At 46.3% G+C, this 72089-nt stretch overlaps 2 protein-coding genes across 2 annotated transcripts; both read left to right on the top strand.

The window, feature by feature from the left end:
- Positions 1-17994: 17994 nt before the first annotated feature.
- FOXE3 (forkhead box E3) lies at positions 17995-18943 on the top strand. The gene is given in 3 exon segments (XM_054038622.1): positions 17995-18793; positions 18796-18897; positions 18900-18943. Coding segments are annotated over 3 exon segments (945 nt in total).
- Positions 18944-53243: 34300 nt separating this feature from the next.
- On the top strand, positions 53244-56389 carry FOXD2 (forkhead box D2). The gene has a single exon (XM_054036506.1). The coding sequence runs from the start codon at positions 53577-53579 to the stop codon at positions 54828-54830; it is 1254 nt and encodes a 417-aa protein (XP_053892481.1). The 5' UTR covers positions 53244-53576; the 3' UTR covers positions 54831-56389.
- The last annotated feature ends 15700 nt before the right edge of the window (positions 56390-72089 follow it).

Raw genomic sequence — 72089 nt, 5'->3', positions numbered from 1 at the left:
CAGGGACCAAAGTGCTGGCAGCCAGCCAGGGATTCACCTAATTACTCAGACAATTTTCTGTGTCTCCTTCTGGCTGAAATAGTGCGTCCGAGCCAATTGGTGAGGCTGGACAGCTCCGCCAACCAGGAACTTTGTGGGCAGACCCGTTGGTGAGCTAGTCCTGTGTTAGTCCCCTTTTCCAATGATTGCGGTGCAGCAGCAGCTCTGGTCTGAGTACTGCCTGGGACTTCACAGGTCTGGGTTCAAGACCCCTGACTTCCTGCAAACACTTAAGCACGTACTTAACTTTGCATATGTGAGTGGTCCTATTGAAGTTAAGCAGATGAGGTACTCTCATAATGTGGTGATAACACTCTTTCCATTCAGCTAATGTCTCTGGAGGACATTAGAGAGAAGCTACTGAAGTTTTTAAATCTGCAGGTCCAGATAACTTGCATCCAAGAGTTTTAAAAGAGCTGGCTGAGGAGAGTACTGGACTGTTTATGTTGATTTTCAATAAGTCTTGGAGCACTGGGGAAGTTCCAGAAGACTTGAAGAAAGCCAATGTTGTGACAATTTTTAAAAAGGGTAAATGGGGGGAATCTTGAGTAGAAGTAGAGAGGTTTTTTAACCTCTGTATTTGGCACTGGTGCAATCGCTGCTGGAATCCTGTGACTAGTTCTGGTGCCCACAATTCAAGAAGAATGTTGAGGAAATGGGAGAGGGTTCAGAGAAGAGCCACAAGAATGATCAAAGGATTACAGAACATGCTGTATAGTGACAGACTGAGCTCTTTGTATCTATTTCGCTTAACAAAGAGAAGGATAAGGGTGACATAAGTCCCTACATGGGGAACAAATATTTAATAATGGGCTCTTCCGTCTAGCCGAGAACGGTACAACATGATCCAATGGCTGGAAGTTGAAGCTAGACAAATTCAGACTGGAAATAAGGTGTAAATTTGTAACAGTGAGAGAAATTAACCATTGGAACAATGTACCAAGTGTTGTGGTGGATTCTCCATCACTGACAATTTTGCAATCAAGGTTGGATGTTTTTTTCTCAGAGATCTGCTCTGGGAATTTTGGAGGGGAAGTTCTATAGTCTGTTATACAGGACGTCGGGCTAGATGATCACAATGAGCCTTGGAATCTACGAATAACCTATTCACAAATGTTTGCAGAATCAGGCCTTGGCTAGTAACTTCGCATCAGAACACAGACCAAAAGGCTTTGCCTTCCAGGAGACAGTAGGTCAGGTTTGCAGGACTCACTATGTTCTCTCAGTCAGCTGGATGACTGAGAAGTTGGAGAGGGAGAAGGACTCGCTGCAGAAATGACTAGCCAATGGCACTGGAATACTTTTATAGTGGGGGTACGGTGCCCCCCCCCTTACCCAGTCCATGCCACTCCCTAGAGCTGGGGCTGGGAGCAGAGCTGGGGCTCCGGGAGGGGGGGACATGGACAGGGGTATTGGAGCCAAGGTTGAGGCCACATTTGAGGGTGGGGGCAGAGCTCCGGGCACAGGGCCAGGAGCAGAGCCCCGTGTAAAACTTGGGGGTGCACCCCCCACACCTCTAGTTCCTGCACCTATGTGAATAGCAGGTGACATCGAGTCTGATTCTACATTGTTTGTACTTCCAAAACCTCTATTTACTTCAGTGATAAAGCTTTTATGCAGATGTCACTAAACTGCATGCTGGGTAGAAATGACAGCTGGCTTTAGGATTCTATTGAAGATCATTTTCAACCAACAACAGCGTTGGCAAAAGAGCTGGTATTTTAAAAGTAGACACTGTGAAAAATAAAAGCAGCTTCTAGTGTAAAAATTAAATCTGCTCCAGGTTAAGAGCATTGTAATTAAGTGGGTTTTTTAATATGCCCCCAAAGTCTTAGATTAGTTATCCATCAGTGCCCACTTAGATTAGTTTGGGCATTTGTATTCATTCTAGAGCAGGGTGAATGCTGCAAAATAAAGTGAACATTTGTTTGAATTTTCAAATGAGTTTGCTCTGATTGTGTTGGTGAACCTTCCCGGTGCACTTACCACGAATGTTCTAATGAATGATCTTTACTAGCGTGAGCCCTTGTGAAAGAGGGGTTTTAAGCTGGTGTGTGCGAAGATTCAGCAAAAGTGAGTTTCAAGCAGCAAAGCTACTCAACAGCTAGGAGAACTGTACACTCAAATTTGCACTGTTGTGGGTGAGTGAACTAAGACAACCAGTAGGGGAGCAGAGCAGTTTTGTGTTTGATTCTGATCTCACATGGTTTTACACCAGTGTGGAAGGAAAACAGAATCCGACTCCATGTGACTGACTCATTGCAGGTTTCAGGTATTTTGGATTAACTGTTCATGAGCAATGTGCTAGACCAAGATTTAGCTCTTGAGAATTTTGCCAGTAATTGGAAAATGTTGGGTGCACTTGAGAATTTTGCAGCATGTGGACAGAAACGGAGGAGAAATGTGTTGAATAAATTGTTTGTTATGAATTACTGACCCACCTCTAATTCAGCGGATATATTTATTACAGTTATTTGAAAGAGAAAAGTCCTCAGTGGATCTACATCCACCTTTCCACTATTTATTCAGTTTGCCTAATGATTTGACACTAATCCTTAAAGGTTTCTGACTTTCTATTAAATATACCCAAGAGTAAATATATTTCTGGTTTATTTTAGAAATGTAGTGCTGGATGGAACCTCATCTTTGGGGGGGGGGGGGAAGCACATTTCCACAGAAAAACATACTATTCTTCTACTAATGAGTCCTGTTTAAATGGAAAGTTTTTTTCAGATGAGATAGAAAACCCAAAGTCCTTACCACTTCCGGTTATGAAAGCTCCCGTGGCACTTTTTATTGCAGGAGTGTTTAATCCAAGGATTTTAGCACAAACTAGGCAATAGAGAAAGGAGGGAGAAGTAGTTAGGGTGCTGATTTGAGACTTGAGGCACCTTGGTTTAATTCCCTTCTCTGCCACAGGCTTCCTGTGTGACCATGGGCAAGTCACTTAATTTGTCTGCGCCTCTGTTTCTCATCTGGAAAATGAGGATTACAACTCTACCTCATGGGGGTGTTGTGAGGATCAATACATTAAAGATCATGCAGTGTAATGGGGGCCACATAAGTGCCTTCAATAGATAGAATTACCTGCTTCCTACCTAAAATTCCCCCTGCTATTACAGATGGACGCGGTATTCACCACTTTGTCCTAAACTGTTGTACACTGTTGTTGTGCACTGTTAAATCACTTCTGCCTCTCATCCCAGAAATGGGGTACTGTAGGAATGTGAAGTGATGTATATTGTAATAAAGTGACACATATATCTATATAGATAGATATAGATATACACTATATTAAACTAACTACTATATATGTATGTTAGCTTATTATTGTTTATTACAGTATTTATATATATGTGGCTGGAATCAGAATTGCTCAGCTGTGTGCCATAAGCCCTATACTGCTAACAGCCAATGGAGATTCTCAAGTGGTGCTAGTGGGGGGTGGGCAGACTGTGCCTTTGGCACAGGAGGATCAAAGTTCTATATCGATTGCCATGATGAATCTCTGGGGATCCAGGGGAGGTCCTTGACTTGTTACAATGTAATGGCAAGGATGCTTTGCATTTCTGTGCTTCCTTGGAGCCAGAATGACCCATCCGTACATTATATTGTTTGTAAAGTGCGTTGGAATTTTTCTGGCATGGACTCCATAACTCTAAAATCATCGGGTTAACTTTTCATACGTGCCTGAGTGCCCCTGAAGGTCAGTGGGCCTTAGGTTCCTAAGGTGCTTGGGCGCTTTTGAAAACATTGCCCATTATCAGGCATGCTAGTCATCTGCAAACCTCCTGTCGGCAAGTAAACGCTGGCTGGAAAATTCCAAACACGCTTTGATACAAGGAGTTGCAGTAACAAAAGAAACCACCACACTTGTTAAACAAATGTGCGCGTTTTTTAATCACACTTTTTCTCCTGGCAATTAAAAGCAATTTGGCCTCTGCCTGCTAACATCTCGGTCTCCATAGGCAGAGAAGATGCCAGCTTCTTGCACAGTTTGACCTCAGTGATTTGCATCAATGTGAGTGAGTAGATAATTGGGCCTTGTATATACTAGCTGCAAACAGGACAAGAGACACAAGACAAAGTTGCTACAGAGGCTGGCTTTTAGAGGTGATCAGCAACATCCCATTGACTTCCGAGGCTCAGCACCTCTTCAGATGAAGCCTTTTGGTTACCATGATTATTTATGTGTTAAACAATCTGATCGTTGCATGGCTCATACCTATGAGAAAGCTCTTTATAACGATTAAGGAGGGCCACATGCCAGGAAAAAAATATTTTCCCACTAGGGAAAGGTCATCTGTGAAATTTCATGAACAATTGCCATGTTCTCTAAATGGCCCCTTTTTTTTGTAATTGCGTGTCAGACCAAGTGCACTCAAACCGTAAGCAGTGTTTGATACAAGGAGAGTGAAATGAGATAATCCATGTTTTCATCATTCATAGGCTGCTCTTTTCACAGGCCGTGGGCCGTACTTTATTAGGTTGAGCAGCTCGGGGCGGGCAAGAAAGACCCGGGCCTTTCTCATCAGTATGAGAATAACCCAGTGAATGGTTTCCAAGTGTTTACTCAGCATTTGTCTCGTGGTTCATCAGAGGAATGGGGAGAGGGGTGCCGACAGATCTTTTGTCCGACTGAACTGCCTGATGTGTTATGACAATGTTCCATGAATATGCAGAATGGCAGAAGGGATTAGACCCAGCACAATTCCCCTCTGGCATTTTTTTTTTTTTTGCCTGGGATGTTCAGAGCTTTAAGGGTGACCTGTTCACAGTCAGGGCACCAAACATCAGATTTTCCTGTAGATAGGGGTGTAAAAATCCCACACTTGTCCAAAGTTGTTAACATCTGACTGGAAGGTTGGCCAGTCTTATCTCATGGCCTTCTCGTTATAACGTTTCAACTGGCGCTAATGGCCTAATCAAAGGCATTGTTTTGTAGGAGACATGTAAATATTGGGGGGGTAATTAACGCCTGAGTCAATCAATCACACATGGGGTTCAGGCCAGTAATAGCTCTGTTGGCTTCTGCTGAATAGATAGTTTCTGCTACTTCCTGGTAAATCTTTTCCTCTTGCTTACCATAGTCCTGGAGATGTTAAGACACAGGCTGGCCATTTCTACACTACAGTAGGGTGACCAGATGTCCCGATTTTATAGGGACAGTCCCGGTTGTTGGTGCTTTTTCTTATATAGGCATCTATTACCTCCCACCCCCGTCCTGATTTTTCACACTTGCTACCTGGTCACCCTAACACTACAGTGATTATAGGGGCGTAGCTATGGTGGCATAGCTAAGCCGACATCACCCTGTAGTGTAGAGACAGCATACGGTGATGGAAGGGGTTCTTCCAATTGATGTAGGAACAGCCCTCCCCAAGCAGCAGTCGCTAGGTCAATGGAAGCATTCCTCAAGTGAACTAACTTAATCTCTCTGCACCTCAGTTTCCCTAGTTGTACAATGAACACCATTCCGGCGTTCCTCGGAGTGGTGTGGTGAGGGTATCTGTATGGGAATATCACCCGAACGATGCCACAGGCCATTCTTTCTCATGTGAAAACTCACTGATCGTTTTCCTGAACATCCCCTTTGGGTCTGACTTTTATATCACTTCCTCTTTACCTGCAAGTTCCCAGCCACTTGCCAAGACTGCATCCAGCCACCAATACCAGTACAAGGGCAGAGTCATTAAAATCAACCTGTTTGCAGTTGAGCTAATTCTGTTGTTGAAACTACTTAACTCCTCAATAGCTGGCATGGTTTTGCTGCCTGTTTGTCATCTTTTCTCTTAGCCCCACATCCCCACTGTTATGTAAAGGCCTTAATACTGGTTTGCTGGAGGTCTGGGGTTCTGAATGTATCCTTTCACTGTCAGTGCTGTTTCAGTGAAGCCCATGCATTTCCATTGTGCAGCATGTGTGTTTACTCGTACTCTTTCTATTTAAAGCTAAATGTAACATCGGCCCAGGCAGGAAAAATGGGCATGTGTTTAAGCCACTATCCTTGGACTTAGGAGATGTGGGTTCTGGCCTTGCCTTTCTCACCTTGGGCAAGTCACTTCATCGCTCTGTGCCCTCAGTTTCCCCTCTGCAAAGTGAGGGGCAAGTTGCCTAGTTATGACGATCATTTTAAGAATAAATTGTTTGAGGTTTTTCTACGTCTATACAAGGAAAGGGCTTAAGCAAGAAAACATACCACCGAGGAATAAAATCCATTACAATCTGAAAGTTCATTTGAAAGTAAAAAAAAAAAACTTTAACCTCACAACATGCAAACATGTTACATGCATCAATCATTGCAACAGAATTAAACACATTTAATTCCAACACCCTGTAATCTCTCACAGCCATCAGATAGAAATAAGAAGCCGAGTCGTTTGAAATGGAAAGCAAGAAGAGAAAGTAAAGGAAACAGAGAGAGAGAATGAATCCATTGGGCATAAGTCAACAACTAACTAACGAGAGTTAGGAAGAAAGTTCTTCCATTGGGCAGGTTATGCCATTACTGTCTACTATAAAGTTTCTTGCCAAGTCCTCTGGAGAATCTGATACTGACCAATTTTGGAGACACAATACTTGACTAGATAGACCATTGATCTGATCCATTCTGGCAATTCCTCTGTTCCAGTGACCGAGATCCTTCTCTCATTCAACCAGTGTCACTGATTTAATTTGCATCCTCATTTGTTGCACAGAAATGGAAAAGTGCATTTATTAGTACTTGTAAAAGTGCCAAGAAATGGAGCTCCCACATCTTGGGAGACTGACCAAACAGATCTGACTGTCTTGAGCAGCAGAGGTTTTTCCCCTTTCTCAACATAATCCCACTCTTCCTAGGTACACCCCCATGTCGTCACTTTTTCTTCAGTGTTTGCAAACTCCAAATAAAGCATTCATCATTTATTACGCCAATATTGCTGATTAACTTCTTCAATCTTTCTTCCTAATTCAGCTCCCCCTCCCTCAACAAACCACTTGGTCGTATTTGTTCTTTTTCCCTCTTAATTTAATTTCCCAGGGTCTTTCTGGTGTTGAGTTGGCTAGAAGTGCAAATAGTATTCTGGCGATGGTCTTAGTAGTAGTATACAGAGAGAGACTATTATTATAGCCTCTGTGTGCAGCCCAACATTGACAGGGCTATTTTTGCTGCCACACGGCTCCTATTTAATTTGCTGTCCACTGTCACCTCTAAGTCTCTCCCTGTATTGCCTATCTGTCTAGGTGATCACACCAGGTCCATTCCCATAGCGTCCTTACTGATTCTTTGGTGTCTCCCTCCCATCTGCTGTTGCCTACCCTGACCTATTAGAGTCCCTGACCGCAGCATATTATAGGAAGAAAAGAATTCACAATAAATCAAAGCACACTTAAAATACCCCTGTAGTTAAACCATCCACTAAAGCAGGCAGAACAATGTTTTAATTGTATTTCATTGCAAAGGAATCCAATTGTGTTACACACACACACACACACCATAATGTATAGTGGGGGAAACCTTTCAAATAGAGATATTGACTAGATGCCTCTGTAAGGACACTATTATATCTAATAGTTAAATCACGGGACATCTGTAGTCTGCTCCTGTCTATGCTACTGTCTTGCTGTTCTTCCTTAGACGAGGCACTTTGTGCTTCACTGACTGTCCCATTTATAAACTGGGTAAAATTAACAATTACCGATCTATCTCAGAGAGCATGGTGAGGTTTAATTTGGCCAATGGCTAGCACAAAGGGGCCCTGGTCCATCACTAGAGTGCCTGGGTGCTACTGGAATACAAATCATGTGTTATGCGGAAGGTCAGACTAGGTGATCATAATTGTCCCGTCTGGCCTTGAAATCCATGTCCCCATTTAAATTGTAAAGTCTTTTATTGTAAGTGTCTGTGGTCCCTAGCACATGGAACCCTGGTTCTCAATGTGTCCCTCTGGACCTACCATACTATAAGTCATCAAAAATGCAGGTCAGAGTTGAGGTCCCCGATCTTTACAGCTACACAACACAACCTCAGTGTCCTTAAGGTTCACCCACCCTTGTTGGTGGAAGAAATGAACATGTATGCCATCATTTTGGCATCCGCATATTTCACTGTACTAATGTGCTGGGAGGTGTGAGTGGCTGCTATCAAGTGGGTCTTTGGTCTACAGACAATCAGAGATTTCAATAATGCTGATGGGTGTGTTAAGGATAAATAGAAGGAGTGATTAAGCCCCTTGGTGTAGTGATAGCTGGAAATGTTAGGACATTACCACCCAAGTCTTTAGGCTGTGTGGCAAAGCCTGAGCAGAGTTAAGCAGCATGGGTTAACATGTTTTCTTGGAAGTAGTTGCTAGGGGCTAGGAGATTGCTTGGCAAACTGTGTGTGTTAGAGATAGAAAGCCAGCAGATGGTGAGAAGCAATCGTGAGTGTGGCCCTGAGACAGAGCAGAGAGAAAACTCCTTGGAATACAGGACTGACTGGAGAAGCAGGCTTGGAAACTGAGCAAGGAAACTACCTTGTATTGATTGTTTCCAGTGTGTTCAGGGAAACGGTACTTTGTGTACATTCTTTGTAAATAAAGAGGCTTGCACCAAAGAGATACAAGACTGTATCATCAATTTCTCCTCCTAATGAAAGCAACCTGTCAAGCCCCCAGGTCTGAGTGGCAACAATACAAACATCCATGTTCCTTAGATAAAGTCATTGCTGAATGGCTGTTGCTGAGGTCCTGCAGGTAGAGGTACTTGGATATGCACCCTGCAGCGCATGATTGTCTATTCTAGACTAGTGATGGGTGAGCTATGTAAGTCCTCCAGGGTGGGTTCAACTAGGATAAAGACACCCAAGGATTTGGATACTCCTCCAAACCACTTGAGCCTGCCTAATTATGGTGGAAATCAGTGTTCTGATTAGCTCTGTTCCAGCTAGAAGACACAAAGAAAGAGGTCACAACCTTTAAAAATGGAGTGTGTGTGTGTGTGGGGGGGGGGGGGGGGGAGTTAACCACATTTCCAGGAACCTCAGGATATGCCTGGGTGGGTTCTCACATCTCTCAATAAGTGTATCCTTGGAGCAGAGAGACCGTCTCAGATCGGATGAATACAAGACAATATTGTGAGTCATGTTTGTCCAGTCTGTGGTGGCCAAGCTTACCCCTGAATCATCATCTGTCTTGCTTTATCATGGTGGAGGGGGGGATTTGTGCTTTGCCGCCTACAATGCAGGTAGGTGAAATAGGAATGTTTTAGCTATCTAAGTTCATCGCTGACCCCCTTACCATAGTAATGCCAGAGCCCTGTACAAGAGGTAGTTCAGTTCACAGGACTTGGCTTTCCATATATATTCAATATATTAACAGATGGTTTGCACCAGGCTTTGTTCCCATCTGGCCTGCAGGTAGCCCACATTTCACCGAATGCATCTATGTGGAGGAGGTGATCACAGGGAGCGCACACCTCTCAGGAAGTGAAGGAGTGAGCTGTCGCATCAGGAGAGCTCTCCCCCTTGGCAATGCGCACCCTGTGAGTGGAAGTCAATTTCTTGTCACTCGTGAGCTGTTCAACCTGGTTTTATTTCTCTTTGAGTCCTCAGGAGTCTTGTCCGAGGCTCTGTGTTTGATCCTGGACTGTTAGTGTATAAGGGACACCTTACCTTCCCCAGTGAGGCCATGCCTCCGTTTCCCCTCCCGTACTGTGCAGTATTCACATGCCACACAGCTGATGGTCCAACTAGCGTCTCCCCTCCTGAGGTCTGGCTTGTTGGTACTGAATGCTAAAGCGCTCACCCCAAGTCCTTCCTGGACTTCCCCCCAGCTCTCACAAGCACCCTTGGATCAAGGCTTCACAGCATCTCTCAAGCAAGGCTTCCCACTAATCTTATACCTGCCCCAGCTCCCTGGCACAGCTCCACTGGTCCCACTCCAGAGCCTTCATCACTGCACTTCTCCAGGCCGCTGTCCTTCTCTGCCAGTCTCTGGGGAGAGCCTCCTCCCAGCTCTTTCCCTGGTCCCAGCCTCAGAGAAAGGCATCCCCGGTACCCAGCCTGCAATCACCTGATTCTCCTCAGGTGACCCCTCCAGTCAGGGTCATCAGCTGGGAGACCCTTGAGTCCCCTGATTCAGGGGGAAACTGGGCCCAAATTCCCTTAAAGGACAAGCCTCCCGGTGACAGATTGATACTACCCTGAGCCAGTATTGCTTTAGAATCCCTGGGGTTTTTAATGCAGAGATCACGAGCAAAGTATATGCCATAGTAGTCATGGGGGAAATTCATCTCTGTGCAGAGGACTAATATATCTTGGGGACTTAAGTGGCACATAAGTCTCATATTGGTCCCTGCATGGGGGTAAACTCCACCCATGATAACTGTTGGGTATATTCTGCTTTTTAACTCATCAACAGGCCCCGTGCTGTCCGTACTGTCCAGGGGAGAATCTCACCTGATGTGAGTATTGCAGCCATCATTGTGAATGTCCTGAGGTGCCACACTAAAAGCAAAGCAAACCCCAGACTCTTTTCATGCCAGTGGAAGGTGCATGAACGGCTTGTGCTCCCAGGCCATGGGGAGAGGTTCATTAGGGAGGTGGATTAGAGAACCTCTAGCTGCAGGCAGATAGGATTTAGGGTGTGAGACAGGGAAGGAAATTCTCCATGACAGAGGTGTGCTCAAAGCCTAGAGGGCAGGAACTGGCCCTCTTGTTACAAATGAGCTATATTGCCCCTGGCAGCAGCATTACACAAAGAGACAAGACAAGTGGAAGCAAGACGACAATGGGAGAGGGATCGTAACTGCCAGCTCTGAAAGTATTAGCACTAGTGAGCCAGGCTGTTAGAAGAGAGCAGCAATAGGCCACGCAGAAAGAGAAAGCTGCACTGTGACAGCCAGATTTCCGAGGACTCAGAACCCACAACTCGAGCCACATTTCCGAAAGACCTCTGCTCCCATTCACATTAATGGCCCTAACAGATATTCATTGGACTCACAGTGCTTAGATACTATGCTGAAAGGTACCTTAGATCTACAATAGATAGATCAGACTAGCTCCTGGCTCCCCTTTATAACAGATGTTTAGACAAGCAAAGCAGAAAAACGGTATGGTGTGTACCTCCCATATAAATTGTACCAAAAGGATGCTCGTTGACCTATAGGAGTCTGGATGTAGTGGGTGACTGGTCTTGGGAAAATGTGACGATCCAGAGGACCAGATTGGTAGCACTAGAGCCTGAAGTACTACGCACCAGGAGAGGTATGGCACATGAAAAGGTCTAGATCGTGAAACCCAGTTATTCCACATCACCCTGTTTTGGAGGGAGCCCTTCTAAGTGTTGGAGGTAGAACTAATCAGAAAAAGGGAGGGTGAAGTTTCCATGGAAAATGTTGATTGGAAAGGAAGTTGGTTTCCATGGCAAATGTCTAGGTTTTTCGAGTGAAAACTCAAAAGCTGAAATATTTCAGCTGACAACCAAAATATTTAAATTCTGCAGTGCCATGACAGTGTCTCATGAACGTTGTAGTTTGGGTGCCTTATGCTCCCTCTAGTAAGCAGCCATGAAGAAGACTAAGTAAATGTGATACTTTACGTGGGGTGTTTTGTCCCACAGACCTGTATTCTCTCACTCATTGTCCATATACCCTCACCATGTAGGGCAGGGATTACACTGTCATATGAGGACAGGGGCATCTTCCCCCCAAGGGATCATGGGCCCCTCGCATCTGTGTCGAGGGATGTGGGTTGGGCAAGTAGAGATGCTGGCTGAAACCCCAAAAATATAAACTGAAAACCAAAAGTTTGGGAGGGTTTGGTAAAAAATAAATAAATTGGGTTGTTGGTTATTTTTGGAGGCAAACCTGACAAATTGAATCAAATGGGTATTTCCTGCAGAAATGTTGAGGTTGATATTTTTTAAAGCCATTTTGAAAAGCAAAAAATGGTTCAAACCCGCTCTCGTGATGGCCTTCTTACACAGATCCAGACTGGTTTTGCAAATTGCTTTCTATATGAATCTTTTCCCTCAATATAGTACATGTTGGCTTACCAATATTTGCGTTGAGTCCCAATGATGGCCAGGGAAAATGAATTGTTCATGTCATTATTTAAAAAAAATATAATTAATTTCCAGGCAGTGAACCTGCAACCCAGCCCCTTATGACCCTCCAGACTCGCTGTGCTGAAAGTTTGTGGTGACTCCTGAATATTGGTTCATCCTGACCCCCTTGGCTTGCATATATTGGATGCCATGGTGGAATCTTCACTTCCATGATGGGTGCAGGTCCTCAGAGAGCTCCTCTGGAGGTCGAACTGGGGCAAAGAGAAAGAGAGGACTTGTGACTTCCATCAGCACTAGGATGAACTTTATTTCCCTATCCATTGCACAGGGCAGGGATAGAGAGTGCAGTGCGCTGTGAATGCCTGAAGTGGTGGGGGGGGAGGGTTTGGGTGGCAGGGAGGGAGAGAAGGTATTGCAGAAGCAGCACATCGCTGTGCCCAAGAGAGGCAGCTGGGCCCTCATTTCATTAAAGGGAGGGGGCATGGACACTGGATTTTTTGGGGTGTTTTCAGGGTCGGATTAAGGCCCAGGTTCTAATGGCTAGTGTCTCCAGCCCCAGCTCCCAGTGTTATGGGACTAAGCAGAATCTCTGCTGTTGTTTTTTTTTTTAACAAAAACAGTAACTTTCTAACCTTCATGTGGGTGAAGAAAAGCTTGAACACATGACCTGAGTGTAAATGATACAATAGTGTCTTCCTGAGTTTGCAGAGAGCCTGAAACAACTGCTCTGAGGGGTGTAAGCCCCATCTATCTCAATGGAATGTTAATTCCAAGCCCCACTGTTCTGGGCGGCTCTGTCAACACCATCCCAGCAAGGAATTGGGTGTGTGGCAGAAGGGGAGGAATGCCCTGGGCCTGGCCCCTCTCATCTATTCTAGCTGCTGAGGTAAATATTGAGGGACCCACTTGTTGCCAACCTGCTGCTCCTGGGTGGGGGGCCAGAAGGAAATTCCATGGCACTATCCCTGGCTATCTGGGATGGGAAAAGGACCCCTCTCATCGCCACACCAAGTGGGAGGTTGGAGCAGAGCCACCAGGGCCTGAGGTTGCTTTAATCTGGGCCTGGGTGTTTGGGAGCAGAGTGGGGTGACGGAGTCAGAGAGGCTGAGCTACGTACACAGAGCTAGAGAGAGATTTGCATTGGATAGGGAGGCTGGAATGTGCAAGCAAGCAAGGTAGCCCCTTGTCATCCCATCCTGGCGTGAACAGGCGGAGAGAAGGCACTTCCCTCCTTCTCCAGCAGGGGTAACCCTTTCTATGCTAGACGGCATTTATATCTTGTTCATTTGGCTTGAGTCAGGACTGCAGGATGGGGTCCTGTCATTCACACGCCCATGAAAAAGTGGTGGAAACACCATTACGTAAGTCATTTAAAACGGAGCTAGAAAATGCTGGAGAACGTAATGTGAAGAACAACATCTGTGGTGTCAGAGGCTGGACTGGATGATATGAGAGGTCTTTTTTCATCTCAAATATTGGTGATAAGTTGATCAGTGCATACACTTCTATCCTCTATATAGTTCTATATTATTATGGAACCAGGGGTCACCCCATGAAATTAATAGGCAGCAGGTTTAAAACAAACAAAAGGAAGTATTTCTTCACACAACTCTCACACAACCTGTGGAACTCGTTGCCAGGGGATGTTGTGAAAGCCAAAACTATAGCATGGGTCAAAAAAGAACTAGATAAGTTCCTGGAGGATAGGTCCATTGGTGGCTATTAGCCAAGATGGCCAGGGATGCAACCTCGTGCTCTGAGTGTCTCTAGTCTCTGTTTGCCAGAAGCTGGGAGTGGAAGAGAGGAGATGGATCACTCGATGTTCTGCTCATTCCCTTGGAAGCACCTGGCATTGGCCACTGTCAGAAGACAGGATACTGGGCGGAATGGGCCCACTATGGCTATTCTTATACAGTGCATTAGGACCTTTCATATGTTTTGACTAGTGTATACAGAAAACAGCAGAGACTGTTCAAAGGCTGGACATAGACTAAACAGCATGTCTCCATAGTATATGTGCCCCATCCCACTTTAAAAACAAATACATAAACATCAGTGGTGATCTGAGCTGGAGTTTTCATCATTCTTTTGCTTTTTCTTTCCCATGGAGGACTTTTGACAGTTTACGATGCATTGCTTGGGATTGCAACCACAGGCTCTGGTTTCCATTGTGGTTGGCCTTCGTAATTTATGAACATAAAAAGTTATTGTACAGGGATAGATATCATGGGGGAAATTCCTATCAACATTTGTAAAGCCGCCCTCTCATAGTGTTCTCAATCTCTCCTTAAAAACCCACCCCTGCTGTGATTCCTGCAAATCATGCCCATCTAAGCTTTGGTCATCTCACTATGCTAGAACTTCTATTTTTCTGCTAAACTCTGTTTTCTTTTGTTACCCCATCCTCCAATCCTCTTCCAACCTGTTGCTTTGGCTTGCCCCATCCACTGAGACCTGACATCTAGGCCTTGATCCTGCAAAGACTGATCCCACGCATTTAACTTTACGCAAGGTGAGTCGTCCCACTGCCTTCAAAGGGCCTACTCCTCATTCCTTTGAAGCCCATGATAAAACTTTCACCAGCTTCAGTGGAGCTTTGATTTCACCCATTGCATATAAAGTTAAGTATGTTTTTCCAAGATCTGGGCCTTAGACTGTAAGCTCTTCACGGCAGCATCTGCCTTTTATATTGTACAGCACCTAGCCCAAAGGGGCCATGACCCTTGTTTGGGGTTCCCAGACACTAATGTAAACACATAATAAATAGTGAGGCCAATATAAGAATCAGCTATACAATCAGATTTTCACTCTTGACTCTCAATCTCTTTGTGGTTTAGACAAGTACAAGGACAAAGCAAATGATGAGAGGGTGTGTGTGTGTGTATGTATATATATATATATATATATATATATATATATATATATAAAGGACAAGATACCTGCATAGAGAATCAGTTACCTTCCTCCCTCCCTGCTCCCACAACAAACCCCTTGCCTCCAGACTCCAATTAACAGCTAATAATGCTCTAAATCAATAGGCATATGAGTACTTGTAGTATGAACACAGCCACATTTTAGACATATGATCTGGGATGAACTTTTTAAAACCTGGGTCTAGGTATAATCTATAGTGGGTGCTGGGGGAATAGGGCATATAAGAAAATACATCCGTTTAAAATAAACATGGACCTACATAAAACCCCTGTATATAGGGTATTTATTTTATTCTTTTGTGCTTTCTAGTGGTGTTTCAACCTACTTTCAGGACCTTATTGTGGGATTTCTTCCTAGCTGACTGAAGGCAACAGTGTCAAATTCTCCAACTGAAACAAAATTTGCCAACATTTAATTATTGGCTGATGTCAAATAAATAAGATAAGAAACACAATGATCTCCAGCTCTCATCCACCTCTGAGGTGAACATTCTAAGGGAAAGTGTTGCAGGTCAAATCCGACTTTTAGATCGTTAAGACCCATTTTACCTCTGTTTTATCTAAACAAAAATAACCGACACAAATACCCTTTAAACTAAGAAATTGTTATTCTGCCATTGTAGAGGGGCTCACTCTATCTGCTTATAGGGCGGTCATCACCCTAGCATCTTTGCTCCTCACAATCATTCATGGATTTTATGCTCACAACACCCCTGCCAGGAAGGGAAATATTATCCCCATTTCCAGATGGGAAACTGAGGCAGTGGGTAGACAAAGTCTGTGACTGGAACTGAACTCAATTCTCTCCAGTCCTACTTAGTGCCTCATCTACTAAACCATCTTTCCTACCCTTGCTCAATCCTTTGCAGTCTACTCTCAAGATTATAGACAATTCAAATGCTATGAGCTTATGTGCCACTCAAATTATTTGACAGGCATTTCTACCTGTCATGCTCTGTGTTGATAGAAAATCAGGAACTATAATGCATAATGTCCAACATGCTTTCTTAATGTAATGGCCCCTCTAGCTATTGTATTACATACACATTCTGTAACATTGCATAGGAGATGTACATACAAAGTTTGTAAATGTTTTCTTCGACTGCAATAGATACAGTTTTAAAGTATATTCCCCTATAAGGAGGACAGACACTGTTATTTGTTGCTCATTCGTTAAGACATTGAAAACCAGAGCTAAGACTCGGTTCTTTTAGTATGCGTCCACTCATGTACACAGCACTGCCATCTATGACAGTGAGTCTACATTGCTAGACACCCGCTCCTACGCTCCGTATTCAGGCATTGTGGAGACCAGAGTGGAGAGCCCAAGGTCGGGCCCTGGGTCTTCAAATAAGCAGACGCTTTTCTTTAATTTGTAAATATTTTGGGATCAGCTATTTGCCTCTCTTCTGTAGGGTCAACACCACCTTTAGAAATGCCAATCCCCCCCTCTTTGAACAATCCCTTGCTATTAATACAAGCGAGGGAGACTTCGAATCACCTGTTTACAAATAAACGCATAATCGTTAGCCCCCACCCCCACCCCCAGCAATGTGAGGGACGTTAAACAGCTGAATTATAAACTATCGTTCTGAAAACTGTTCAATCCACTCCGTTCCCTGTTGGCACTAACACACCTACCGCGGGAGCCCCCGTTAGCAAATCGCACGAGGTTGCACAAAATAAATAACTCAAGTGTTGGAGACTGTTTTTATTACTTTGATTTTTACACTTCCCCCCTGGACTTGTGTCCCTTACAATGTATCTTATATTAAATCGTTTAAATACCGAGTAACGTGTACAATGAAAGTAACAAGAGATCGCTTGTTAGAAGTGTTACATTATCTTTTCAGTTGTTGTGCTCCGTGGTCAAATTAAAGATGTTTTTTTGCCGAACTGTTTTTCTGCCGGAGAAAATAATTACAAAATCAAAATTAACTGGAAACCATTCATTCAGTTCAGCACCACCACCACCCCCCCCCAGCAGTTAGCAGGTGTACAGATTTCTCTAAAAAGTAGCAGATCCACTCTAACGAATGTCTATATTCATTTAAAATAAAGCGCTTGTGTAGGTATTTGCAAATTATTCCTCTGTTGATTACACACAGACGCGGCTCTTGGTAAAACAACTGAACACCGGGGAAATGTTTGAAAAATTCAAACCTATCGAATATCCCAGTGAAACAGCGCTGGAAAGCTTTTTACAAACGAAATCTACAAAAGATTCCAATAACTGCCCCGCGATGCCGATTGATTCGTGTGTTCAACCAAAGCAACCGCGTTTTCACTCTGCCGATGTCTTTTTTTTTTTTTTTTAATCTGCAACGTTTAACAACATAAAATGTAAACCGAATGAAACGGTTCTAGGGTTACCCAGGTATTTCTGCACGGAAAAGTGGTACATTTCTCTGCAGCTCCCAATGTTTGGTGTCAGAACACCCCCGCCCCAAAGTGTCCGGTTTTAAATATGGTTTAAAACAACCTGTCCCCAGTGCTGGCTGCAAAGAGATCCTTGATGATGGTTATCATCCTATTCTTGACTCCTGTCTTTGTTTTCATGGTTTATCTCCTGCAGGAAATTAGGGTCCCTTCTTCAAGCCCAATTCCATCGGCACCTCCAGCGCTTTCCCAGCCGACTACGCTGGGGCGTGTCATTGACCGAGTGCCTTGGGTTCATTTAGGGGGTCGTCCCCCCTCCCTTTCCCCAGGCTGCTGCCAATCCGCGGTGCCCACCCGTGCGGCCAGGGGCTGCAGGAGAAGACTGCACCTGGTGCGGGTCAGACACTCACAGGGGGGCCGGAGAGCGAGCGGCCCCGGTCGGAGGCGGCTCTCCCAGGGGCGGGCGCAGGGGGGGCTCAGGTGGGTGGGCACCGCCGCCCCGTTACAGGGTGACGCCAGCCGGCGGGGATATAAAGCCCCCGGGGGAACTCCCCTCGCTCTGCTCCCCATCCGGCCAGCGCCTTATGAACCCGGCCAGCTTCTCCTACGTCCCGGCCATGTGCACCCCGCCCGGCTCGCCCGCCGCGCCGGAGCCCGGGAGCCCGCCGCAGGAGCCGCCGCCGCCGCCCGCCCCGGAGGAGCCGGCTGCCGCGGGCGGCGGGCGGCGGCGCAAGCGGCCGGTGCCGCGGGGCAAGCCGCCCTACAGCTACATCGCCCTGATCGCCATGGCCATCGCCCACGCGGCAGAGCGGCGGCTGACGCTGGGCGGCATCTACCGCTTCATCACCGAGCGCTTCCCCTTCTACCGCGAGAACCCCAAGAAGTGGCAGAACAGCATCCGCCACAACCTCACCCTGAACGACTGCTTCGTCAAGGTGCCCCGCGAGCCGGGCCACCCGGGCAAGGGCAACTACTGGGCGCTGGACCCGGCGGCCGAGGACATGTTCGACAACGGCAGCTTCCTCCGCCGCAGGAAGCGCTTCAAGCGGGCCGAGCTCGCCACCTACCCGGCCTACTCCGCCTTCAGCCCCGCCGCGCCCTACGCGCCCGCCGGCTACAGCCCGCCGCTGCCCGCCGGCGCCCCCTACCCGCGGGGCTTCACCATCGACAGCCTCATGGGCGGCGCCGAGCTGGGGCTGAGCCCCGCCGCCGAGCTGGGCGGCGGCCCCGAGCCCGCCTGCTTCCCGCCCGCCAGCCCGCTGGGCCGCGCCTACCCCTACTCCGCCTCGCCGCCGCCGCCCCACCTGCCCGGGCCCCCGAGCGGCTACTCCCCGCCCGGCAGCGCCCCGCTCTACGGCGCCGCCGGCCGCCTGGGCCTGCCGCCCGTGCGCGCCGCCGCCTCCTGCGCCGAGCACCCCGAGCCGCTCCTGGCGCTGGCCGGGCCGCAGTTCGGCCCCAATCCCGCCTACATGCGGCAGCCCGGCTTCGCTTCGGGACTCGAACGGTACATGTGATTCCGGCGCTGCTGTAGGAGCAGGGCCCATGTACCACCCTTTTCCATGTTGATGGGACACACGCTGTACGTGAATGCATCTGCTTTTTTACTGTACATATGTAGATTATTTCATCCTAACACTGTACGCGCTGCGTAATGCGTTGTGCTGCATGGCACATGGCACTGAGTGTGAAACACGTTGGGTGTTGCATTGCACATGTGCTATACAACAGGTCGTGTATTGCATATGCATTGTACTGTCTCCTGTGCGCATGGATTGCCTAGCACACTGTAGTGCACTGTATAATGCATTGTAGTGCATTGCACAAGCGCTGTATTATGCACTGCGTTGCAATGCTCTATAGTGCATTTTCAGTGCTCTAGCACGTGTTATGCATGGTATAATACATTGGAGTGCATTGTGTGTGAATTATGATTCACGGGATAATGCATTTAGTAGTGCCCTGCGTAAATCATCGTGTAAGGCACTGTTACCTTGTAGATTTGTAAACATTCCAGGATGTCCCATTTTCCCCCCTCTCTTTGTTGGATTCATAACCTGTAACCAGACAGTTAGCAAAACTACTAGGTATGGGATTTTTTTATTACTATTTAAGACTTTACCTTTTTTCTTCCTCTGTGGGAAAAAAACATCTTTTTACTATTTTTTAAAAAAATAACTTTTATTGTTAGAAAGGATTTTAAAAAAATAAATCTTTCCTTTCAACTGTTTAATACTGCTCTTTTTTTTAGAAATGGTTTTGAGGGGGTTTTAAAAATAGACTACATCAGAACTCAGCTGATTCATATGAGAATCATAACATTGTTTTAATTATGCCAAGTGCCTTGTGCTTTCATTTTTTACTGACACTTTTTCAGAGCTATACTCACTGTTTCAAAGCTGAAGTCTGTTTTTAAATACTGGTGGTAACTAGCCGTTGTACAGCTTCCTAAAGGAAGCCTCCTAAAGCCATTCTGACAGTGGCCAATGCCAGGTGCTTCAGAGGGAACGAACAGAATAGATAAACATCAAGTGATCCATCCCCAGTCCCCGTTCCCAGCTTCTGCAAACAAAGGCTAGGGACACCATCCCTGCCCATCTTGGCTAATAACCATGGATGGACCTATCCTTCATGAACTTATCTAGTTCTTATTTGAAGCCTGTTATAGTCCATCCCCTGGAATCTTGAAATTGAGATTGGATTCCTTTCTGTAAAGTGTCCTCTATTTATCTACAATTGACACCGTTGGATAGTTTTCACTTATGTAGTAGTGAGAATAATTCTCGCCACTACAGGAGTTCTTGCAGGTGAAATTGTATGGCCTATGTTATACAGGAGGATAGACTCACTAGATGATCACAATGGTCCTCTTTGGCCTTAAATGTTTAATCTGCACCCTGGCTGGTCCTTTGCCCTTTATTTATAGGGCTGTATCCTGGCATGGATTTTTGAGGCGAATTCCCCACTGATATTCTCCATGTTTTTTACCCTAAATTTCCTACATGTAAATGTGCAAGCATGGGATTTTTCTCCTCATTGTAAAAAACCAGGATTTATCTGCTACTCTGATTTACAGGAGCATTTGCATTGGAGCTGATTCGGTGAGTTGGTGTTCTGGGATGGGGCTCTCGACTCATTTGAATTCCCTGGCTAAGGGAGTTAGATGCCAAATTCCAACTGACTTTCAATGGAAATTTGTGCACCTAATTCCCTTAGGCCCTTTTTGAAAATCCCATTCCTTATCTTTAGTTTAACCCTGTACAAACCTGTACTTGCCTGGATACACCAGTGTTTTAATGAATGATTATCTGTGAGGGTCTCTCTTCTGGGGTGTTTGATTAGCATGTTCTGCATGCCATTTAGAAATTAACATTCATGCAACCCAGTCCACCTTCAGGTAGGTGCACCTGGCAATTTAGGAACCTGATCACAAGGGTTAGGTGGCTTTATCTGGCCTGTGTAGGTCAGGCTATCAGATTATCTGTTATCTCTCATCACTAGTCCCTCCTCACTCAGATTCACCTCTTCAGACTCTTAGGGATTTATACTGATGCTCATCGTCATAGTATCTATGTGTCTTCTGCATAAAATCAATTAGCAGTAGCCAAATCTATAGGGGAGTTGGTGGAACAGAACTACTTTCTAATTCTTGGATCATACTTACCTTTTTTTTTTTACTGATTGGGAGATAAAAACAAAACCCGGAAAGGTATTTAGACTATTTGTAAAATAAATCCATAAAGCTAACCACAGGAAGATATTTTATACCCAACAGAAGTCTGAAAAGGTTCAGTCTCATGTAAACAGTATTACCTGCGTCGCATTCCAAAGTTTATTTTTCTGTTTTTTTAAATGTTTGAATGGAATAGAGAAAGGTAAAATGATCTTTCAGAAGAAAAATAATTATACGGGACTCTTGTAAATATGGCACTGTGGGATGTAGGACCTGAGCCTGCAATCTTTGTATAGGCAAAACTGCTTTGAAGTCTGTGGCGGTTTTGCCTTAGTAAGCCGTGGGGGATCAGAGCCATACACTTTCCTGATTCTTTAGCAATTATAGAGCCTACCTGCTTCCATTTGAAGTGAATGGGACTTTAATGGGAACAGGATTGGGACCTTCTGAAGTTGTGGAAATGAAAGGTGGGTTTGCATGGCAAATGAAAGCATTTCTTGGGGGATTAGATAAAAAGGACCTGGCTTGGAAAAAAAGAAGGTATGGTGGAGGGATGGGGTCAGTACACATATATACAGCTCTCTGGGAACAATTTGATGAAACTCTGAACCAGACATGTTCCTCACTGTTACGCTAGCCCAGGGGTCGGCAACCTTTCAGAAGTGGTGTGCTGACTCTTCATTTATTCACTCAAATTTAAGGTTTCGCGTGCCCCTAATACATTTTAAGGTTTTTAGAAGGTCTCTTTCTGTAAGTCTATGATATATAACTATATTGTTGTATGTAAAGTAAAGAAGGTTTTAAAATGTTTAAGAAGCTTCATTTAAAATTAAATTAAAATGCAGAGCCCCCCGGACCAGTGGCCAGGACCTGGACAGTGTGAGTGCCACTGAAAATCAGTGCCATAGGTTGCCTACCCCGTACTAGCCTGAAGTGGTGCTATCAGAATCAAGGATTAATCTGTGAGACTTCTGCACAGGGAGCCAAGTGGCAAATGCTGCCCTAGGTGGGAAGTGATGGAGAAAGGGCGGATGATAAGTCGATTCATTTCCAGTCACCCAGAAGCAGCAGGAAGGAAGCTTGCAGGAGTCGTTTGCTGGGATCTGCGGGGAAACTTCTGAAAGGGCTATTCAAGTTCTTTGCAGCTTTGGATTTCAGCTCAAGTGCCTTTGGAGCCAGCTGGGCTCAGGGTGTCTGAGGGGCTGAGCTATCGCTCGCTCCTATCTTTCAGCTGTCTCCTTCCTCACACCATTGAAGTTGCATTTGGGGACACTTAACTTTTAAAAAATCAAACTGGGATCCACGCTGGAGTTTGCAGTAGGCCTGTTCCACCCCTGCACATGTACAAGCCATGATATTTGATTCCCTTAACAGGATACACTTACCGAAGGCTTAGCAGGAGTCTTTCCAGGCACAGAAATCTAGCCGCGGGCTTTCCATCAGACCAATAAGCATCAGAGCTGATTGAATTCCAGAAAATGTGGCTTGTGGGAAAACAAACCAGAGAAATTTGTCAGATAATAAAGCCGACATATAGTATTCAACCACCTCTCTTAATAATATTCTGTTCTGGAGATTCAAACCTCACCATAGCCACTGTAGTCAGTGGAAAGATTCTCTATTGATGTCAAATGTCTCGGTCCTTATATTTAGGATCAGTCCTTATATTTACAAATAAAATGAAAATCAAAATGGGGGAAGCTCTTTTTTTATATTATTATTATTAACCCCAGGGTGGGGGAGATTGTAGCCATTTGTATTTTGATTGTTGTTAAACTAATGTGTTCAGAGTATTTTCTTGATTAAGTTAATGTATCACCACTAGGCTTTTAAGCTTTCATTTCAAAGGCTTGTTTACAGTTCGGATGAATCTAGCAAATGAGTTGGATTAAAATGTCATGTAGGGCGTAAGCCTTCCAGGGCCATGGTGGATTTAAGCTTTGCAGAGTTTACATGTGGCCCACTAGCCCTCATTTGCTTTACTGGCTTATTTTTAATGCTCCTCTGTATGACTTCAATGAAACAGGAGCAATTATCACCGGTTGTGAAACCAAGTCTCCGATAAAATCCTCCCCTCTTTAGTTAGCACTATCCACGGAATTCGGGCTATCTTAAGTAATGACACTCCTAAATCATCTGATCTTGCTGCCGTCGAAGTAATTGGCAAAACCCCTCATTGATTTCAGTGAGAGCGGGACGGAAGAATGAAAAATGCAGAGACTCCTAGGACCACTGAAAGTAGCCAGGGGCCAGATTTGTAAAGATATTTAAGCACCTGACATCCTTAAATTCAGTGGGAGTTAGGTGCCTAAATGCCTTTGAGGCTATAGGCACCAGTGGGATTTTCAGAAGGTCCCAATTGAAATTGATGGGCGTTAGGTGCCTAGATTACTTTTGAAAATCACACTAGACACCTGAATACCTTTAAAAATCTGTCCCTAAGACAAGAGGCATTGTAAAGTCCTTTTAGTATTGTATTGAATACAGGATCTGATCCTGCTCCCACTGGAGTCAATGAGAATTTTGCCACTTGAAATCAGAGCAGAAGCAAGTCTTAAATGTTTGACCTTCATTTCAAAAGTGACTAGTGATTTGGGGGTGACCCTGTCTGGGGGGGGGGTATCCCGCTTGAGACACCTTAAAGCAGTCAAAACATATAATTGGAAATCTTGAGTGGCTTATATTTCTAGCCTGCAAATGGTGTTTTCAAAGGGTGAGGCAGTTGTCTTCATAATGCCTATTTCTAACTAATAAATAGTCTATTTCTAACTAATAAAAAAGGGGGAAGGTTTGAAAAATTCCCTCCTGGCACTGTGTGAAGTACAATAAAAATACATTGCTTAGAGGATTTCTGTGGCTCACCCTAGAAATGTTAGGCCTTGTGTATATATGAAAATTGCACTGATTTTAACTAAAATGGTAAATTCATTTAGTTAAATCCTTGCAATTTTATGCATAGGCAAGGCCTTACACTGAGCTCGTTCTTATCTTTGCTCAGTAAACCTGATGATTTGTCTTTAAAAAAATGCATCACTTTTGTTCATAGTGAGAAAGAAACTAAGCTAAATATTCTAGGTCTGCTAATGGAACTCAAATAATGGAGGGGTTGGCATGTGAGTGAAGATGGGTTTATAAATGTGTAACTAATCTGAAACCGAATCAGTAGTTGAGCGGGCTCAGTGGATAAAGCTTGGACTAGGAACAAACAGGAAATCTGGGTTCTCTTCTTGGTTCTGCTACAGGTGGGACCTTACTTAACCTCTGTGCCTCTGTTTCCCCTCCCACCCTTTTGTCTGTTGTATCTGTTTAGATTGGACACGCTCTGGGCAGGGGTTTATCACTCACTATGTGTTTGTGTAGGTCCTGGTGTAAGTTGGGACCTCCTCTAGGCATTAATGTACACCTCTACCCTGATATAACGCTGTCCTCGGGAGCCAAAAAATCTTACCGCATTATAGGTGAAACTGCATTATATCGAACTTGCTTTGATCCACCAGAGTGCCCGGCTTCTCCCCCCACCCCCGGAGCACTGCTTTACCGCGTTATATTCAAATTCGTGTTCTATTGGGTCGCGTTATATCGGGGTAGAGGTGTAATTACAGTGTGTGTGTTTTCACTCCCCAGACCTGAATGTATGTCAGCTACCGATATAGCCATTGTGTGGTTGTTATAGTAAATCAGTTTCTGCATTTGATAAAAGTAGTTCAGATTCTATATGGTTTTGCTTTCACTGGAAATGTATCTACTTTATGCCTTGGACTGTGAGTTTGTGTCTTGCCATTGAAACCTAGATCCAGGAAAACTGTCAGGTACAATATTAACCCAGGCACATTTTAACCCTGATTGCCCCACCCACCAAAGTCTACAGCAGAGGTTCTCAAACTGGGGGTCGGGACCCCTCAGGGGGTCGTGAGGTTATTACATGGAGGGTCGCGAGCTGTCAGCCTCCACCCCAAACCCTGCTTTGCCTCCAGCATTTATAATGGTGTTAAATATATAAAAAAGTGTTTTTGATGTATAAGGGGGGGTTGCACTCAGAGACTTGCTGTGTGTTACCAGTACAAAAGTCTGAGAACCCCTGGTCTAGAGTATCTTTAGGTTGCTAATGACCATGTTAACTGATGAATCAAAGGTTATTGGCTACCTTGTGGGGACATTGAGACATCTGAAGGCAACAGCGACCCCTAGTGGCAAACACAGGAATGGCATGGTTGTCCTAACTTCTGCTGTGAAGTATGGGGAATTGTATTGTAGCCAGAGCAATAAATAGTATTCATGTCTCTGTTGTTCAGTTAACAATCAGATGCTTCACTGTGTCATGTCACTGTGTAGAACCATGGAGACACTACAGATGTAATACATATGCCCCAATCAGGTTCATTTGTGGTTACATCAAGATCTGAACCACTGCCTGAAAAGAGAGAGAGTGCCATGAATAGATGAGGACAAGGCTAATGTAAATGCAATGTCAATTTAATAATAGCCCATACACTTGTCTTTATAACTGTAGAGCATAGATTAATTAGGGGGCTGTCTTCTATCAGCTGATGATAGATGTTGCTGTGCAACAGCTGTGGCACTTCACAGGATGAAGGTCTGATACGCACTATTTAAACTGCGTTTGTAACCTAACTAGAACACTGCACAACACAGCAAGGACCCCAGGGTGCGACGCTCACAGCAATGTTCGCAAAAGTTCCCCAGCTCCTAAAACGCACTGACAGGTATAAGCATGTGTCCAACATTTTCAAATCTCAAGTTCATCACTTCAATCCATAGAAGACCTGAGCAATGGTCCTGTTTTCCTAAGTTCTTGAACACTTGCCTCTCCCTTTGACATCAACACGAGCTGTGGGTGCATAGCAGCTTTGAAAACCAGGCCCCCTATGCAGGTGAAAACGGGTAACATTTTCTACAGGGCCTAAGGGCCCGATTTGTATTTAGGTGCCTAAAGATGCAGGCAGCTGCCTAGCAAGATTTTCAAAAGCACCTAGATGCTGATGGGAGTTAGGCACCAAGCACGATTGACAATCCCACTAGGTGCCGATCTGCATCTTTAGGCTCCTAAATACCTTTACAAATCTGGCTCTAAGTGCCTAAGTCACATTTGAAAACGGGACATAGGTTTTTAAATCACGTAGTTGCTTTTGAAAATTTTACCCTAAAGATGGATTATGGGGCCTAATTTAAGGTACCCAAGGGTGAAAATACTGTCCTAGCTGTAAAGTACAATGTACCACACTTAATGATGACATTCAATCAGGATGCCATTTATTGGAATATCTCCCCTGACCCGTGGAGAAATCATTACATTTAATAACAGAGAAGACTAATGGCTGCTTAACCAGGATACTAGGGAACACTGACTTTAGTTTTGGCTGCAGCATCTGGCATACAGTTGCCTAATGGGAACACAGTGGCAAAGAGGTAAGTCAGAGGTTAACAATCTTTTTTGTTGGAACTCCACCCTGGTCACAGTTGGAATGAATATTGTTGGCTCCTCCTCTCCCAGCAGGAACTCTGGTGTTATGGCCAGGTTTCTGCAGCCGCTAGTGCCAACCCCAACCTCAGTCATGAGGCAGAGCCCTGAAACCATGAGATGGGCTTAAAAATAATACATATTTAAAAATAGGTTTGGGGTTCTTTCAATTTGTCTTCTAGCTTTTGAGCCTTCAGGGGTCACGTTTTCAACCTCTAGGGGTTGGAAATGTCCTTTTTGTTTTAATGAAAACTGAGATTCTCTCATAATCCTATGACTCCAGAAGCTGGGGCTTTAAGGGGGAAAAAACAGAAATCACTGAGAGCTCACAGTTGTGTGCATCTCACCTGCTTTTCATCCAGTCTTTCTGTTTTTCCCCCCTTCTCATCTCCTGTTGTCTCACACAACTTACCAAAATACATGGGAATTTCATTTTCCATTTTGATCATTGTCCTTGGTTTCCCCCCCTTGCTCAGTTCCTCTCCCTCCCTACTCTTCTTTTCTTCCCTCCATTCTAGGCCTTTGTTCTCCTCATTGATTGGTGCTCTCTTCCTCTGTCTAAATGTCTATTAGATTAAAAAAAAAATCAAAAAATGATTTTTAACAAGGGTTTATGGCAATGAAAAATAAGTGTTGTAATGGAATAAAATGCATGTCCCATGTAACCTTAATTATAGGATCAGTACTATGACCCTTAATATAATAGCATCTGAAGATACACTCCCTAGGACTAAATGACCAGGGCTATCAATCTGCATGCTTCAGTTCATAAACCGATCACCAGCTGGGCGCAGGGATAAATTCCCCAGTTAGATGCATTATGAGGGTTTAATTCCTTCCTCTGAAACATCTGGTATTGGCCACTGTCAGAGACAGGATACTGGCCTAGAAGGATCATTGGTCTGTCCTTGGTATGGCAATTCCTATGTGAACGGTGCAGTGTGAAAACATCCCCTCATCCCCATTTCCTAGTTATGTCACTGGCTTGTTCTGAGACCTTGGGAAAGTCACTTATCCTCTCTGTGCCTCAGTCTCTCCTCTCGGTGCAGTTAGGAACATAATACCATTCACCGACTTCACAGAAGAATTGTGAGACCGTATCAGTGATTGCAAGGTGTTTTGAGACTCTTGGAGGGAGGTTGCTATAGAAATGCAAAATATTGCCCTGAGCTGGCTTGTGGCTGTGCGTCACTGCCCTCTGCTGAAAAGAACCAGAATTGCTCACCCGTGTGCCATAGACCCTCCACGGTTAACAGATACGGGCGATTTAGCTGGAGCACAAATAACTGGGAGCTGTGCTTGTGGAACAGAGTGAAGCGATCATGGTGACAAAGGAGGTCCGTGGAGACTTTGATGACCACGCTGTGCCGTTGAGGATACTTATATTTCTTACTGTCTGCTATACAATGCACAGTTTATCTACCTTAGGTCCATCATGATCTTTAATGTAATTATTCTTACAACATCCTTGTGAGGTGAAGTACATTTTTATGTAGGTTGGGAACTAAGGCCTAGACTAAACTTCAGATCCTCAAAGGTATTCAGGATCCTAATTTCCATTGAAATCAATGGATCTGAGAACATCATTGAAAAGCTTGAGGGAGTTTGGGTGAAACTCCCTTTTCCCCGCCGATGATCTCAAAGAAAAGCTAACAATGAGATTGGACCTGTGGACTGGTTAAGTGCGTTGAATGTGCTTCCAAAGGGAATTCTATCCAATGCATAGTTGATAGGTAGCAAGATTGTTGTTGTCAGTGTTGTCAACTCTTGTGATTTTTTTCACGAGTCTGGTGATATTTGGTGTTTTCTTAAAGCCCCAGCTCCTGGAGTCATGTGAGTATATAAGAATCTCCACTTTCATTTAAGTTTCTAACCCTTATGGTTGCAGAGAAAAGCTTGAAATCCTGACGCCTAAAAGCCACACAGATCAGAAGGCAAATTGAAAGAACCCAACATTAATTGTCTTAAAAATCAAAGATTTTTTTACAATCCTCTCATTTTTGGGGGCCCAACTCATGATTTTTTGAATGTCTGGGGTTGCTAACACTGTGAAGATGGTGTTATTAATTGAATGTTCCAGTCTCAGTAGCCCCTTTGAACCTCCAGGAAAAAAATTATATATGTATATTAAAATTGTATATGAGGCAGTGTGGCCTATTAGCTAGCATACTGGGACTCAGGCCTCCTAAGTTCTGTTCCTGACTCTGCTACTGGCCTGCTGGATGACCTTGGCCAAGTCACTTTCCTTCCCTGAGCCTCAGTTTCTCCATCTGTAAAGTGGGGATAATGACTCTGGCATTCTTTGTAAAGTGCTTCGAGATCAATGGATGAAAAGTCCTATCTATGTAAAAGACAGTCATGTTATTAAAACAACATTTACAACAAAGAAGCAGACCGTTAGCTGGAGCCAAAGAGAGACATTTGATGGATCCATTGGCTGCGCTGGCGTAGCAACTACTTGGTAAAACGAGAAAAACATTTCAACTTATCATCGAAGTACTAAAACTATTTAATGAGCTTTTTGTTTTGTTTTTAAGACTCTGTCGAGGGTGGTAACTGAGAACATGTAAAATCTGCAGTGGCGGTGGTCAGAGCCCCCAAGAACATTTGAGATGCACAGAGCCAAAGTTATCTTTGGGAGCACTCCAGAGGAATTACACCAGGAATGCACTGGGCTCTCTCTGTTCTTGAGTAGCCTCTTTGGTGGGAATTGTCAGGAATGAAGCCCTGCAGCTGGGCCTGGGAGCAGCTAGCTAACCGCAGCTGAAACCAGCTGATTGGCCAAGCAACGGTGCCAGGACTACTCTTAGGCCCAGCAGTAGCACTTGGCTGGTGGCTGCTCAGTGCTTATGCCTGCTTTGTTCCCAGCATGACGCTGGCTCTTGCTCTCACCATTAGGCTGGGCCACCCAGGCTCTGGGACAGGCATTCTAATGCCACAAGGAATAGCCATGTGCCCTTTGCTTTGCTTTGTGGTTGGGCAACCCATCCCCACCTTGGGGCATGAGTGGGGATTGAACCCATGATTTTCAGCATGGGCTTCTGCCACTTGAGCTGAAGGGCTGATGTCATTATTCGTTGGCAGTAGTAGGTTGTTGTACTCCTGCCTCGATCTGCCACCTCTTACCCCCTGAACCAGTGGCTTCATTTGCACTGCTCAGGATGCCATAGAGTGGATTGATACAAGCCAGGCTTTTAGTTACATGATTTTTTTTTTAAATGTGTGTGTGGCCAGTACGTGTGAATGGGCCTAGAGTGACAACGTGGTCCTCCGACTGTCCATAAAACAGATACAGCCCAGGGAGTGACTATGCAAGCTTCCCCATGCTGGCCTTCTAGCATGCCTCAACCTTGACCAGATGGTCACCCTCTAGAGATACAAGGATAGTTTGGTCTCCATGGTCCATATATGCCTCACTGCCTCCCTACTGGGATTGCTATACAAGTTGAGCATTGCCAGGGTGGTTTTATGTACCCCCTGGGAACTGGAGTGAAGCTACCAAATGCAAAGCCAATGAGGCAGCCTTCTCGTGGCAACTGATTTTGGTGACGAGTGAGATGGAATGGACTTGCGCCAGTGACCCAGAGGTCTAGCTCCAGTTTCTAATATAAACACTTTCCTAGTAAGAATTGGAGCCAGGTCTTTATTTAGTGTCAATTGGCGTCACTTGATAGAGTACAATTGAGCTCTATTCCACTTTACACCAGCTGAGGTTCTGGCCCTTGTCCTTGCCCTGGATCACACGTTGTTCTGGATGACTGGATTCTCAGTGTGAACTTCTGGCATTTGAGAGCCCTCGCTCTGGCCATGTCAACCTGTTTTTAGAGTTTTCCCACTGTTCTCCCAAGCCCTTCTCCAGTGCTTCATGGTCAAGGTTCTTGTCCCTTCCAGGATTCCAGGGCACGTCTACACTGGTGAATTTCTCTAACTGGTTTTAAAACTTGTGCAGCTAAACTGATTTTAAAACCCACTGGAGCCATAGTCTAGACACAGTTTTAGGCAGTGTGTAGTGGCCTGGCCTATTTTTACTGAACTTGTTTCAGAACTTCAGAGTAATCCAAAGCTGATGGTCACTCGTGGCTTTTTGTTCGGACAGGTCACTCATTTCTACAGAGAAATGGATTCACTAAGACCGGCCAGGCCACCCTGGACTGCCTACAGCTGGGTCTTACACTATGGCTGTAACTGGTTTTAAAATTGATTTGGCTGAATTGGTTTTGAGACTGGTTAGGAGTTTTCTCAGTGTAGAACCTTTATTGTTATAATTTCCACATGTATCATTTTGTTTCTTAGACTGAGTAACTCCACTGACTTCTGTGCTGCACAATGACTGTAATTATAAAACAACTGCTCTGCACTGGACAATAGCCCATCGAGTCGAATATTGTCTTGTATTCATCTCTATAGTATAAATGCAGTTTTTGGTGGGACAACATGTGATCCTCCCCAATACGTTGTGGAAGCAGAGAAAGAACTGTCATGCATTGCATCCCCTTCCTGTCAGTTCTTTCTCTGCTTCCACAACATCATCCTCCAAGATAGACAGTGTGGTTCAGTAGCTAGCGTGCGGGACCAAATCAGTCCACTTTCCCCTCTCTGTGCCTCAGTTTCCCCATCTGTAACATGGGAGCAATGGTACTGCTCCAACTTTGTCAGCTGCTTTGAGATCTGTGGATGACAAGTACTAGTTATCTTTTAATAGCGGTCACATTTCAGGACAGTGGTCCTGTTGACTTCAGTGGCACTACTCAAGTGAGTAAGGACTTCTTGCATGAGCAGAAGTTGCTGATTCAACCTTCTCGTTGACTTTTGTAATATCCATGACAGCCGAACACACAAATCTTCTGGTCAGTCAGCCATCTTTACTCAGTTGCACCTTATCTCCCTCCCCACTAGATGGGACCCTAGTAACATACATTATAGATGTCATGGCAAACTAATAGTGCTTAATTCTTTTGTTAGAACAAGGCAAATCACACTGCAGATACCTGACCGAGGCCAGATCCGGTTGAGATCAAAACTACGTTACTTATTGTTTTATTTTCTTCAGTGTTATTCTAAGGACATATCCATTTTCCCCTGGGCTGAAAATCTTTCTTTTACGCGGAGTCTCTTCCATCTGATGCTTATCCCCATCATTGCAGCACAAAGAGGTCTCAGAATAGCTGCACTGGTGGCTAATTATTTGGAACAATTATACAAAACAAAGACACAGCCAAACAGCATTGTCTAGCCAAGCATGAACTGGCACAACCGGCCACAGGATTATCACTAAAAGTGGAAAATGGAGAGAAAAAAGGCGAATGGAACAGCCAAGAATTCAGAATTCCTATTAAGGCAAACTTTACAGAAGATTTTGAAATGTCCCCTGGAAGAATTTTCTGAAACACCACAGAAGACATGGAGGGGAATTTCAGAGTAACAGCCGTGTTAGTCTGTATCCGCAAAAAGAAGAACAGGAGTACTTGTGGCACCTTAGAGACTAACAAATTTATTAGAGCATAAGCTTTCGTGGACTACAGCCCACTTCTTCGGATGCATATAGAATGGAACATATAATGAGGAGATATATATACACACATACAGAGAGCATAAACAGGTGGGAGTTGTCTTACCAACTCTGAGAGGCCAATTAATTAAGAGAAAAAAAACTTTTGAAGTGATAATCAAGCTAGCCCAGTACAGACAGTGTGAGAGTACTTACAAGGGGAGATAGAGTCAATGTTTGTAATGGCTCAGCCATTCCCAGTCCTTATTCAAACCGGAGTTGATTGTGTCTAGTTTGCATATCAATTCTAGCTCTGCAGTCTCTCTTTGGAGTCTGTTTTTGAAGTTTTTCTGTTGTAATATAGCCACCCGCAGGTCTGTCACTGAATGACCAGACAGGTTAAAGTGTTCTCCCACTGGTTTTTGAGTATTTTGATTCCTGATGTCAGATTTGTGTCCATTAATTCTTTTGCGTAGAGACTGTCCGGTTTGGCCAATGTACATGGCAGAGGGGCATTGCTGGCACATGATGGCATAGATCACATTGGTAGATGTGCAGGTGAACGAGTCCCTGATGGTATGGCTGATGTGATTAGGTCCTATGATGATGTCACTTGAATAGATATGTGGACAGAGTTGGCATCGGGGTTTGTTACAAGGATAGGTTCCTGGGTTAGTGGTTTTGTTCAGTGATGTGTGGTTGCTGGTGAGTATTTGCTTTAGGTTGGGGGGTTGTCTGTAAGCGAGGACAGGTCTGTCTCCCAAGATCTGTGAGAGTAAAGGATCATCTTTCAGGATAGGTTGTAGATCTCTGATGATGCGCTGGAGAGGTTTTAGTTGGGGGCTGAAGGTGACAGCTAGTGGTGTTCTGTTATTTTCTTTGTTGGGCCTGTCTTGTAGGAGGTGACTTCTGGGTACTCGTCTGGCTCTGTCAATCTGTTTTTTCACTTCAGCAGGTGGGTATTGTAGTTTTAAGAATGCTTGATAGAGATCTTGTAGGTGCTTGTCTCTATCCGAGGGATTGGAGCAAATGCGGTTATATCTTAGAGCTTGGCTGTAGACAATGGATCGTGTGGTGTGTCCTGGATGGAAGCTGGAGGCATGTAGGTAAGTGTAGCGGTCAGTAGGTTTCCGGTATAGGGTGGTATTGATGTGACCATCGCTTATTAGCACAGTAGTGTCCAGGAAATGGACCGCTTGTGTGGATTGATCTAGGCTGAGGTTGATGGTGGGATGGAAATTATTGAAATCATGGTGAAATTCCTCAAGGGCTTCTTTTCCATGGGTCCAGATGATGAAGATGTCATCAATGTAGTGCAAGTAGAGTAGGGGCGTTAGGGGACGAGAGCTAAGGAAGCGTTGTTCTAAGTCAGCCATAAAAATGTTAGCATATTGTGGGGCCATGCGGGTACCCATAGCAGTGCCGCTGACTTGAAGGTATATATTGTCCCCAAATGTGAAATAGTTGTGGGTGAGGACAAAATCACAAAGTTCAGCCACCAGGTTAGCTGTGACATTATCAGGGATACTGTTCCTGATAGCTTGTAGTCCATCTTTGTGTGGAATATTGGTGTAGAGGGCTTCTACGTCCATAGTGGCCAGGATGGTGTTTTCTGGAGGGGAATGACTCAGCATATGAATTTAACGCTCATCTCCATGCTGACAGGCCCCCGTCCTGCAAACACTTACTTATGTGATTAAACATAAGCACACGCTCATCTCTACTCACTGCTCCTTAGTGAAGCCCAGGCACGAGCGCTGGTAGGATCAAGCCCAAGATTTTTATTATAACTAAATCCCCACATCGGCAACTGTAGCATAACCAAGGCTCCAGTCCTGGAATGTGAACATTTAACACTGCCCCCAGCATCTGTTTGGAGTGCTTTTGACTTCAGTGCAGACACGGGAGCTTCCAACCGAGTTTTCAGCAGGATTGCTGCCCAAGAGAGCACATTTTGAGTGGCTCTGTAGACAATTACCCGATAACTTTCTGCAGGTTGTACGGAGCGTTTCAGAGTTGCAGACACGCCAGCCCAGGCACAAATTATAAATTTAGTCCCAACCGCTTGCGAGTTTACCAGTGTCAAGGAGACAGGGTGTGTCGGGCAGCTCAGAAAAGGGAATAACAGCGAGTATTTCTTTAAGTGTTATTGCTAACTCACTTCTCATAGGCATCGCAAACAGCGTCTTTCGAAGGAATTTGTTGGGGTAATGGAGCAGAACAGAAAGCGTATCCCTTGTATAAGGAGCAACACAGAAAATAGCATGGCACAATACAAATGAATGGGTGTGACAGAACGGTGATAGAAGACTACAACCATGTCAGCACAAGCTCCTTTATAATTATCCACTTCCTAGGGCAGGGTTGTCCTTTGGTAGGAACTTTTTCCCAGCATGCTTTGGTGTGTGTGTGGGGGGGAGAGAGGGAGGGTGTGGCCCTTTAAATTGGGCAAAGACCTAATATTCCAAGCTTAAAGTAGCCATATTAGAACTAAGTGCTGGTGCACCTTCCTGTCTTTTAGCTAGTAGATATTTCTGAGGCCTGTTGTTTGTTTATTTATTTATTTATCTTCTTGAGAAGAGGCCCATTCTCACAGTCAGCTAGAACTCAAACCTTGTTAAGTACCCCCCAAGCTGCTGAGCTGCCCTGGGGAGCTTCCTGGGGGAGGTTGGAGTCTTCCAAACAGGGCAGATGCTAACAGCAGAGCTACTTCATGATCTCCACTGGCCCTTCCTACCCAGGTGAGTAGAGCTTCCTGGTTTTCTTAGAATCTGCCCCTCTTTTCTCCAGCAGAACCACAGTGATTTCACTGGGTTAGGGGGGTTCCTCTGTAGCTGGAGGGGATGGCAGGATCTACCCCTGTATGATGACCTCTGTTTGGGGTTAGGGGGACCCTACAACCTCATGAGTTTGCTGTCGGCTCACAGCAGTCATGAACGTTTTAGCCCCATGGGGGAGGAACTCTTCAAATTAGTGCAACCATTTCCCATGGTGCTAAGCCTTTAAATAAAACCAGTTGAGGCTAGCCATGTTGGCTACTCATACAGCTGGCTCCTTAGTGGGGTGCTGGGGAAGGAATGAGGGGCTATGGGAGTAAAGAATACAATTTTAAGAGACGCAGGCCGAACTGCTGATTGGGGGAGGTTGTGTACTCAGCCCGGTCAGAAAATCGCTCCCTTTGAAGGTCTTGCAAGTTGAGCCCCGCCCCAAATCATGTTACTTTTGAAAATCTTGGCCATTTTCTTGACTTTTGCAAATCTCTTTTCTCATTGGCATCACCTGTTCCTTTTATTTAGCTCACCTGCTTTCATTGAGTACCTTTGTATCTCCTCTAGCATGCCTCTTGTCATAATTCACTAATTTAGTGAGTGTTACTTTGCTGGAGTGTCTTGCTTGCAGACCACTACTATGAAAACATCCTCCTTGATATTTTAACCAGGGCGCTATGTGCTGGGCGAGAACAATTAGTTCCTGTATTAGGTTCCTTAGCAGAGTTTTTAGACAATTCTTTAGGGTTACAAGTGTTACAGTTTTCTTAACTGAACGAGCAGCGAGCGCTGCTGACATTTCAATAATAGTCTTAGTGATGGGAGAGGGAAACACCCCCTAGATCCAATCCAGGGTATTTCCCAGCATTTCAGGTCAAGAGGGACAACTCGAAGCAGCTGCTCTGAGATCTCACATGTGGGAATGGGGTCTCTTCTGAGCGCAGGTAGGGTCCTGATCCTGCCTCACTGGAGTCTATAGCAGCCGTATTAATGACTTCAGTAGTTGCAGGATTGAGCTTGAACACTGAAGGTCGTGGTAAAGAACCCTGAAGCAGGTGGGCCCAACATTGTAAGATACGTTGCTGTGTCTATGTGCCGGCCAGCCCCTGGGACCTCCAGAGCTGAAAGCAATGAGACTCTGTGGTGGGGTATCCATCCAACCCAGGGCCTGAAAGGGTTAAGGTGGTAAGATAGGCCAATTAACACCCTAGGCTACACCTGGAGGAGGAACCAGTGTGCCAGGAGGATTAATTAGAGATGGAGCTCAGCTGGAGAGGACAGGAAAGGCCTGTATAAGGCCAAGTAGCAGAGCATAGAAGGGGCAGGGGGCTACAGTCACATTCAGGGTCAGCAAAGGCAAGGTAAGAAATAGCCCAGAGAGACAGTAGTAAAGTGTAGGCTTGTGCAGGCCTTGACTGCTTTTTGTAAGGTCCCTGGGCTGGGGCCCCATGGGGTTGGGCAGGCCTAGGTTCCCCCACCAGGCCCTGGAGAAGGGGCACCATTATGGGGCAGCTAATGGGAAGACCACCTGGGACAGTGGCTCTGGAAAGACTTTGATACATGCACCACCCTCCTTCTCCAACAGGGGACAGCTATGGTGACCTGGCCAGAGGGCCAAGCCCTGAAGTGGGAGCAGTGAGTCCTGAAAGAGTGAGGCTGAGAGAGAGACCGGGAGTGAGCCACCGCAGGAAGAGGTGTCAGGCCGGCAGAGTGGATCCCCAGGTGGGACCAGGAGGAGGGGCTCCAGTGGTGAGTAGAGAACCTCATGATGGTCTCCTACAACTTGAGCTAGACAATCAGGCTCTGGAGCTGAAGGCGGAACAGATTCTCCTCCTCTGTGGATCAGGCACTTCTCAGTCTGCCCCGAGTAAGGGCCAGCACCTGGTCCACAGGAGCAGAGGAAATACCAAATTCTGACTCGGCTATAACTAGGTTTCAGCTTCCCCCTTGCTCCCTGGATAACAAGAATATCCAGTGTGACATAAGATTTAAAAAAAAAAAGATTTTGGAAGGGATATAAACCTTCAAGCTTCAGGGCATAACCCAGCCTCTTACTGCTGGGGGTCAGGAAGAAACTTTCCTGATGGCCAGTTTATCCCATGCTGCAGGTTTTCTTGCTCCTTCCTCTGCAACAGCTAGCGATAGCCACTGCCAGAGACCAGACACGGGTCTAGATGACTTATTCCATCTGACAAATCTTATGTTCCTATTTTTTTAAAGATATCCATCTGGATATGAGGAATATTCTTAAAGTTGCCTTCACAAGTGGCAAGGTAACTAATGCCTACTTCAAAAGACTCCGATTTAACAGACGCCTGAGAATTGGAGCAAGCTGCCCATCTCCCCACATGGCCTTTGAATGGCAAATTCATATAATCCCTGTAACAACCTGAGATTTGAGTAATCACTTGGTTGAGTTGATTGTCTTTTGGCGAACTACAGTCGGGAGGGTGAGGCTGAGTTGCCGGCTTTATCTGATGGGGTGAGCGCGGAGAGAGTGCTTGTTAAGGCTTTGTGTGTGACTAACTGCTAACAAAACACAAGACAGGTGCCTAATGGAAAATGGTAAATAACCAGTCCTTGTAAAAATTTAACATTTTGCCACTTGCTTGCTCCCAGCCCAGGGGCTAGACCGCCACTGAGGGAGGTGAATTGCTGCCATGTTCTACAAGTATGTTTAATGGGACACAGAAGACATGGCTGGCTGAATTAAGGAGGATAAAAATCTCGTAGGAACTAAATGAACCCATGTTTTGATAAGGCACCGACAAAGGGGCGGCACTAGACTGCATCTTCGTTGTTCTGTCCATGAGGCAGTCCAGATAGTGCTGCAGTGTGGTGTATTTGCTCAGGGCTGACTTTCTCATGCTCTCATTGTGTGGACCAGGTTTGATAGATGTTTTCTTGCACCCAAGTCAACACTCCATTGCTTTAGTTCTCAGAATGTTTCTGCCAGTTGCCAAGGAGAGCTCCATGGAGCCCTAATGAGCCACGGACCATCATTTGAAAACCACTGGCTTTGGAGATCTTCATGACCCATGCTGAAATCTAACCAGTGGAAGAATCTCAGGTATGGCTTCTCCTGGCATCTTTCTTTCCAGTGCCCTTTGCCCTCTGTACATTTGGCCAAGCCCCACACATTTGCACCAAGACTAATTAATGTTGCACAGATATTCCTTTAAAAAACATCCAAGGGTTAGATTTCTCTCCTGTGCTTTCATGATTACATTTGCTGAGAGTGGTCACCCTGGGGTTGTGCTCAGCAAATGTATTCTCTAGGCAAATCATCACCACCTGCAAAGTCCTAAAGCAAGGCTTGGCTGAGGTGGCCTTTACCAGGCCCATAGGAGAAGACCCTTTCCCCAACCCTGCAGAGCATGAATGCAGCAGCTGCGGTCATGGTGTGTTTTACTTCTCCTGTGGAGGAAGCAGCGTGGCCTAGTGGCTAGAGTTCTGGACTAGGTAGACCCAGGTTCTATTCCTGGCTCTGCCACTGACCTGCTGGGCGACCTTTGGCAAATCACTTCACCTCGGTGCCTCAATTTTCCCATCTGTAAAATGGGGAGAATGATGCAGCCCTCCTTTGTAAAGTGCTGTGACATGCATTGATGAGAAGCACTGAATCAGACCTGGGTATTGTGGAACCACTAGTAGCGCTTCTTCCCCTTCTGTTACCTGCATTCATTCATTGTGGCACTCCGTCCCCCTCTGGGCCACGTGTAGATTGATGATCCTGCCACAGGCCTTGTCTGACAGGGGAGGGATAGCTCAGTGGTTTGAGCATTGGCCTGCTAAACCCAGGGTTGTGAGTTCAATCCTTGAGGGGGCCAGTTAGGGAACTGGGGTAAAAATCTGTCTGGGGATTGGCCCTGCTTTGAGCAGGGGGTTGGACTAGATGATCTCCTGAGGTCCCTTCCAACCCTGATAGTCTATGATTCTATGACTCATGCATTTGGAACCAGAGCGCCCAGCATTAATCCCTGCTGCTAATGACCCACCCTGGGGCCTCACATTACGTATATGCTGTCCCATATTCCTCCCATTACAATGGGGGAGAGCAGCCATGATGCAGACGAACCATCCCAGTTCTGCTATGGCCAACCCTTGTGCACCCAAACAGCTGGAGGAGGAATTCCAGCTTTATTATCCTTTATTGGGTCTCCAAACTGAACGCTCAGCAGCTTCTTAAGCAGTGGATCAGCAATAAACCTGACATCCTCTAGATGGCATGCTTATCTCTGAGCTGCAAGAGTGCCCGAAAATCCCACAGCTGAGACCCACGTTCCGGGCTCCTGTTGATCCGTATGGTATGAACTGTTTGATCGACTTCAGTGGGAGATTTTCTCGTGACTGAACCTGGGCCAGTGCAGTGATGTAGTCAGGATTTTGGGGGCTGATGTAGTCTTAAGGATAATGGGGGTGGCCGTGAATCCAACAGTCTGAATCTCTCTCTCTCGTCACAACGGGTGAGAGTATTTATCTAGGCTGAATCATCAGTAGGGGCAAAAAGCGGCCGTCTCCTGCTCGACACCAGAGCAGTAACGTTAGTAGAGTCAGATGAACTACACCGATGCAGCAGGCTTTTACTAACGCGGGGGTAAGGTACAACAGACAAATCGGGAAATGCAAAAGTCAAGTCAAGCAGATGGCCAAAATGACCAGAAGAGACTCGTGACTTTGGAGGCCGAAATAGAGACATGTGAAAGGGGACCAACGGGACCCACAGGAAAAGGGATTTTTCAGAAAGTGCTGTGCACCCTGCCCTCTGATAATCCAGCCCGTTTTAGGTGACTGAATTTGATCATACCCGGGCTGGTATGTCTCCTTTAACTGCACGTACACGCCAAGGAGTACACGACAGATACCAGTGAATGGCTCACAACAGTCACACTGATGCCTCCATGAAGTCCTCTAGGAGCAGAGTGAGGATCTGCTCCCCACTGGCACAAACCAGGGATTAGATTTAGGGTTCTCAATCCAAACATAAGGACATAAGAACGGTCATACTGGGTCAGACCAAAGGTCCATCCAGCCCAGTATCCTTTCTACTGATTGGGGCACCTGGCATTGGCCACTGAGGGAGTGAACCTCACAGGTAATGATCAAGTGATCTCTCTCCTGCCATCCATCTCCACCCTCTGACAAACAGAGTCTAGGGACACCATTCCTTACCCATCCTGGCTAATAGCCATTAATGGACTTAACCTCCATGAATTTATCCAGTTCTTTTTTTTTAAACCCTATTATAGTCTTGGCCTTCACAACCTCCTCAGGCTAGGAGTTCCACAGGTTGACTGTGCGCTGTGTGAAGAAGAACTTCCTTTTATTTGTTTTAAACCTGTTACCCATTAATTTTATTTGGTGGCCCCTAGTTCTTATATTATGGGAAGAAGTAAATAACTTTTCCTTATTCACTTTCACCACACCACTCATGATTTTATAGACCTCCAAGCAGAGAGGACAGATCCCAGTCCCTATAGCAGTTTGGCAACCCATTTCCAAGTCATTCACTTGAATATTGTGGGGCTGGGGGCCCTGAAACCTGGAAAATTTGCATTGACTGCGTGATCGAATGGCCACACACCGGAGAGGGACATTGTACGCTGCTAGGAGATAATAAGGGCTCCAGAGAGGGCTGATGGAAGTGATTTAACTTCCAATTTTAGGCTGAAATTCACCCCGTGAAGAGCACCAGCAGGGAAATGATAGACCAGTCAGCCTCACTTCGACAGTTTAATAATTTGTTCCAATCTGTAAGCACCTAGAGGATAATAGCGTTATGAGGAATAGCCAGCATGGATTTGTCAAGAACAAATCACGCCAAACTAATCTAAATTCCTTCTTTGACTGGGTTCATTGGCTAGTGGATGAGGGGGGAAGCAATAGATGGGATATATCCTGTTAGGGATGGTCTTGAATAATACTTGGTCCTGCCGTGAGTGCAGGGAACTGGACTAGATGACCTCTCGAGGTCCTTTCCAGTCCTAGGATTTTTTGACAGCGTCCCATGTGACCTTCTCATACACAAACTGGGGAGTGCAGTCTAGATGAGGTACTATGAGGTAGGTGCACAACTGGTTGAAAGCATGTACCCGAAGAGTAGTTATCAATGGTATGCTGTCAAACTGGGAGGGCATATCAAGTGGGGTCACGGGTCAATCCTGGATCTGGTACTCGTTAATATTTTCACTAATGATTTGGATAACGGAGTGGAGGGTGTGCTTATAAAATTTCCAGGTGACACTCAGCTGGGAGGGGTTGCAAGCACTTCGGAGGAAATGCCCATGACTAAGTGGAGAATTGGTCTGAATTCAACAAGATCAAATCCAATAAAGCTAAGCGCGAAGTATTTTGCTTAGAAAGGAAAAATCAAATGCACGGCTACAAAATGGGGACTAACTGGTTAGGTGGTAGCACTGCTGAAAGGGATCTGTCTCTCATTCAACTTGCGATAATGGATCACAAATTGAATGAGAGCAGGGCCAGTTCTAGGATTTTTGCTGCCCCAAGCAAAAAATTTGTCACCCCAAGCTTCGAGAGCGCAACTGCCAAAGCAAAAAAACAAACAAACAAACAAAAAACCTGGAATTCCGCCCCTGGAATTGTGCTGTCCCAAGCACGTGCTTGCTTTGCTGGTGCCTAGAGCCGGCCCCGAATGAGAGTCAACAAAGCGATGCAGTTGCAAAAAAGGTGAATACCCTTCTGGAGGGTATTCACAGGAGTGTTTGTGGTACTGGAGATCATTGTCCCACTCTGTCACTGCTGAGACCTCAGCTGGTGTACTATGTCCAGTTCTGGGCACCACCCTTTGGGAAAGATGGGCATAAATTGGAGAGCAGGTCCAGAGGAGAGCAACAACGATAACAGGTTTAGAAAACCTGAATATGAGAAGTTTTGTTGTTGTTGTTTTTTAAAGGGCATGTTTAGTGAGTGGGGACCTGAGAAACAGGCTTCAAATAATAAGAACATAAGAACGGCCATACTGGGTCAGACCAAAGGTCCATCCAGCCCCGTATCCTGTCTACCGACAGTGGCCAATGCCAGGTGGGGAGTGAACCTAACAGACAATGATCAAGTGATCTCTCTCCTGCCATCCATCTCCACCCTCTGACAAACAGATGTAATGGGTGTTAGAAAGAGGACTCTGATAATAAATTGTTCTCCACATCCACTGAAGGTGGGACGAGAAGTAATAGGGTTAATTTGCAGCAAGGGAGATTTATGTTAGACAGCAGGAAAAACTTTCTAACTCAAAGGATAGTTAAGTTTTGAAATAGGCTTCCAAGGGAGGTTGTGGAATCCTCACCATTGAAGCTTTTTAAGAACAGGTTGGACAAACATCTGTCAGGGATGGTGTGATTGGGTGTATCGGCCCTGCACTGATGCAGCAGGGGTTAACCCTTCGCTCTTGGCTGAGGAGGCCACGCCCCCTCGGCTCTGCTGGGCACATTCCAGCTGGAGACAGGATATAAAAGGCAGCAGAGCAGATCAGTCTGGGCTGACTGCCGGTGAGGACGGAGGTGCGCTGTTGACTCCTGGGGGTGGAACGCCTGCACTCCAGGACACAGAGGCCAACCTGTCGGAGACAGACCCTGACACACAGGTTCGGGACACCACAGAGAAGAGAGAGACTGTGGAGACCCAGAGGCAGAAAACTACAGAGAATTGGGTAGGAAGTGACCCAAGGAAACTTTGGAAGTAAGAGGTGGTAGAAATGGAGACTGGCTCGGTGTATTTTGGTAGGATCCCCACCAAGCTGATGGTGAAAAACCCTGCCTCTGATAGGGCCCTGGGTCAGGACCCAGAAGAGAGGGCAGGCCCGGGTCCCCCTATCCTGGCTACTGCCCACCCTGGGGTGATAGTCCAGCTCATCTACACTCTTGACTCTGGCCGCTGGGCCACCCTGCCGCGAGAGCAAGGGCCAGGCTACAGACTAAGGCCATATGGCCATGCAACCCTCGGGGGCAGCCCTACAGATTCAGTTGCAGGGCCATAACACACCTCTCTCCTGCCCCCAAAGGGTTATGGGGTGTATTAGCCCCGTGACAACTGGTCTAAGTTTACTTGGTCCTGCCTTGGCAAAGGGGCTGGACGTGATGACTTCTCAAGGCCCGTTCCTGCCCTACATTTCTGTGATTCTAAGGGCTAGGCTCTTTGCAAATCCTACTACAACCTTGTGCTGACTTTCAGCACAGGGCGAATCTCACCTTGGGTGCCTAATTCAGAGTCTTGGCAGTTAACGAAATGAAAACGAATGATATTTCTATAGAAATGTTAAAAACCACACACAGAACAACCAAACTCATCAGGCCTCTTTGTTTAACAACCTGCCTTGATAAATTGCAGCCTCCGTGGCTTACGTCATTTTACTCATTCTGCTTTGGATTGTGTCCCATTTCTTGATGTCTGACTGGCGTGGAGGACAGTTCCCCAGGCGATACACAATATTCCCAAAATGTCGTTTATCCAGGCTGTATAGGGAAGAGTTAGAACCGCCTGAGCTTTACCTGTGACAATGCCATATGGATAGCAATAGCCCTCTTTTTCTGTATCCTCACTTTTTTCTAGCTTATACCTCATGTGCTCTCCACTACACTCAGATCTCTCTGCTCTGCTGAGTTCTAGACGCTATTTCCTGGTCTTATGTTTATCATCTTCATTTTTCTAAATTAAGTCTCCTTCTGGTAATTTTTCCTCTCCTTCCCACTCGTATCCATCCACTTCCCTCTCTCCCTTCAGTGTGTTCAGTCCACCTGCAAATCTGATCAAGCTAGAACTCCGTTCTTCCTCCAGATCATTTATCAAACTGTGGAATGACATCTGGCTCAACCCTGTGCCCTTTCTCCAGTGGAAACTTACTCAATGCATCTTTCCAAAGATGAGCTAAACCATGTAAGACCTGCTGTTTGAGCAGGAGAGTCGGAATTAGTGTGCTGGTCTCCAGGTCAAGTCTCCCCAGAACTGTATTATACTCCCATAAGGGCCAGAAAGCTTTTCTTTTTAAAGTCCAGCTTAAACGGTGCAGAAAATAAGGCCTTGATCCTGGAATTGGATCTTGGCCATACCTCACCACCTGTGCCAGGAATCCATTGACTTTCCCTGATCCAATAGCCAAGGCATTTCTTGCAATTGTGCACCACTGAGATAGGGGCTGGTCCAGAGCCCACCATCATTAAAGCACATCGGAGAGGCGAAGGACACCTGCTGGCTTCACAGTGGTTGTTACAATTTACTAAGTTCTATGAAATTGCTGCCTGACACCAGCAATCACTTTTCTTTTATATTGCAGGGCGTTCACAACTGCCGCGGGCACCTTTATGTGGCGTTAGAGAACCTCCCTTCTCCTCCTTAAAAACAGAGAGAACCAAGATCACAAGCTGGTTGATTTAAAGACTCAAATATTAAAGCTGCTCAAGGGTGAGCAGCAGGGGGAGTGTGTGATTCTTAGTGGCACGGGGTGAATGTACACAAGAAGCAGTGCTCTGTGGAATAGTGGCTAGGACACTGGAACATGACTCCAGATATCTGGGTGCTATTCCCAGCTTTGCCACAGAGCTACTGTATGCCCTTGGGCAAGTCACTTGACCACATTGTACCTCTGTTTCTCCTCCCACCCTTAGTCTTGCCTATTTAGACTGGAAGCTCTTCAGGGCAAAGACACTGTCTCCTTTCATGTTTGTACAACGCCTAGCGCTGTGGGATCCTGCTTTCAGCTAGGCATCTAGATGCTATCATGATACCAATCTTCTTGTCGGGTCCTCCTACTGCTTCTCGCCATATTTGTGCACCTGTGATGGCCGGATCATCATTAACAGTGGGGAGAGAACTTTGCCGTGACTCAGCGTTGGTGTTCTATCGTGCAGTGGATGTCTTGGATCTGTGCATTGCCTTGTGCGCTCAACGGTACTAGCAACTTCCTGGCATATTCCAGGAGAAGCAACGCTGGTGAGGATGTAGAGGTTGTTGACATGGGTAGGCTCACCGCAGCCTGTAATAGAGTGGCAGGCGGTGTTCAGTACAGGGTCTTGCTTCTTTGCGTGAGGGGATCATGCCCACGCTGCCCAGGCAGAGGAGTAACACGGTGCCGGTGTTGCTGATCAGAGTAGACGGGTCTATACCCCACTCTGATGTAACCAGCTTGCTGCAGATGTTGTGACGTATGCGAACCTTGGCTTTAGTTTTCTGAGTGTGGGTTGTGAAGGAGAGTGTGTGGGAGAGAGTAACACGGAGGGATAATGATGCAAATTATAACAATATAATATAATTACAGTATCATGTAATTTGAACTGTGGTGCTGTTGGTTCATTATTATTAATATTTATTATACAAATAAGTGGTATTAATAATAAACCAACAGTACCAGAGTTCAAATTTTACCTACCTCTAATTTTCTCTTCTTTAAAATCAGGTTTCTATTTCCCTTTTATGTAGAAGTGGGGAGAGCTTTTAAATTTACCGTATATACTCGATCATAAGCCAGTTCGTTTATAAGCCCCCCCCCCCAAGATGGATAAGTAAAAATGGAAAAATGTTATAACCGTTCATAAGACGACCGTATAATTCAGGGGTCAGCAAACTTTGGCTCCCAGGCCATCAGGATAAGCCGCTACTTCTCCCTCTCTATAGCTGTTCATAAGCCGACCCCCATCTCTGGTGCTGCCCTTTTTTACTAAAAAAATTCGGCTTATGAACGAGTATATAAAGTACTTCTGGCCATATTATTTGGGACTGATGGGTCAAATATACTGCATATTAGCATGTGCATGCAAAAGCCAGATTTTCACCCTTCAATGTGTTAAAGTGCAGTCACACACTCCCAGCTCTGCTACTGGTCTTCTGGGTGACCTTGGGCAAGTCACTTAACTTCTCCATCTTCACCCATAAAATGGGGGACCTGATTATGGTACTGACCTCCTTTGTAAAGCACTTCGGGAGCTGCTGATGCAAAGTACTATAGAAGACCTAGAATATTATTTTTATTATGGGCACATGCCTATTATGACAGGTTTCAGAGTAGCAGCCATGTTAGTCTGTATCCGCAAAAAGAAGAGGAGTATTTGTGGCACCTTAGAGCCTAACAAATCTATTTGAGCATAAGCTTTCGTGGGCTACATCCCACTTCTTCGGATGCATAGAATGGAACATATATTGAAGATATATATACACACACATACAGAGAGCATGAACAGGTGGGAGTTGGCCTCTCAGGGTTGGTAAGACAACTCCCACCTTTTCATGCTCTGTATGTGTGTATATATATCTCCTCCATTATATGTTCCATTCTATGCATCCAAAGAAGTGGGCTGTAGTCCACGAAAGCTTATGCTCAAATAAATTTGTTAGGCTCTAAGGTGCCACAAGTACTCCTGTTCTTTATGCCTATTATGCACACACATACCCAGTGCTCAAACCAGGTGTCTCTGCACACATGAGGCCAGATGGGCTCCTAGCTTGCCGTACACGTGCACAAATAGCTCATGTACCTGCGTGCAACTGGAATGTCTGGGCATAAGCTAGGCATGAACAAATACAGACTTTGAACATCTGGCTCTTGAAAAATCTTGGTCAAAATTTTCAATAGAGGCTGTTTTGCTCAGCATCTGTATGAATCAGGCCTTTTATTCAGATGTGTTACTGCAGACACCCAGTTGGAAAATATTATCCCTTATACAATTCCCTGAGATTTTTCTAACTTTATTTGGGGATTTAAAATAATAGTGATTAACAGATCTGTTTTCTTAGGGATATTTTTCTTTGTGTGGATGGCATGCTGCCTTTTCTAAATATGTGTGTGGCCACATGTGCCAAAGCACAACTAACTTCAACACACTTGTGCATTTGGCTGACGTGTTGGTGTGTTTTGGGTTTTTTTTTTCTAATGGCAAAAAGGAGAACCAAATTTCGTGTGTTTTCAAAAATGCACGTGGTCCTCTGAGTTGAGAACTCCAAGTTCCACTAAGTCACTTGTGCGTATATCAGTCTTTTCATAGGAGAATGACGAGGAACTATACAAAAAGCTTGTATCAAGCAGGGTTAAACAGCTGAGTATTAAGACTTCATCCAAGGTTGAGTGTTGGGCATAGTTTAATATGTGATGGAAGTAAGCTCTATAAGGGAGGGACAAGGATAAGTATTTTCAAACCTGAGTGCCTAAAGCTAAGCCCCTAAATCCATATTTATGCACCTAAATTCATGGTATGATTTTTTTTTTCCCCACCAGAGGGAAACTCCACTGGACTTGTGTTCTTAAAATCACCTAGGCATTCTTAAAAACCAGCCAAAGCTCCCACTGAAATCAATGAAAATAATTAGTGCTCAACATTTTGGAAAATCAGGCCATTCTTTATTTAGGTACCTCATTTTAGACGCTTAAGTGTAAAAATGGTTGGCTAAAGCGATGAAGATCTAAAACACCTGAGCACAGCAGTGACTCTTCCAACAGTAGAATACGCTGCAGGATGCAACTTGATGGAAGTATCTTTGGGATGTGTACCGAAGCTGTGATAAAAGCATTTTGAGAGCCAGCATCATGAGGATACTGTAGCATGAGCCACAGACTGGAAACAGGCCTAAATCGTAGTAAGTCAGCTTCTGCAATCTGAGTAATATGTGGCTGAAAAGGAGGGTCAGAGTCACCGAGGGATCAGAAATTCTGAACCTTGGAAACCGAAAGAAGAGAACTAGCATCAAAGGAAATCGCATAAGTGGAAAAAGAGACCCCCGGGATATCCCAGGCAACAACAGAGCTGTCTCTTTACTGTTTTCAAAAGAGTTAGAGGACAGCCAATGCTTGATAACAACAAGGCAATGCAGCAAAACCCATCAGCAAGCCTTCGGGGATCTGGAGAGGAGTCTCATCAGAATAAGCGAACATAAATGGTACTCAACCGAGGAAGCATTTAAAAAAAAAAAAAAAGGCAAAACCCAATAGATCATCTGGAAAGAACCCAGGAGCAAATCTGTCCGCAGTGGAAATCCAAAAGTTCCCAAATAATAACCTACACATGTCTAGACAAACCAAGCAAGTACTGTATCAGTCTGACCAATGTAAGCAGAGGGCACAATGCTGCACCCTCTATACAGACAAAACCCACTGGAAGTTATTCCTGTAAGGAGTACAGGATCGGGCCCTTGGCTAAGAAAGACTTATCTGGCTAACATCAATTCACTGCAGACCTGTGCATGGACAATCTCAATGCAAGGAACTAGACATAAGAAATCAAGTCCTTACTTCTAAAGAGGGTGCTCCTGGAATTGTTCTTTTACTCTCAATAACGTTTGGCAAATGAAAAAGCCTAAGATTCCAGACAGGTTGACTTAAGGTTTTCATAGGGAAAACATGCTCTCATCACTGTTTCAGCCTTAAAACTGGACTGGGCCCAAGCCTGTTCCCACTGAAGCCAGCCAGAGGGGATTTTACCTGTTGAAATCAGTGGGATCAGCTGGGTCCCCACTTGTTTCCACCAGTTTCATGAAGGCTGAAGTATTAATTATTTTATTTAAAGGCCAAGACCTTGTGATTAGGCAGTCTGTTTTAAACCTTAAGGGAAATTTTAAAATGTGGAGCTCTGGGGAAAAATCGTGTATCCCCCCTTGCTAAGGTGAAATGCACAACAAATAAACATTACCCTAACAAGTTTCCACTCGGTTGGGGTAATAAAGAACATAACAGAGGTTTATAATGAAAATAAGGAGAAGGGTTAGCAAAGTTGATCTGCTGACTTATTTTTGCAGTCTAACTTTTTTGTAATGTGTACAATTCACATCAGGGAACAATAATATAGGAAACAAACTTGATTATGTAGCTACTTTGGATGGCAGACCTCCCCCCTAAAATATTTTATAAATCCATCTAAAAAGGGGGAGAGATCTGTCACTAACAGATGATAGATTTGGGGGGGAATTGAGAACTGAATAGAAATCCTGCCTAGAGACAGCGCATGGGGTTTTTGTTTGTTTCTCCTTAAACCTGAGAGTATTTGTAAAATTAAAAGAAAGCATTGTCTGTGTCCCTTTCCGGATAGACTCCTGCCTCAACAATATGACTGGCCTATTGTCTGTCTCATTTTGAAGCCCAATATGCCAACTAACCATTTTAAAAAAAAACTTACAACAAATTCTATGATGTGACCATCTGTCATAATATCAGTCGAAGCTCTTTCTCCCGCACTCCTTTCAGAAGGGCTAGATACCTTATTATTATTATTTTTTTGGTCCATAATAAGCCACCCTAAACATGAATAGCCAATCTGGTGGGATAAAACTGAGCACTGGGGCTATGAACTTCAAATCAATAGGACCTACCGAAGTGCTCTTAGAATTAAAGGGGAAAGTGTCCTTCAAAATTTGTTTCCTCTCAGGCCATTGCTGATCTGAAACGGAGTTTTATTTTTCTTTAGAAATGTCAGTCATCGCCGATCTAGGCATGTGATATTTAGAACGAAAGCCTGTTCACTCCCCATGTGCTTTACTTTAGTTCAGTGTGTTATAAGAGAGGAATTTGAGGTACACACTCGAAGAGATTTGACAAACGCGAGCTGATTGCATCTCTGTGGAGTAAACCAGATGAACTGAGCCTTCCTGCCTCCCTAGAAACAAAACATCTCCTATATTTATGGTTTCTTTGAAATCTTTCTGGTCCCGTGGCCCCTACGGGGTTTCAAATCTAAGGGTTTCTAGTTTGTAATAGCAGCAAAGTGTCTCCGTAGCCTTGGCCGATGAGTTGATTATTATTGAGTTGTTATTCGTGTTTTATCTAGGAGCCTGGTTAACATTGATCTAATTGTATTTGTTATTTCGACAGGGCAGCAGCTGTTGAAGGGAAGGGCACGAAAACCAGTCACTTCATGCCGCCTGGGCACTGCACTGTTTGCCCCATTGATGGGAATTCTAGGACCATAACCCCACATCTGTTTCATATCGACTGGTGATTTCTTGGAGGGGCTCAGCCTGCCAACAACGGCGAGGACATTTCGAAGCCGATCGAACTGGATTCTGATGTGTGACTCCACCAGGCAGGAGTTCAAGCGTCTATATATAGCGATGAGTGGAGATTTTCAGCGCCAAGTAATCCTTTGTCAGTTTCGCCTTTGCCTCCTCTGGGATGGTTCTCACCCTGTCCGCTCTGGATTCGACTGCAGAATTTGGGGGAGGGTTTAGCAGCTGCCTTCTTTACCTTTACTTAACGGTTTTAAAATAAAAAGTTATTCCACGCCCATAAAGACACCAGCTCCCGGCAGTTACTGCGAGCCATGAAATATACAAAGCGGAAATTCAATAGCACGTTTTGTGTGTGTGGTCGGAATCGCTCGCAGCTGCTTCGGATTTTTTTTTAAACACTTTCGTTTATGCAGGGGAGGCCTCGTTATTATTTTTACTTAATAAAAGTAGAAAAAGTCGCCCCTGCTCTTACATTTGTCCTTCCTGATCGGGTTTCCAAGGCTCTGATTATTCAATAGCTAATTTAAACAAAGCGGATAGAAACGATGGCAAGTATCCGGAGCATTTAGTCCTTAATTTAGAATAATATATATATATATATTCCCAATGCATATTATTGGGATTAAAGGGGTGTAAAAGGGAGAGAGCGCAGCTGTTGTGTTTACACACGCGGAGTTTCCCCTGAATCAGTAAGTGTCTGCTTCTTTTTTAATGGTAAATAAAACCCATCTTTGATTCCAGCGCTAAAAAAAGGAAATGACTCCGTTTGTTTATGGGAGGCGGGCTATTGCATATCGATTTGAACTTGAGAAGTCCAGGAAAATGCCTGGCATGCACTGCTGAAATTTATTAAGGAGCCCTCTAATTGTAGCGAGCCTGTGCCCAAGTCGTTAGGATTTGAATAATTGTGATCGGTATTTGGAAGCGGGGAGGATGCAGCTGCTTGGCCCAGTTCAGCGGTATTAGTGCTGGAGATTTGACCACCAAATGGTCGCACCTGTTCCCCAGCCGCCGCGAGCTGCAATTCATCACTGCTGTTTCTCACACTGCTAAATGTGGGGCTCTTTTTTAAAGCCCACTTGTTGAAATCCCAGTTGTTTGGTATCAGCCGGGAGCTCTCCTCCCCACGCGGAACCCTGCCTGCAGAAGCGCCCTCACACCTGTGTGAAGCGAACCACTTTCCCCACCCCAGGGCCCTGGACTGAATTCGAATTATTATCACCGATCTTGCCGACCTTCATGCGATTAATCCTTTTTCACACGCTTAGCCTGGTGATTTCAGGGATGACTCAGGCGACCCCTAATTCTGGGAGGACCAGGAGTAAAATTGGTGGTAATGGGGGGGGAGTTAAGGAAGACGCTGCAAAATCTTCCCTCTATAAAAATCCCCTATTACAAACTAATTGGATTACAGGGACAGTACCCTGTGGCTAATTAACTCCTCCTCTTTAATTCGCCACAAGAAAAACTGGTAAATCTCGTGAATTAACCAGCCCCCCTTTAGGAGGGGGGATACTGAAGAAAGTGGAGGGCAGGGTGTATGCGGACATTACACACACGCCTTATTAGCTGGATGGAAATAAAGTCTTTCAAATCTAACGAGGTTTCATTTGATCACCGCTTTCTCCGCCATCCCTGGCTTCATAGTCGCGATACATAAAGCCATAGCTCGGGAGAGGGACCCTGTGAGTTGGTGCATTGCTGTAGGTTGTAACACCCTGTTTTCAGCCCTGAGGAGGGGAGGAATTTCTGGAGGATTCTTCTGATAGGAGGCCAAGCTATTTTCTAAAGGGACAAAAGACTCGCGCTGACTCCAGTATAAAGGTGCTAAAAAGGGTGTGTATTGATTCGAAGCAAGGCATCTCCATTCTCATTTTAAAGTCACTTGCTAGTGGCGTGGCCTGGGGTCCGTCGCAGGTACAACCGGGGGCAGCTGCCTGGACAATCTTCATCCTAGAAGCCGCTTTTGATCTGTTTCCGGCTATTTCGGTTTTTGCAAAACGGTGGTGATTTGGGGGCACGCTCAGCCGTGCGATACTACGCGGGGTCGGAAAGCCTGCGCCGAATCAGTGGCACCCTCTTCATATATTGTTCCATCGATATTACATTCCTGGATAAATGTAAGAGCAGCAGGAGACTGGGGATAGGGACGGGAAGAAGGATCAGGCCCGAAAGTTGGGCTGTCCTGTGGGAAAAGGCGATGGTTGGGGGACCTATTCTTACCTCTGAAAGCCACTTTCTGGGAGCTGCTTTGCCTTGAGCTTGAAGATGCATTTCCCCCCACCTGTCCAGTGGCAGCTTTCTTTAAATCATCAGTGAGCTGAGCATCTCCCCGAGAAAGCGAGCGCTCCTGGCCCTATGCGCAGTGCCAATAAACTGGCTCATTGGGAGCGATCTATCTACGTGGGGAATCCTAAAACCTGCATGGGGTAAACGTAAGAGCTGTTAGGGGTCCGGAAGGTGCGTTGGCCAAGGAGGTGAGCTCCCGTGGAAACCTTTCCCCTGGGAATGCCCTGAATGGGCCCAGTCCCCGCAGCTCTGCTCTGCATCTTTCCCAGGCGCGTTTCTGGCCACGCTCCTAATCAGGGACAGTGGCGAAACAAGCGTCGTGTTAACCCCTTGCGGAAAGCGTCCCCCGGCCTCCCCAGCCCTTCTGCTCTTTTTACACGTAGCCGGAGCTCCCTCCGCGAAGTCCTTCTGCCCTATCTCCCTAGCTGAGCACAGTTTTAGTGGGTGGGGGTGGATTTGATTCGCAATCCGTATTTTAGCATCAGCGTGTTTTCAGTTCCGCCCTCTTATCCTCCCCCCCCCCCCCGCCCCAGGATAGTCAGTGCAGCCAGTATTTTGAGCTGTGATTTCCCCCCCTCGCCTCCCCGTCCAATGAATTCTTGAGACCAAGGAACAGGATGAGGGCAAAGGATGTCACACTTGGTGCCTAAGAAACCGGCCTGGAGTGATGGTCCAGGTATGGAGCGAAGCACGCTGCATGTTGCATCTAGTTCGGTTTGGTCGCTTCGATTTGCTGCGAATCTAGAACTGGCGTGTTCTTCTCGGTCTGCTGAGACGGGCTGAGGATAGCCCGGCGTCGCTGAGGTAGAGAAACGCGTGCCCCGGAAAATCCAGGCTCCAAGAGGGAGACCGCACAGTCCTTGGTAACAAGGGACATGCGTGAGGGTTTTGCCCAGGGACAAGCGTGAGGGTTTTGCAAAGGCAAAGCGGCGGGTGCAGGGTGGGACTAGCGTGAGGGATGGATGCAGATGCCCGGGGGAGGGGCTGAGGAGGCCTGTGGAAATTCCCTCCCCCAGCTGCACTAGCGGCTCGGGAGCCAGGGGAGGGAAGGGGCTCGCTTGGCCCGGGTTGCCCCCAGGGGTAAGTGGCAGAGAGGGGGACGGCTGGCGGATGTCGGCGGTGGCTGCAGCACGTGATGCGCTGCCTGCGGTATAAAGGCCTCTGGAGCAGTTGCAGGCGTCTCAGTGTGTGAGAAGTTCCGCTGGGTCTGAGCTCGGGGGGAGGTCGCCTTCCCACTGCCCCCCCTCCTCCGCCCCCCATCCCCTTTTCCACCCCTCCCCGCGCCCCTCCCTCCCCCAGACTCTGCCAAGGAGCGATCGCAGCTCCCAGCCCCTCTGTGTCCTCCCCCCCACACACTCCCATCCTCCCCCTCCAGCCGCCACCCGGATCCTGCCTTGACTCTCTCCCACCCGGAGAGCGGCGGGAAGCCGGAGAAGGAGCCGGAGCCCGCTGCCGGCCGTGCCCGGTTGGAGAGAGACGGGGGACCGCGCAGCCCCGGCCGTCGCCTCGGTACCATTCCGGGGGCCGCCGCTAGGCGGGGGGAGCCCGGGCCCGGCTACCCGAGAATGACTCTGGGCAGGAGCAGGAGCAGCAGCTGCGGGATCATGTCCGAGAACTCCCCGGAGGAGGAGCCGCTCTCCGAGGTGGAGGACGCGGATATCGATGTGGTGGGCCCCCCCCAGGACGGGGGCAAATTCAGCGAGGAGGAGGAGGAAGAGGAGGAAGAAGAAGACGACAGCGACCCTCTGGGGCTGCCCAGGAGCGGGGCCAGCAGCCAGGCGCGCCTGGGGGGCTCCCCGGAGAGGCGGGCCCCCTCGGAGCCGGCGTGCGCCCGGGGCGCAGCGCCCGGGGAGAAGCCGCCGGCGGCCGGGAAGAACCCGCTGGTGAAGCCGCCGTACTCCTACATCGCGCTCATCACCATGGCCATCCTGCAGAGCCCCAAGAAACGCCTGACGCTCAGCGAGATCTGCGAGTTCATCAGCGGCCGCTTCCCCTACTACCGGGAGAAGTTCCCGGCCTGGCAGAACAGCATCCGCCACAACCTCTCGCTCAACGACTGCTTCGTCAAGATCCCCCGCGAGCCGGGCAACCCGGGCAAGGGCAACTACTGGACCCTGGACCCGGAGTCCGCCGACATGTTCGACAACGGCAGTTTCCTCCGCCGCAGGAAGCGCTTCAAGCGGCAGCAGCCGCCGCTGCACCCCCAGCACCCCGAGCTCCTGCTGCGAGCCGGGGGGGACCCCGGCCCCTTCCTGCCCGGCTTCCCTTACGGACCCTACGGCTACAACTACGGCCTCCAGCTGCAGAACTACCACCACCCGCATCCGCCCCATCCCGCGGCGGGGGGCACCTTTCCCTTCCAGCCCCCGCACTGCCCAGCCCTGCCCGGACCTCCGCCCCCGGCCGCCTCGGTCTTCTCCGGCGCCCCCAGCCTCCCCTCCTTCCTGGGCGGCGAACTGAGCTGCAGGAAACCTTTCTACCACCCGCAGCTGAGCCCCACCGCCCTGCCCGCCGCCGCCGCCCTCCTGCAGACCCTCAAGGCAGACAACAGCCACGGCGGCGGCAGCAGCACCCCCCGGAGGCCTTCCTTTTCCATAGACAACATTATCGGGGGCGCTGCCCCGCCGCCCCACAGCAGCTCCCCCACCTCCTCCCCTTACGCCTCTGGCCAAGTTGGGAGCCAGGCTCAAGTCCTGACCATGCTGACTCCCGCTTTGGCACCGGTACAGAACCACTTAAACTTGGCCCACGAGTCTCTCCTGCAGCCCGGACAGAACTTTTCCAGCAAAATCACAAATCTGAGTAGCTGTCCCTTTTAAAAGAGATCAAACAAACAAAAAAAGCCCCCTTCAAACAAAAAAACAATACCCCCCCCAAAAAAAATTCTCCTCCTGTTGTGTTTTAAGGTAGGAATTCTTTCTTTTTTTTGTTTTTTTTTGTTTTTGTTTTTGTCTTTTTCGCATCCAGATCTCTGTATCTCTTCCCTTTGCTCGAAAAAGAATTCTAAACTACCCCCCCAGACTCCAAAAGTGTATTTATAAAGTGTCCATAATGTACGATGGGAAACTCAGCTGGGTAAAATGTAACATTTTATAGGTGTTAATTTTCTTTTTAATGATCTCGGGTCTTCGAAACATTTTCTTTGCGAGTTGCAAACATCCTGGCGAGAGAGCTGGTTTTGAAACTTACAAGGAGAGTTTTAAATGTCTGGGTATTTTTTAAAAGGTTTTGCTCGTTCCTTCAAAGCTCTGATTTGAAGGGTTTCCTCCAACGTATGCGTATTTTTCTCCTCCCGAGGAAAATGTTTAATGATCCGATTTTTTTTTAAATCTTGGTTTGATTGATTTTACTTATAAAGCACCATCCCGTATAAAAAAAATCAGTGAAACTCCGGATGCTTTTAATGAGACGTATTCAAATACACATTTTAAAAAATCGGAGATATCAGGAAGTTTTATAATTTTCATTTTTTAACCCAGTTTTTCCACCCCTTAAATGTGTAGGTGGGTTTTTTTTTAATGTATTTGTAATTATTTGTATATAGGTTATTCGGGAGATAATGTGCAGATTCCACCTCTCTCTCTTCACTGGTTGTGCAGCCGTCCTATCTATTTTATTGAGAGAATCTGTGAATACTTTGTGGAAAAGGCAACGCAGTTTTGCCCACCCTGGTGTAAATTAATAAATGTTTGTGACCTGTTTAAAACAAAACCCCAAACGATCGTTCGTTCTTATGTATTTTCTTCATGGAAGAACTGATCACCCCCCGCTCCAACTCTGGGCCTCAGAACCGAGTGCTATAGTCACCCGATTGACGCCAGTTAGAAAATGGGTAACTTTTAAAAATAAATCCACTTAGATCTCCGTAGAGTGGGGCTTTTCATTACTAAACTAAACTGAAGCACCAAACTCGGCCTAAATCGGCACCGAACTCTTCAATAGACATTGAGTAAAGTGGAATAGAAGGACAGACTATCAACAGTGTATTGATTTGTTTTTATTTCCCAGGATAAATATTTTAGTTCCTCTTCTTACCAGGTCAGAATATAAAAGTTTAAATTTGGCTTTTTGCTCTTTTGTAAATATGCCCCCTTTTAAAAAAAAACCCTCATAATTCAAGGTTTATATCATCTCCTTTCGATTATTAGACTTTTAGTTTTGGTTCTACAGTGGGCAACCAATTCAACTCCTGTTTTTGGCAAAGACTTGCTGTTGTCAGGCTGTTCCTAAGGAAGGACGGGGAGAGAATACGCGTGTGTGTGTGGGGGGGGTGTTTTCTCCCCCTTTTTTATTTTGTTTGGAAACGTTGGCACATGGGAAAATAACTGGAAGGGTTTTGTTTTTCCTTGGGCCCGAGGAGTTCGGATGACCAATGAAACTCGAGAGCTCTACCTACATTTTGCAACAACTTACAAAAGTAAATAAACATCTTGCAACGCTCTCTGACACCCCCCCCCCTTTTGTTGTTGTTGTTGTATTGTCACGCAGAAACTTGAAAGCAATCGCGTTACTTTAAAGAAGCATCCTGGTCTCTTGTGCAGTAAGCAGGGAAGTTGTGCGCAAAAAGCCTTGCCCAGTCAGTGAATTAAACCAGATTGAAGGGGGGGGGGGAACCCTCCTCCCCCAATATTCATTTACCAGCTTCGCATTGTTCGAATGGACTCCGGTCCGCATAGAGATCAATATATTCCAAGGGAGGAGGGGTCGCGGGTGAGTGTGTGTGTGGGGAGGATTCGAATCGTGTAGCATTTTACATCTCTCTTAATCCGCCTCGAACCTCAGCTGAGTTTGTTGATGTTGTTGCTTAAAGGGCTGCTTCCCCTGAATAGATGCCCAGCGAGCGGTCTCACATCTCGCTCTCACGCCCATTTGCTTCTGAAAAGCGATCTTCTGTCAGACACTTGGTTGTCCCCTTTCATGTCCAGCTCCTACAAAAGGGGCTACAAGGCTCGACATGGGAGAAAAGAGGAGGCCAATGAATCTATTTTCCAGATTGCCAAGCACATGGTGGAAACGCTGAAGAGTCTCTACAGCTCTTTTCTTCTTCCGGCCTCCCCTTTTCTGTGGCTAGAACTGCGTGCAAGTAGTTAAATGGCTAAGTTGGGGGTGTTTCTGACAAGCTCATTACTAGAGGGGTGGTCCGCCCCCCCTTCTCTCTCCCCGGAGCCTTTGATGGAGTTAGAAGAAAATAGTGAAGAGAAACTAACTTTGTTCAGATCCGCTTTAATAAATGAGGTGGCTTTTAATAATGTGGAATCCATAGGGAGAAAGGAGAGAACTTGTACATCAGGGTTTTTATTTTAAACGTTGTGAGGGAATTTTTTGAAAGAGCCTGTGGGGGTGGAGAAAAACATTGTGAAAGGGAACTAAATAACTAGAAAATGTAGTGACTGGTAGAAAACAGTTTGAGAAGCGTTTAGGATGAAATCCCATGTAAAATGTAGAACCAGTGTGTATAGTTTGCAGATTTAATAAACAGGACATTGCATTTAAACCCCCCTTTGGCAGATCTTGTTTAAGGATCTGTTCTTACTGTTCTGATTAAGGTATTTGGGATTTCCCCTAAGAGGGCAAATCTGTTCTTAGACGAGAGGTAGCAGTCTCTGAGTGCAGACCAGTCATTACCCAAACCCAATTAATAGTTGTTCTGAGGCTTCTACCCTTTGCTCATTGAGTAGAACAATGATGGTTTCAAACACACCAGTGCGCCCCCCCTCCCCCAAACTTCTTCTGTTAGGCTGAAATCACCTTTTGTGGCTGGCATTTTCTCTTGTTCACCCATTCCTCCCCCTTCCGGTCCCATCAAGTGAGACTATTTGTTCCTCTGTGGCCATGAATGAAACTTACCAGGAAAGGTAACCAATTTTATTATTTATTTTAATCCGAGCCAAAATGATATCAAACCTTCCTCATTGGCTTGTCTCGTTTGCATTGCAGCCTGAAACTGTGTCGTGTTAGGTTGATTTTTTTTTTCTCTCTCTGCGGTTCTCTAGGTCTAAATAGAAGTGTAGTATATTTAGACACGGATATTGTATGACGCGTGGGCTGGTTAATCCATAATAACGACTGTCTGCAGACCCAATGGACCCCCTCATTTTGATATGTGTCGGGGGGGGGGTCGGACTCCGCCGCACCCCAGGTTTTGTCTGATCTGAGAGCCTTCAATTCCACCGCCAAACCTTGCCAAGGCGACAGGGTTAACAGCGAAATATGGAATAACATTAACTCTAGAGAGGGTGGTGTTTAAAGGCACCGCGGATAATGGCCTCTAATTACGGGGCTGGCTGACTCTGTAGGTTTGATCTTCACGGGGCATTATTTTTAAGCGGTCGTTGAGGATCGTTTTTCACGCCTATCTGGCTAAAGGGGGGGAGGATTGTTTGTTTGTTTGTTGGAGGGGGCATTGGCAATAACCGATCACTGAACGATGTTAGCAGAGTGATTAGCTGTCCCAGCCAGTATTTTCCCCTCTTGCCCAAATCCTGTTATGAATTTGTTCTGTTCTTGTTTGGAAAACTGCAGTTAAAAAAAACCCTTTATAAACTTAGAAAGATTGAAGGCTGAATACATGTACATGACACCACAGAGCCCGATCCTGTAGCCCTTCCTCCCTAGGAGTTTTTTGTCTGAATAACGACTGCAGAATCGATCCATAATCTAACCCTACCCAGTTCCTGTCTATACATAAAATGCCAGCTGGGTTCTCCCTGTTGCAAACGTTTCTTTGGTGGATTGTTTGGGGCTCGTGTTCTTTTTTTGGTGGGAGAGGTGGTGGGTTAAATACCTTCCTGGGGTGTCAGTTGAAGGGACTTGAACCGCAAAACAGCTGCCCGGAAGATACTAAATACTGTAGTATGGATGTTTCGATTCGAAGTGGGTTTCATTCAAACGCTTATATCGTTCAAGTGCGCCCAGAAATGTGACCCGTGCGATGTTTTTTGTGTGTGTGTAACTCGCCCCCCCACCTTGATATTGCTAGGGAAAACAGTCCTTCTCAGCAACATTTCTGTTTGCAAAGGGGCAGGCCTCCGAGGTTAACTGAACAAGAAATGTTATAACACGTTTCAGAACACATCTGGTGTGGAGAGAACCCCCCCTTTCATTATTAAATCCCCCCCCCCATCCCCAGTCATTGGCCTAAATTGAGTGATCACGATTCTTGGGATAGAGGGAACAGCGTGTCAATTTCGATCTAGCTCTTAAATCCCCACCGAGCATCCCCATCCGAAACCTCCGGCTCCTGGAATCGCATTAAAACTCTCTCCAAACATCTCCTCCTTTGGCAGGCTGTGGGATCCATTATTGCGATCAGAAGCCCGCAGGAGCGTTTTAAACTGATTTGGGGGAATTAGGAAGGTCAGAAGCCCGTTCCCTTCTCCAATATTTTTATCTTTATGGTTAAACGGAGCGCTGAAAAATGATCTGGATTATGGAAAACACCTTTTCTAAACAACACCGATGTCCAGTGGTTAAACCCTTCCCTGATGGCCAGGCCTCTTTGGTTTCCTATTTCTGAGAACACCCCCCCCCCCTGTTCACGCTTGCTTTAAATCTTAATTAGAGTAATCACTTTACCCTTTCTTAAGACACTTTCTCTGACTTGTGACTTAAGACAAATATTTGCAAGGGAGTGGACTATTCTCCCCCCTCTCCCCCAATACACAACGTTTCTCATCCCCTTCCCTTTATTTTAGGAACGAAATTGTTACCTTTTAAATTTTCCTACGTTTTAAAATCTCCAATGACTATTGCTTTTGGAACACAAGCGGCAAGTTACTGAACACAAGTTATTGAATGGAAAATGTGATATTGTAGTGTTTAGATCTTTCACACAAATGTAGGAGCCGCTGAGGCTTCCAAGTGGGGACTTTCTGTAACATGGCCTGGCAAGATTAGAAAGACTCTATTTGCCTTGGGATATTGCAAGGGGTTTATTAACCATGTTAATTTGTGTCTCGTCTTGTTAGTTTTCTGAAGCGTGGTTTTTTTTTTCTCTTTCTTTCTTTTGCATTGGCGACCACCCAGGGGCTGTAGTTATAGGAAAAAGCAGACATGCAAAAAACATAGCAAACGTGTTTATTTCTCTAAAGTTTGAAGGCAGCAGAGCCTAGTCCCCCGGGGGAAAAAAATCTATTTATAACCCCCTTTTTATTTAGGGCTCAAATCCGGCATATTTAAATCTAGACCCAAAGGGTCATTTTATTGGCCACTTAATGAAGTTTAAAACTTTGTCCAGCTTAAGAGGCTTTGAAAGCCCATTTGTGACAGTGATGGGGAAGGATTGTTGGTAGCGACGAGAGAATAATAGACGTTGTCAGTTTTATTCAGTTTGCAAGGCGGTGGGGAGGATACCCCCTTGGAATTGTTGAAATGAAATAAAGATTTATTGTAGCGCGCTAAAGGTCCGGAGTTAAACTTTTTCCGGGTGGTATTTCAGATCTCAGACAGCACCTCTGCCCACTCAAGACAACTGGAGTGCGAATATTTAGGTATTTGTTACTTAATACGCTCGAATGGATTGAGACACGGGAGACTTCGTATATAGCCTCAATTCCACGCTTAAATGTGAGGCTTTTGTGAATCTTTACAGCACAAATCAGTCAAGCGGCAAACTTTGCTCCCTCTTTTCGTGTAGCCTTAATGCTTCCTTGTCTTATGCAGGTTTGGTAAGAAAATACTGCAGGTCACAAACCAATATACTTCGTATCTACACATGCACTTTATATTTTATGTGCCCGCATAATTGCAGGCAGCATTCCTTGCTTGGGATCAAAAGCCAAAGTTACAATGAAACAAAATGTGACTGTTTGCAGGAAAGCCAATACATGGCTTTGCACTTTTTGTTTTATTTTAAAAAAATCACCCTTGAAAGTTTCAGAATATAATGAATTTTGTGGCGGTTTTTAAAATCCATTTTAGTCTAAACTCTGGACGCACTCGCTAACTTTTGCCTTCAGAGCTAATTAAGTGTCATGTAAAAAAAAAAAGTGATATAAACAACTAGTTGTAGTTCATATAATTACTCCCCATCCAAAGGATCTGTTACAACTTTAAAATAAAGATAACTTGCTATTGCATTTGCTTTGCAATACTGAAATCCGTGTGGCTTTGGTTTCTAAAGGGTTTGGTAGTTGAGGGAAGGAATCAAACGACATTTTAAATAAGCTTTCTCTCCAGTTTTCCTTCATTTCCTTCTGCGTCCTTTCTTTCTCTGTCCTCAACTTTTTTTTCTTTTATTAATCTGGTCCCTCCTTGATCTGAAACTGATTCCTTACCACAGTTGCCAAGTTTTCTTGAAGTGCTACTTGTCTGCTGTATGGACCGGTCCGGTTATGTTTCATTCACAGCGCAGTGAATAGGAAGTAACTGTTGGGTTTCACTTTTAATGACTGATCCTCAGTTAGGTTCCACGAACACCGGGTAGGCGAGGATTCTTCTTCAATTATGTAAAATTCCAATGTTAAAAAGCGGGGAGAAATTTGACTTGAGACACGCAGCTGGCAGAGTTCAAATAGTTCCAAGAACTTTGCATCGACATTAGTAAGGCCATGAATCTAGACAGGGATTTTTGCATGATCTTTGCAATGCAGCTGTAGTGCAATCATTGAATTTAGCCACCTCGCCGCCATTTGTTTGTCATGATAAACCAATTTTTTTTTCTTCATTGCCGTGGAAGGAATTAAGCGGCTAGCGTTGCGGAAAGATGCCCAAATAAGATCAACAACAAAGTCTGTCTTGTATAGGTTCCAGATATTCGAGAGACTATAAAGGGATCTCTGGTAGACTCGCATTCAGCTTGAAGGCTGGCTAGACAACCAATGTATTAATGAATCTTTTTTTTTTAATTGTAAACTCAACAGTTGATTGTTTAGAATTTACTGGCGCATGGGAATTAGAAATGGCTACACACCCAGATACTGTAATGTGAGCTCTGCTTTATAACCCCTTACTACGCGATACTACAGACTGAAAACACCTTATGCCTCTAAGGCCTGGTCTACACTACGGGTTTAGGTCGACTTTAGCAGCGTTAAACCGAATTAAGCCTGGACACGTCCACACAACGAGGCCCTTTCTTTCGACTTAAAGGGCCCTTTAAACCGGTTTCTTTACACCACCTCCGACGAGGGGATTAGCGATAAAACCGGCCTTTGCGGGTCGGAATTGGGGTAGTGTGGACGGAATTCGATGTTATTGGCCTCCGGGAGCTATCCCACAGTGCTTCATTGTGACCGCTCTGGACAGCGCTCTCAACTCAGATGCACTGACCAGGTAGACAGGAAAAGACCCGCGAAGGTTTGAATTTCATTTCCTGTTTGCCCAGCGTGGAGAGCACAGGTGACCACGCAGAGCTCATCAGCACAGGTAACCGTCATGGAGTCCTCCCAGGATCGCAAAAGAGCTCCAGCATGGACCGAACGGGAGGTACGAGATCTGCTCGCCATATGGGGAGATGAAGCAGTGATAGCTGAACTCCGTAGCAGTAAAAGAAATGGAAAAGTATTAGAAAAGATCTCCAAGGCCATGAAGGACCGAGGCCATAACAGGGACACACAGCAGTGCCGCGTGAAAATTAAGGAGCTACGGCAAGCCTACCACAAAGCCAGAGAAGCAAACGGAAGGTCCGGGGCAGAGCCGCAAACTTGCCGCTACTACGCGGAGCTGCATGCGATCCTAGGGGGTGCAGCCACCACTACCCCAACCGTGTGCTATGACTCTCTCACTGGAGAAACACACAGGGAAGACGGTTCGGGGAACGAGGAAGATGACGATGGAGGTACTGTAGGTAGCTCACAGCAGCAAGGAAGCGGAGAAACCGGTTTCCCCAACAGCCAGGATATGTTTGTGACCCTGGACCTGGAACCAGTAACCCCCGAACTCACCCAAGACCCTCAGGGCACACAGGAGACCTCTGGTGAGTGTAACTTTGTAACTATTTGTAAACATTACAAAAAAAAAGCAAGCGTGTTTAATGATTAATTTGCCCTGGCAATCGCGGCCAGTACATCTACTGGAAAAGTCTGTTAACGTGTATGGGGATGGAGCGGAAATCCTCCAGGGACATCTCCAGAAAGCTCTCCTGGTTGAAATGGGGTGATTTTATTAAGGGGGACATTCAGAGGCGCCCGTTCCTGCTATTCTGACCAGAAATGTTCCCCGCTGTTAACCACGCGGTGGGGGGGAGGGGTGAAGTGAAGGGGGTGGTTTACTTGTGTTTGTGCCGCATGTTAACCGGGAAACCGCAGCCCCCTCCTTTTACATTGAAACCCCATTTTAAATGGACAACCCAATTCATCCTTGATATGGGAAATGCGCTGCTGTTTGCAATCTTTCCCGCATGTTAAGAAGGTTAAAAAAGCCAAAACACTGTGGCCTACGATGGCTGCCTGCAAGCCGAAATATGCGACCTTGTAATGAAAGACTGTACCCATTGTTCCCTAAAATGTGTCTTTTTTAACCACCTCTCCCTTCTCCTCCACCAGCTGCAAATGTTTCTCCTTCGCAGAGGCTTGTGAACATTAGAAAGAGAAAACGTAAGACGAGGGACGAGATGTTCACGGAGCTGCAGATGTCCGCCCAGGCTGATAGAGCACAGCAGAATGCGTGGAGGCAGTCAATGTCGGAGATGAGAAAAGCCCAACATGAACGAGAGGAGAGGTGGCGGGCTGAAGACGATAGGTGGCGTCAGCTTGCAGACAGACGGCAAGAGGCAATGCTCCGTCTGCTGGAGCATCAAACTGATATGCTCGAGCGTATGGTTGAGTTGCAGGAAAGGCAGCAGGAGCAGAGACCGCCGCTACAGCCCCTGTGTAACCAACAGCCCTCCTCCCCAAGTTCCATAGCCTCCTCACCCAGACGCCCAAGAACACGGTGGGGGGGCCTCCGTCCACCCAGTCACTCCACCCCAGATGATCGCCCAAGCATCAGAAGGCTGGGCTTCAATAAGAGTTAAAGTTTTAAAATGCAGTGTGTCCTTTTCCATCCCTCCTCCCCCACCCATCCCAGCTACCTTGGCAATTATCCCCCTACCTCTGTAAGGAACTAATAAAGAATGCATGAATGTGAAAAAACAATGACTTTATTGCCTCTGCAAGGGGGAGGGGAGGGTGGGGTGGGGTGGTTGGTTGGTTTACAGGGAAGTAGAGTGAACCGGGTCGGGGGGGGGGGGGGGTTGGAGGGTTCATCAAGGAGAAACAAACAGAAGTTTCACACAGTAGCCTGGCCAGTCACAAAACTCGTTTTCAAAGCTTCTCTGATGCGCACCGCGCCCTGCTGTGCTCCTCTAACCGCCCTGGTGTCTGGCTGCGCGTAATCAGCGGCCAGGCGAGTTGCCTCAACCTCCCACCCCGCCATAAAGGTCTCCCCCTTACTCTCACAGATATTGTGGAGCGCACAGCAAGCAGCAATAACAATAGGGATATTCTTTTCGCTGAGGTCTGAGCGAGTCAGTAAGCTGCGCCAGCGCGCTTTTAAACGTCCAAATGCACATTCCACCACCATTCGGCACTTGCTCAGCCTGTAGTTGAACAGGTCCTGACTCCTGTCCAGGCTGCCTGTGTACGGCTTCATGAGCCATGGCATTAAGGGGTAGGCTGGGTCCCCAAGGATCACGATAGGCATTTCAACATCCCCAATGGTCACTTTCTGGTCCGGGAAGAAAGTCCCTTCCTCCAGCTTTCGAAACAGAGCAGAGTTCCTGAAGACGCGAGCATCATGTACCTTTCCCGGCCATCCCACGTTGATGTTGGTGAAACGTCCCTTGTGATCCACCAGGGCTTGCAGCAGCATTGAAAAGTACCCCTTGCGGTTTACGTAGTCGGTGGCTTGGTGCTCCGGTGACAAGATAGGGATATGGGTTCCGTCTATGGCCCCGCCACAGTTTGGGAATCCCATTTCAGCAAAACCATCCACTATTGACTGCACGTTGCCCAGAGTCACTACCCTTGCTATCACCAGGTCTTTCATTGCCCTGGCAAATTGGATCACAGCAGCCCCCACCGTAGATTTGCCCACTCCAAATTGATTCCCGACTGACCGGTAGCTGTCTGGCGTTGCAAGCTTCCACAGGGCTATCGCCACTCGCTTCTCAACTGTGAGGGCTGCTCTCATCTTGGTATTCTGGCGCTTCAGGGCAGGGGAAAGCAAGTCACAAAGTTCCATGAAAGTGGCCTTACGCATGCGAAAGTTTCGCAGCCACTGGGAATCGTCCCATACCTGCAGCACGATGCGATCCCACCAGTCTGTGCTTGTTTCCCGGGCCCAGAATCGGCGTTCCACGGTATCAACCTGCCCCAGTGACACCATGATTTCCACATTGCTGGGGCCTGTGCCTTGTGAGAGGTCTATGGCCATGTCAATTTCCTCATCACTCTCGTCGCCGTGCTGCAATCGCCTCCTCGCCTGGTCCGGGTTTCGCCTTGGCATGTTCTGGCTCTGCATATACTCCAGGACAATGCGCGTGGTGTTCATAGTGCTCATAATTGCCGCGGTGATCTGAGCGGGCTCCATGATCCCAGTGCTAGCTATGGCGCCTGGTCAGAAAAAAGGCGCGAAAGTAGTATCTGATGGACCAGGAGAAGGAGGGCGGGAGGGAGGGAGGGAGGGAGGGAGGGCCAAGTGACGACATGGCGTACAGGTACAGGAACAGGGAGAAACACAAACAACTGTCACACAGAATGGTCCCCCCAAAGATTAAACTGGAAACCCTGGGCTTAGCAGGCCGTTGATTTCACGGAGGAAGGGGAAGCAAATGAACACAGAATAAATCTATTTTTTACATCTTAAGGTGGCAGCCGACGCTGCAGCATGAGTGACAGCCATACCAGTATGATGATGATGGGTACCAATCATAATATACCATCATCTGCCAAAAGGCAAGGGGCTGCTGCTGTGTAGCAATGCAGCCCCATGTCTGCCAGCCCCACGTCCGCCAGCACCCAGCATCGCCCTCGGCCTCTTCTGGGTGCTTAGCAGACAATATTGGGCAATTGGCAGAAAATAGTACATTATGACTGGTAACCGTCATCATCGAGACAGTAGCATGTCTGCCCAGGTGGCCATGATTGACAGCCACTCCAGTACGACGACGACGGGTACCAGTCATAATATACCATCGCCTGGAAGGGGCTGGTGCAATGCAGCCCTACGGCTGCCAGCCCCACGGCTATCACTCATGCTACACCGTCTACTGCCAAAAGGCAGTTAGCAGCTGCTGCTGTGTAGCAATGCAGTCCCACGTCTGCCGGCACCCAGAGGACATATGGTGACGGTGAGCTCAGCTGTGCTGAGCGGGCTCCATGTTGTCTGCACAGGTAACCCAGGTAACCCAGGTAAAAAGGCGCGAATCTATTGTCTGCCGTTGCTGTGACGGGGGAGGGAGGGGCCTGACGACATGTACCCAGAACCGCCCGCGACACTGTTTTGCATCATCCGGGCATTGGGATCTCAACCCAGAATTCAAAGAAAAGGCGTGAACCGCTTCGCGGCTCGAGCTGTGGCGCAAACGTAGTATCTGACGGCCTAGGGGAAGGAGGGAGGGGGGCCGAGTGACGACATGGCGTACAGGCACAGGGAATTAAAATAAAGAACGGTGGCTGTGCATCAGGGAGAGACACAAACAACTGTCACAGACTGGTCCCCCCCAAAGATTAAACTGAAAACCCTGGGTTTAGCAGGCCGTTGATTTGACGGAGGGAGGGGGAAGCAAATGAATACAGAGAAAATCTATTTTTTACATCTTAAGACGACGGTGCAGCGTGACTGATAGCCCTCGGCATCTTTCTGGGTGCTTGGCAGCAAATACGGGGCGGTGTATGACGATGGTCTTCAGGCCTATTGCACGAGCTGCTGCTCAGGGAAGACTCTGCTAATGTGCGATGACCCGACTTGTAATAGGCCGGCTAACAGTCATAATACACCATTTACTGCCAAAAGGCAAGCCCCACGGCTGCCAGCACCCAGATCGCCGATGAAGGCTACCAGTCTACTGCACCGTCTACCGCCAAAAGGCAGTTAGCAGCTGCTGCTGTGTAGCAATGCAGTCCCACGTCTGCCGGCACCAAGAGGATATATGGTGACGGTGAGCTCAGCTGTGCTGAGCGGGCTCCATGTTGTCTGCACAGGTAACCCAGGTAACTAACCCAGATAAAAGGGCGCGAATCTATTGTCTGCCGTTGCTGTGACGGGGGAGGGAGGGGCCTGACGACATGTACCCAGAACCGCCCGCGACACTGTTTTGCATCATCCGGGCATTGGGATCTCAACCCAGAATTCCAAGGGGCGGCGGAGACTGCGGGAACTGTGGGATAGCTGTGGGATAGCTACCCATAGTGCAATGCTCCGGAAGTCGACGCTAGCCTCGTACTGTGGACGCGGTCTGCCGACTAGAGCACCTAGAGCATTTTATTGTGTGGACATACACAATCGGCTGTATACAACCGATTTCAATAAAACCGGCTTCTATAAATTCGAACTAATTTCGTAGTGTAGACATACCCTTAGAGAAGCCCCCTTTTCCATTTAGCTCCGGCTGGCCTTTCTTGAGCATTTGTGCTATTTTTTTTAATAAAAATAAAATTAACCTTTGTGTCCATGTAGTTCCTAGCAACAGGTGTCAGGATGGCACATAACAAGCACCGAAGTCTTTGATCTCGAGTTTCCATCTCCATCTTAATTCAAATGCTAATTTTAATAGCTCTTGATGCTTCTTTGATGATGCCCAGGGATAAAATGTTGGTAAACTAAATCAGTGTGTTGGCTGTCTGTTTATTTTAAACGGCACCTATGGAACACTGAACTAGATTTATGTACCCATCGAAGGCGCCTGGTTAATATTTAATACTGTTTCATTCCAAAATTGGATTGAGGAAAAACATCTCATTTTTCCGAAATCAAAACCCATGATATTTTGCCTTATTTTATAAATGTCTCATGTTTCTTTTGGCAAGGCAAGCTGTGTCATTTAGGTGCCTAAGTATATACGTATATTTTAAAAATCGCAAGTTATTAACATTCGTTTCTAACGAAAGTTCATATTCTCCATCTGCCAAAGATAGCCTTGTAAATCATAATGAAAATCTGCACGGAAGATTATATAGTGGAAAAGGACTGGAGATGTAGTTTTTTTTCCTGTGTCCAGTGCTGCAAAGGATAACTTTTGTCTCTAGTCAATGTTTCAGATGCTTGTTAATTACACCCTCCTCCCCAATATTTCCAGGTTAATTAGGATCAGATTTACAAGTCAGACTGTGCAAGGTAATTATACCAACCAATTAATTTGATCAAACAGGAAATGATATACACACGCACATTTTAAAAGTTGGGCTAAGGCTCCATTGACTCCCGGTTGTAACCTCATTTTCAAGGAAAATGACATTCTTACCAGTTATTTCATTTTGCTCCCTTTAGGGCGGGGGATTTACACTCTGAAATTAACAGGGCCGGTTCCTGCAGTCCTTACTCTCGCAAAACTCGCCTCCCATTTTTCCTGGCTCAGTTTCCCCGCACTCGAAAGATGAGCCGGAGTGCTCTGAAATTTGCGTTCATGAAGTGAAAAGTTTCCCCTGCCGCTGAATTAAAATTCATCACAGAAAACTTCGGTGGGAAGTAAGTGACTTTGCCGGGTAAAAAAAAATTGGTGTTCGGTGTAGCTAAAGTACCGGGCAAAGCTCCCCTGGAAAGTCAATGGGAGTTTTGCTCTAGCTGGTAAATTACACCAGTTTTTGAGCATATTCATGAAGCAGGGCATGAACCATTGCTTTATTCGGATCCAGTAAGGTCTTTCAATAGGGTGACCAGATCCCCACACGGATTTTTTCCTCATAACCCACGGGTCATTTTCTCTTCTGTCCCTCCCCTCCCATTTCAGACATTAATATAATAAAATACTACTAGGTTCACGGGGTTACACAAGTATATACAAGTTAAGCATGTTCTTTAGAAGCAATGATTTTTAAAAAAGAATTGCTTTTAATTCATTCCTTGGAAAACTTAATTTTTTAACCAGGAAAAAAACCCAACCCTCACTTCATTGCTAGTAGGACTGCAGGATTCATGGACAATGAATTTTATTCAGTGCATTTATCTCTTATTTTCTGGTTCAGGGAAATGAAAGAAAATACCGTCCAAATTATTTGTTCAGTGGATGTTTGCATGAACAAATGCCCCCAATAGGTCTTACAATCAATAGTTGATGGGCAGCAGGGTTAGCTGATGTTCATTCTATCGCCTGATTGGAAGCAGGGCCTTCCCTAAAACGGCTTCTGCCGAGGTACATTTGGTTTTGGTCACAAACGAATTTGGTGGGCCGATTGGAGTGAATTTCGCAATGGGCTCTCAACCTGCCCCCCAGGCCAGCAGATTAAAAGGAGTCCAACACGGCTGAAGCAAAAGTCGGTTTAGATCTCCCTCGCCCCTAGCGAAATGATCCTGAATATTCTCTTACACTGAGTGGTGTGAGGGCTGATGTGTGCTCCTCGGGTCGCTGTGCTGTTGTGTGCCTTGGTGTTTGGTTTTACAGGAAAAAACCCTCCCACTTTTAATGGAGGATTTTGTCTGGTTGGGGTTGGTAGAGCGGGACAGTTAGAGCCTCATAAGCATATAGATAGGGGCAGAAATAGACCTCTCCACTTTCTCTTTAAACTTAAACGAAGACGTTAAGGAAAGGCGCTGTCCCTGCAAACACAATCTGGTCACAGTTCAGTGTCGTCGGCTCATGTCAGCTCCAGATTTAGACTAAATTATAGTCACTGTTCTTTTTAACTCAAATTTGTTTCACATCCTCAACCATATCAAAGAGATTCCGTGCATAGTCCCTTCTTTCTTTCTTCACAGGGGAACGAAAAGCTACATTTCCTACATTCTAATATTTTCCTCCCACATCTTATGGGGACTCTCTGGCTAAAAGTTTCCTTTCTGATTTGCCTCTCCGCCGCCATCTGTTGTGTGGTTTCGCTCTGGTATCCCTTCTGCCCCGTCGGTGGCTGTTAAATAAATAAAAACACAACAAACCAAAAAATGCAAACCAGCTTTTGGATGAAGGGCCAGGTCCCTGTTCCCAGTCAAGTCAGTGGCAAACACTCCTATTGCTTTCCAGGGCAGCAAGAATGCGGTTCGGGGTCGATAGACGCAGAACCCGCTGCTGGTGCCTTCTCAAAGTCTATCGGATATTGGGGACACACCCTCAAGTTGGGGGCAATTGTCCATTGCCCTCGATGGAAATCTGCACCACGGGGCAGTGAGGTCCTTGGGAACCTGTTCTTTACATTCCTAGCCGCAATCAGGTTCTCTGGGCGATCTATGAACGCTCATGTTATTAGCAGAGATTTAAATGTCCCATTTCTGTTGGCCACTTAAGCACATTGTATTCAGGGAAAATAACTTGCGGCCTAAAATTCTACTTTTGTTCCAGCGACCGGCGCCTTCGCAGGGCGTTTTCTGGCGTCGCTCTGACAACTGAACGGAGTTAGATTCAAGGGTAGAATAATGCGGTACCCGGAGTTGAAATCCGTGTCTCCTCTGTGACTTAGAAAGTAAATCTCAGTCTCATGACCTTCTCCCTTCCCCGGTCATGTGGGACACAAGTAAATTTATCCACCCCGCTGGAAATTCTCATGTCAGCAACACAGCAGCGTTGGCTGGCACATCTCACAGGGGAAATTATTTTTAACCTCATTTGATTGCCCCTTCTCTGAATATAGAGATTAACTCTCCTGCTGGACAGGTTGGTTGTTGTATCCACCTAAATAAACCTGGGCTGAGAAGAACACTTCGGAATAAGCGTTCTTGGGGCTTTGTTTTAGCAAGATGCGGGTTGGGCTGTCTCAAGCTTCGGTAAACTTAGCCAAGGGTAGGTACGGTATCTCTTTCTACACCAAGCAATGGGGTGGGGGGCGAATAGAGGCGATTTGGAGATTTAAACTCTGATGCACTGGGGAAAGCGTCAGCAATACACAGCTGTAAGCAACTCCGTTTAAAAAGAAAAGTCATCTTCAAATGTGAGAGGGCGAAAGTTTCCAAATACACAGCGGTGCTGGTACTAAAGTGATAATTACAGATCGCTCGATTAAAACGGGTCTGAGCAGCGTTCCACTAACGATTTCCCTAAATCTGTGCCCCCCTGCCCTCCAGGAGAAAGAATTACTTGGTTTAAGTAACCTCGGACTGGAGTTGCTTTGCAAATTGTGTCTCTCGCCAGCGTTCCTCGTCTCGCGCTGGTCGCTTTGTTCTGGTGCTCGGGAGGGAGGCGGAACACAAAGCTACTGCGAGAGTGCTTTGCGCCATATCCACACCTCGAAGCCGTTGTGATGACAGGCTCGACAAGAAACGGTTCTACCCGCGGAAGAAATGGCTAATCCAATGAACTGTGAAGGAAAAGCTTTTGGCTTGTGGCTGGGGCTTGGACCCAAACGGCGCGCAGGGGAGATGATTGCAAGATGTGGAAGCAAACGCTGCGTTTGGTGTTCATTGTGCGGCTCCCCTCCCTGCCCCCCTGCCCTTTACTCCCCAGCGAACGGGATCTGCTTGATCCTGGAAGTCAAAAAAAGTCTCAGTCCGTTTCAATGGGAGACGGATACGTCCCCCCGCCCCCCAACGCTTGGTATCATATAGGAACCGGGCGAGTTCCGTGGGCCCGATCCTGCCGCCTTTATTGCAACGAGAACTGCAGGGTCGGGCCCTAGATGGGGGACGTAGGCCATATGCGCAGCATAGCCACTTAATGGGTGTCAATCCAGCCCGTGGACTAAGTGGCCTCTGGTCATTCAAGCCAAACAAGGGGGCGGGACTCAGCCGGCTTGTCTTCACCGCTGGCGTCTTTGACCCGAGTCTGCTGCGAATAAGACAAGGTGGGTGAGAAGATCTTTTATGGGAGCAACGTCTGCTGGTGAAGGAGCAGCCTTCCGGCTCCGTGTCCCCGAGGCGTGTCTCATTCACCACCAGCAATGGGTCTAAGACACTATCACCTCACCCCCCAAGCCCCGTTAGCATCCGGGGCCCGACACTGCAAACACGGACCAGGGAGGGAAGGGAGAGCTCTTTCCGCTTGTCCATTTGGCCAGGAGCAGGTCTGAACGGAGGCG

This window comes from Malaclemys terrapin, chromosome 8 (genome assembly GCF_027887155.1).
Source record: "Malaclemys terrapin pileata isolate rMalTer1 chromosome 8, rMalTer1.hap1, whole genome shotgun sequence".
In the NCBI taxonomy this organism is placed as follows: Eukaryota; Metazoa; Chordata; order Testudines; family Emydidae; genus Malaclemys; species Malaclemys terrapin.
The sequence above is the reverse complement of the archived record's forward strand: the minus strand, read 5'-3'. Positions and strand labels throughout refer to the sequence as shown.

Coding starts and splice junctions, on each gene's coding strand:
- FOXD2 (XM_054036506.1), top strand. CDS start 53,577: ATGACTCTGGGCAGGAGCAGGAGCAGCAGCTGCGGGATCATGTCCGAG.